The sequence below is a fragment of the Choloepus didactylus genome, chromosome 9 (genome assembly GCF_015220235.1).
Source record: "Choloepus didactylus isolate mChoDid1 chromosome 9, mChoDid1.pri, whole genome shotgun sequence".
Taxonomy (NCBI): Eukaryota; Metazoa; Chordata; class Mammalia; order Pilosa; family Megalonychidae; genus Choloepus; species Choloepus didactylus.
In genome coordinates this window covers 5199073-5271161 of record NC_051315.1, presented here as the reverse complement: position 1 = coordinate 5271161, position 72089 = coordinate 5199073, and positions in this window count along the sequence as shown.

Below are 72089 nucleotides of genomic sequence, written 5' to 3'. Positions count from 1 at the left end.
TCCTTCTCCCTCCTTCCTTTCTTCTGTCTTCCTTTCTCTGTCCCTCTCTCTCTCCCTTTCTTTCTCTCTCCCCCATTCCCTCTCTCTCTCCCTCCTTTCTCCTTTGTGCTCCCTCTCTCCTTCTCCCTCCCACCATTCCTCCTTCTTCCACTCTCTCTCCCTCTCTCTTTCTCTCCCCCATTTCCTTCCTCACTTCTGCAGGCACCTGCAGGCATTGTGCAGGCGCAGGGCACGGAGGGGCAGGCTGGGTGTCTTCCCACCCCCAGGACCCCTAGGCTAGGCTGGAAGACTGGAGTAAACCACAGGTGACTTCCAGGACCCAGGGAAACATGGGGTCTGTGGGGACACGGGAGAGGGCCCCAGCCCAGGCTTGTATGTTTCCAGGAGAAGCTTTGCTGGAGTCGAGTTTTGAGGGATGAACAGGGCTTAGCCAGGGGTGAGTGCAGGCAGAGGGATGCAAAGGACAAGGATCAGAGGCTCAGGGCACGTGACAGCTGAGAGCATGGCCAGCAGCTTGTGGGCAGCACCAGGAAGGGGCAGCAGGGCCAGCAGGCCAGAAGGGCTCGGACCCAGGCACTGGTGTCTGCCTGTGGCCAGTCAACAGGGTGACCCCAGAGTGCCTGGCTCAGTGCTGGTGCCCTCCATCCCTGCACAGGGGACACAGCCCACCCTTCCAGAGCAACGGCAGGGCCAGCTCCCTTCCTTAGGGACTGACTTTGCCTTGCCATCAGGTTCTACCTCCTGCTCTGCTCCACGGCTACATGGTCTCTAACTCGTGTCAGTTGCATTCCATCATGGAGAGTCCCGTGTAGTGGAGATGGATGGACAGCGGGCACTATCATGAGGACCTGGTGCCTGGTCCTTCATTTGGAGGCTTATCAGTCAAAGGGTCATCAACAGTTCCATGCACCATGTCTTCCCAGAACCCAGGAAGGTGCAGAAATGGAACACCCTGAGATATCTGGAAGAATTACAGTGATCAGCGTCAGCTAGAGGGCTTTGCAGCTCAGAGCAGTATCCAGAACTGCTGCAGGTGCACCCTGGCCCCAAGGATGAGATAAAGGACAGCCCACGCCCCACTGGGCTTGGGTGGGAGAAGGCTGAGCAGGCCTTTCTGTCTCCTGACCCACTGATGGTGTCAGAAGGCATATCGGAGATGAGCTGTATGTATAGTATTTTATTTAGGACACCAAGCTTCCTGAGGCAGTGAGCAAACTCTTCACCTGCAAAAAGTAAAGGCAGTGTTGACGCCGCAGACTTTGTGGACAGTTTTATCAACAGAAAGGAGGACGGTGGCCAGGTTCTGTTGACTGGAGCAGGTCGCTATTAGTCTTACAGGGATGGGTTAAACGTAAGTGGGGCTGTATTTTTAATTGGGCTAGGCGTGCTTAACTAGTGGCTTAATCACCTTTTTGGGGTCAAATGCCCTGGCAGCGAATTTCCAAAGAGGCTGTTTGTCACATAATTCTAAGCCGGTTCAGGGAATTTAACTTTTGTGTTAGTTCTGAGAAAACTCAGGAGTTTTTTTTTTTATTATATTTATCAATGGGAAGGTCGAGGATAATGCCTGTGTCAAAAGGCTGGCCTTACCTGGAAACCCCAGGGGAGCACACGGACACAGAAGGTGCTCAGCAAATGCTGGGAGGCTTCCGGGGGTTTTTCACCCACACCCATGGAAACCTCTGCCTGGTTGTTTACAGGGTCTGCAGAGCTGCTTTAGATCACAGAAACCCCTCTCTCCAGGCGCCCCTCTGAGCTCAGAGCCTGTGATTCCAGGGGAAGTGGATGGCTGCCCTTAGCATAAATGTGTGTGGAATTAAGTTGGCAATTTGGGAGCCTGTGGTTATGGTAAACCGCGGGAATTTATGGAACGTGGTTTCAGGTTTAATTAGTGGCCTATTTGTGTTTCCACGTGTCGCATCGAATCCTTGGTAGCCACGGAAACGGGGCAGAGACCTCGCTGTTTCTTCTCACGATTCCGTCTGGAAGGTGGACGTGGCGGAAGGCGAGCTGTCTTCCTTCAGCTCGGGCACACCCTCCACAGGGGCCGCCTGGAGAATAAAAAGAACCAGGACCCACAGTCTAGCTTTTCCTAGCCCAGTGAACACTCAGCTAGAAAGATACTCACTTCTCCGCTCTCCGGCTCCTTTAAACGCCGGCTGGATGGTTTTCTCCGGCTTCTGGTGGAAGGCGCAGGGCAAACACGCATCTGCATGGTGCGGGAGGCCGGGATCCCGAGAACTCGAGAGCGCGCCCTTGGGTGGGCTGCTCCGAGGCCCAGCCGCCTGCGCCCCTTGGGGCTGCCTCTCCCCAGCCCGTCCCCTGCCCCCTGCCCCTTGCCTCTCCGAACAGGAGGGATCAGCCGCCCACCCAGCCTCCTGGCTTCACGCTGGCCCAGCTCTGAAGCTCCCTCCCCGCACTGTGGCCGCGCCCGGCTCTCCACGGTCTTCCTACGCGGGCACAGGGCCCTGGGCAGAGCACACGGCCTCCTTTCTTAGGGATGTGCTTGCCCCCTTCCTCTGCCTGGAAGATCTTACTAACTCTGCTTCATGGACCTCACAGGCGCCTCCTCCAGGAAGCCCTCCCGGCTCCACCACCTTCCCCCAAACACGACCAATGACCAACTTTCCCAGCTCTTTGTCAGGGACTTCGCTAGGGGCTCTGTGCCGAGATGTCTGCTCCCGTCTGCCGTGGCAGCGCCCAGTGCCGTGTCTGCAGGGCGGGCTAGCTCCCGACAAAGGCTCCCTGGACAGAGCGGCTTCTCCTTCACAGTGGTCCAGGAGAAAGATGCCCAGGAAAAAGCAACGCCAGGCCAGGGCCTTCGCAATTGCAGCACTGGGGTGAGGGGGGTCCACTCCCATCTGCTCCCCGCCCCGGAGCTGTGAGGGAGCCTCAAGACTCCACCCCCCCTCCAAGGGTTTCCTTGGCTCCTGCCGACCCCAGACCCTGAAGGCACGGAGATGTCCGTGTGGTGGTCCTGCCCGGGGGCGGGGGCCCCTATCCTGGGACTCAGGGAAGGAACCTGAGCTGAGGAAATATCTCTGGGGTGGGGGGAATGTTCCAGAAGCCGCATGAGCAGAGCCCAGAGCCCTGGCCACAGGGCAGAATGGGGAGAATGAGGTAGTTCTGCATGAAGAGGCCAAAAGGAGCTGAACTCTATGCCCTGACATGGAAGGATGGACCGCAAAGTGACATTTCAGGAAACAGGGGAATGGATGGGTGACATCCCCACACAGGTGCACACAGGGCAGCCTGCACACCACAGACCTGCACACTGCATGCCCACACACCCACAAACACACACAAGCACACACACCCGCACACCCACATGTCCCCCCACACACAAACCCACACATAGGCACATGCACTCCCTGCACACCCATACCCCCAACACTTGCACATCCACACACCCACAGACACACACCCTGCATACCACCAACCCACACACAGGCACACCCCCCACACCCATGCATACCCACACACCCACACACTGCAGTACCTACACAGACACCCCCCCGCATACTGCACACCACACACACACACACTTCACCCCCGCACACCCCTATACTCCCACACATGCACACCACACACCCACACACAGGTGCACCCCCCTCCCTGCACACCCATACCCCCAACACTTGCACAGACACACACCCTGCATACCACCAACCCACACACAGGCACACCCCCCACACCCATGCACACCCACACACCCACACACTGCAGTACCTACACAGACACCCCCCCACATACTGCACACCACACACACACACTTCACCCCCGCACACCCCTATACTCCCACACATGCACACCACACACCCACACACAGGTGCACACCCCTCCACACAGGCACACACCTCCATACCCCCACACCCCGCCACAGGCACTCCCCCAGCACACCCACACACTTGCACACCCATACCCCTGCACCCCCACTGCACTACCCCCACACCTGCAAGACACACCCACACTTTGCACACCCACACACCCACATACTGCACATTGCACACCCATACCCTAAACACTCACACCCCTGCACACCCACACACTTGCACACCCACATACCCACACCCCAGCACACTCATGTGCCCACACACTGCACACACACCCACACTTGCAGACACACTGCATACCCACTGACACATGCATCTGTGTAAACAATGCTTGTGTGTTCACAGAATGGTCTGGAGTTGATGCAGCCAGCTGGGATGTAGGGGGAGGGGAGAGGAGACATGTCCTTTTTTCTATAAAGATTTCTGAATTGCTTGCATTTTTTAATAAGCAGAGATTACAATTATAATTTCTAAAAATATAAAGGCCAAGTATGAGATTTTAAATAGCCTGGATGGAAGCACCAGCATGAGGCTGACGGCCCTGCAGGTGTGTGTAGTGTTTCGACTCAGCACTGTTCCAGGTTTCCACAGTTCCCACTTTGGAGAGCTGTCCCCCTCCTTGTGGGACTCAGGAGAGGGTGCCCTCTCTCCTTCCTGGGGGATCTGGTGGGAGGAATAGGACTGGCCGTGGGAGGGCCAGATGGCCACCAGCTGCCCCACTAAAAGGCCTTTCCAGTAGAGAGTGTGGGACTCATCCTCAGGACCCACTGACTCACCCCAGTGGGGATATTTCCCACCCTCAATAGGGGTAGGAGAGGAAGGGGGAGGGGTGTCCCAGCTCACACAATCAGCATCTTCCTGCCCAGCCTGGTAGATGGGATGAACCTGATTCAGCCACTCCTTCTGGTCAACCCCCTTGTGGCTGGGAGGGCCTGGGGTCGGCAGGTGTGCTAGTTCAGTGTATTATGTTCCCCCAAAATGCCACTATCTTTGATGCAATCTTGTGTGGGCAGACATATTAGCGTTGATTAGATTTTGGAATTCTTTGGGCGTTTCCATGGAGATGTGATTCAATCAACTGTGGACAAGACCTTTGGTTGGATAATTTCCATGGAGGTGTTGCCCCACCCATTCAGGGTGGTTCTGAATCAAATTTACTGGAGCATTATATAAGCTCAGACAGAGGAGCAAGCTTGCTAAAGCCAAGAGGACACTTTGAAGAATGCACAGGAGCTGAGAGAGGAGCTGCAGATGACAGACAGTTTGAAGACGGCCATTGAAAGCAGCCTCTTGCTCTGGAGAAGCTAAGAGAGGACAAACACCCCAAGAGCAACTAAGAGTGTCATTTTTAAGGAACTGCAGCCTAGAGAGGAATGTCCTGGGAGAAAGCCATTTTGAAACCAGAACTCTGGAGCAGATGCCAGCCATGTGCCTTCCCAGCTAACAAGAGATTTTCTGGACACCACTGGCCATCCTCCAGTGAAGGTACCCAATTGCTGATGTGTTACCTGGACACTTTATGGCCTTAAGACTGTAACTGTGTAGCCAAATAAACCCCCTTTATAAAAGCCAATCCATCTCTGGTGTTTTGCATTCTGGCAGCATTAGCAAACTAGAACAGCAGGAAAGAGCATGCACTGGGAACCACAGATCTGACCTCGAATCCTGGATTGGCCACTTAGTGGCTGTGTGTCCTTGAGAGAATGACACCCCTTCTCAGATCCTTACTTTCACCTAATTGTGTTGCTAAAAATGCATTCTTCACAAGGCCACTGACAGAACGAAACTAGATGATACATGCAACTTGCACAGATTGGGGCCAGGCCTATTAGTTTGGCTGCAAATAGTTGTCACTTTTCCTAGAAGCCCCCATCCCACCCCAACGTGCATTTGGGATATGAGTAGAACACAAAAATCTGCTAAAATAGAATGTAATTTTTTTCTCCCAGCTCCTTGTGACAAATCATATGAGATCTTGCACTGTAGCCAGCCCAGGGCAAAGGGGGAGTGGCATCCAACCTCTCAGTTCCTGTTACTGAACTTCCCTCCATCTGGTCTTGCCTTGCAGTTGAGGGATGGACTCGCCTCTCCTCATGTCTGGTCCAAGCCTGGCTGACAGCCTGCATTCTGTGTCTCCCTCCCCTTCCCTTAAAGGACCTCGGCGCTTCTCCTGGAGCCAGGCTGAACACCACAGCCGCAGCACCTGGGACCCACTGGTTCCGGAATGCTGCCTCTATTTCCACCCTATGCATAACACGTACAATGCAGCCACATCCACCCTGGGTGTAAGCACATCCCCGGGGACAGGTGGGGTCCCAGCCCAGGGAACCTCTTACCTGCTGCATTGTCCTATAAGCAGAGATGCTGGCCTAACTGGTGTCACCTGTGAGGCCTGTGAGTGAAAAAGAAAAAGCACATCCAGAAACAGAGGGCTTCCTTAGAGTCCACTGGCCTTCTCTTGCCAGCTGCAGCTCATCTGGAAACAGGCAACTGCAGAAGCTTCTGGGGTCACTGCTCCAGCAAGGGCAGAGCCCCTGTTGGCCTTCTCTCTAATCACCCAGCATCTTAGCATATATCAGGGCTCACATGTTGTCCACGTTTGTCAACGAAGCACACAGATTTATTTCAATGCAATTCATAGGGATGCAACATGTATTAGTCAACTGCTCATTTATTCCACAAATCTTTAATGCAAACACATGCTATTCCAGGCACTACATCAGGAGATATTGGGGACACAGTGGGGAACAGAGCTGCTGCAGATGCTGAGCTCAGAGACCTTGGGGGGTGGGTGAGACAAGCGTTGGTTAAGTGATCTAGTGAGTGGAAGCTCCATTGCAAGCAGTGATCAACCCTGGGAGGACAAACCTCAGAGTTTATTATAGCAGAAAATGATGCTTGAGCTGAGGGCTGAAGATCCGAAGTGTTGACTAAGTGCATGCGAGGGATAACAGCAGAGCTTACTCCTGGCACTGCACTGACCATGGAGAGGGCCCATCCTCCACGACTGATGGCATTAGCTTGTCCCAGCCTCATGGAGGCCCCAGGTGCTTGCAGGGGAGGAAGCTAAGGCCTGGAGCAGCCCCCCACTTTGTAAGTAGCAGGGTATGACTTGGGGGAGTTTGTGTCTAGAGCCCGGGAGCCTGACCACTGCGCTGTACTGACCCTCTGAGTGAGGGGGGTGGAGGAGGAGGCAGGCGGAGGGTGGGAGCACATCCTCCCGGGACAGGTGGGGTCCCAGCCCAGGAAACCTCTTACCTGCTTCACTGTCCTATAAGGAGGAGGAAACCCATCCACAAAGCAAGCCCTGAGCTCACAGGAGCCCAGTCCTGCCTCCCTGTGCACTCACTGCCCCTGCCCCTGGGACTGACAACACGCGCCCTCAGGTGAGCACACGGCACAGGTCAAGAGGCTGCTACCCAGCCGAGGTGGGCAAGGAGGGAGGTGGTGCTGGCTGCTGGTTGCTGCCACTGCCCACCCTCATGCCTCACACCGTGATCATTCCTCTGCCCCTTGGGTGAGGTGGGTGGGGCTGAGGAGCTGGGATGTTGGCAGACAGGGTGAGTTCTCACTGTGTCACCCAAATGGGACAGATGTGATGCACCAATGGACAAACCTGTGTCATGACCAAGGCTCAGCCTCTTGCAATGCAACAAATGTCGGGAGTCATAAAGTCTTTTGTAGATGGAGAGTGAGCATCAAAGATGGTACAGACAGGAACAGGGACACGAGAGGGCTCAGTGCACCAGTTCAAATGATAAAGAGGCCTTTGGCCGGTTCTACACTACACCATAATCCATAGACTCTAAGATGCACATTTCTTTCACATTTTAGCATCACTGAGCTCTCACAATGGATGGAGTCTTACGCAGTGGTGTCTGGCAGGGGATAGTTGTTACTTGCACACAACACAAACTCAGTCACAGCTGGGGTTACCCCATGCCCTCTCTTGCCAGAAACAGTACTTGTAAGTTGTTTATCAGTTGCTCTGTATTAATTATTAGTAGCTTCCCCTTTTCCTAAAAGTAATACAATTGGTGAGATAAGCGTCAGTGGCAGAGAGATTCCAAAAGGATCCGAGAGGTCACTCTGGTGGGCACTCTTACGCACAATATAGACAACCTTTTTAGGTTCTGATGAATTGGAGTAGCTAGCAGTAAATGCCTGAACTATCAAACTACAACCCAGAACCCATGAATCTTGAAGACGATTGTATAAAAATATAGCTTATGAGGGGTGACAATGTGATTAGGAAAGACATATGGACCACACTCCCCTTTGTCCAGTGTGTGGATGGATGAGTAGAAAAATGGGGACAAAAAAAAAAAAGGCACCCAGTGTTCTTTTTTACTTTAGTTGTTCTTTTTCACTTTAATTTTTATTCTTGTTATTTTTGTGTGTGTAGTAATGAAAATGTTTGAAAATTAATTTTGGTGATGAACGCAGAGCTGTATAATGATACTGTGAACAACTGAATGTATGCTTTGCATGACTACATGGTATGTGAATATATCTCAATAAAATTGAATTAAAAAAAAGTAATGCAATTGGGACAATAAATTGTGTGGTCTCCTTATCCTATAGCAAGCGTCACTTCAGTTGTATTATGTGCATCCTCAGCACAGTACTATATATGTTGAGTTTATTTATATATTGATTGTCATTAAAGTGTCTTCACAAAGATACTATTATGATATGCAATAAAATAAACATTTTTCTATGTGCCTAGAAATCAGTGGTATAACTTCAACGTTGGTGATGCAAAGGTTTGTCATTGAAGGAATGACCACGGTTCCATATTTCCTTGCGAGACCGCTAAGTAGTTTATGGGTTCCAAGAAAGGAAAACCCCACAGGAAATGTAAGCTGGATGGTTTTGACTGAGACTAGGTGAAAGGACACAGCGAGCAATGCAGTTTAAGGCAGAAGATGCTTTTGGTGGATGAATTCAATGCTGATGCGCTATTTTACATCTAGAGATACCGTATGAAGGAGACCAAATGCCAGTGTTTGCTGCTGAGTGCCTTCAGACTCTGTGGCAAACCAATGTGGAAAACCAGACAACAATAATGACAATGGGGAGAGCTCATTATGTAATCTCTTGACTATGTATAACATAACTGGTGATGCAATCAGTGTGATGGATCACGTAGTAGGTGAGGGGCTTCTCATCTTCATGCAGTTGGGGGCCGTTGGGGTGAGAACCCAGGATCTCCCTGTGTCCTCCCTCCAGGCTTTGCATCGTCTGGTGAGGAGGGCAGCCTCTGGAGGAGATGCCCAGCTCTGTCAAGGCTCCGTTTATGAGCCTTGTGTCTGGCCTGTGGCATCTTGTTCTGAGAAATGGGGGGTGAGAATGGTACCTGCCGGATAGAGTTTTATGAGGAATAAATAAGATACTGCTGTGGATAGATCCTGGCACGTGAAAAACACAAGTGTTAGCTTGTGTCATTACTGGGGCTGTTAACCAGTGCTGCCTCGTGATCCTTGCCTCCAACGGGCTGCCAGGATCTGGAGGTAGATAGATTCCTCGTGGGTGCCCTGGTCTCTCATGTATTTGCATCCCCATGGCACATAGTGGATCTGATGAAGGAAGGAAGGAACAAACAGCAGGTGGGGCAGTACCTGCCTTCTCAGAGCTGTATTTACTTCCACATACCAAGCATTGATTAAGCACCTATTGATAAAAAGACTATGGGGGTATATGCACTTGGATGCTTGGTTGCTGCGATGGGAATAGCTCATGAGGAAGGTGATGAGGATGCCAGTGGGATTAGAGGTGCTGGGCCTGCCCACACCTGTACACCTCCAAGTGGTCATCGGGGACGAGGGGTGGCTTCTGGTAGTGCAGAGTGAGGGTCTGATGCCTACGGAGCAGGAGGTCTGGGGAGAAACAGAGGACCCTCACTCACTCGGCAGGACAGCCAGCCTGTCCGCCCAAAGCAGTGATGCACGGACCCTCCAAACATCACCCCCTGCTCCAGACAAGCCCATTTGTCCTAATCCTTTCTTAGCTGTTAGCAAGCAGAAGCACCTCTGGTTACTGGGCACAATCCCTCTGCCCAGCTTGTGGTTCCACACTGGGCCCTGAGACCCTTCGTCCAGCACCCTACTGTTGGTCACATCAAGCTCAACTATCTTTGCTTGGCCAAGACCTTTTTTGCTGGCTTCAGTATTTCTCCTCAGCCTTTTTTGTACCTGAGAACCAGGTGACCCGGGATCTTGTCTGACTGCAAGTGACCTTGTGAACTTTGACAAACCACCAAACCCTTCTGAACCTCAGCTCACCTTTTTTAAAGTCAAGTCACTCTCCCTAATGTCTTCAAGGCATCTGCCCCTCAATGGGGAAACAGGTTTCTCGAGACCTTACAGAAAATCAGCACACAGACGGGAATTCAGGAATTCCAGCTCATTAGTTCTCCTCACTTTGTTTCCCCACCCAAGTACATGGAGCCACCAATCAGTGGTGTCTTTCTGGTTGTAATACCATGTAAGAAACATTCAGAGTGGAGGGTCCAAAGAGCCAAAGGAGGGTGTGCGGGACACTGATTACGTGCTTCGACTTGGCGGGCCTGGGCTGGGGGACCTGATCAGCCCCTGGGGAGGGTGGTGGGCACGGGCGACAGCACCCTCCGCAGCCCCCCGGGCCTGGGAAAGTGAGGCCGGAGGCAGGCCCCATTTCCTCACCCAAAATACCACTGTTAGGGGAGGCTTGCCGGAGGGAACCGCCTTTTCCCCACCCCCTTATCTTGCCCGGACACTCCCCGTTGCCAGTGCAACTCCCATCACCACCAGTGCGCATACATTGTTGCCAGACACCGTTACCGAAGCAACTCTCGCCCCTTTTCAATCAACCTCCGCGCCCTCTCAGAACCAATCCAAGCCTTTAACCTCTACAGCTACCCCGCCCTCTAAACGCCCGATATAAGCTTGTACTCTCCCCTAATAAAGCTCTCTCTCTCTTGGCTTCTTCACCCTAAAAAGAACCGTGTCCCGCCTGTTCCTTTCTCGCCGCCCTCCATACTTTGCACGCCACCCCGCCGGGGACCTGGCCAAGTCCCCCGCCTCGCCCTCGCCTCCGGGAAAGAGCCCCCGCCGCCGGTACCCTCTGAGCAATCCTGGGAGCCTAGAACCTGTGTAATTAGTGTATTGAAGAAAGTTAGACAGGACACTGGGTGTAGTGAAAAGATCTAGCTGGGAGTCAGGGAGTTTGGGCTCTGTTTTGGCTGGACTGATAATGCCCTGTGTCACTTTATCACCCTCTCTGGGTTTGTCTGTTAGGTGAGGCTTGGGCTCTGTGATCTCAGGTCCCCTGGGACCTACCATTATGTGGCTCCATGTGGCATCACATGCATGTTTCATGAAAAAGGCTGTCTTAGTCAAGGCCAGCAGTAAAACAGAAACCAAGCCTAAAAGGAATTTCAAACAGAGGGATTTAACAAAGGGATGTGATTGCAAAGTCATCAGAAGGTTGAAAGAGAAATGAGTAAGTGCAGGATGCAACTTCCACTTCTTGGGGCTGGGGGAGAAAAAGGGAAGGGGTTCAGAGGAGGGACAGCTCTGGGCCTGGAAATGGGGCTCCCAGAGGGCCACGCTCATGCCCTGGGTGTTTAGACAGCAGAGGAGGTGATGCAGCTCGTGTTGGCCTTCTGAGGGAAGCACCACACAATGTGGCCTTTCCGGATATTCCAGATGACGAGGCCTTCTGGAGAAGCACCATGTGATGTGGCTCTCTCAGGGAGGCTCCACATGATGTGGCCGCTGAGGGGAGCTCCACATGACATGGCCTTTCTGGAATGCTCCAAATGACGTGGCCCTCTGAGGAAGCTCCACATGATATAACCTTCTGAAGGAAGCGCCACATGATGTGGCCTATGAAGAAAGCTCCACATGGACCACTGAGGAAGCGCCACACAACCTGGTCCTCTAAGGGGGCCCCTTCTGAGGGAAGCTCCACATAATGTGGCCCTCTGAAGAAGCTCTACACGATGGGGCTTTCTGAAGGAAGCTTGGACTCCTTTGGGATTGAGCAGGGAGGTGTGGTGTCACATGGCTGGTGCATAAAGTGCTAAACATGTGTTGGAATGTGGCTGCCCCTGTTGACTCAGAGATGCTAATAGGAGCCAGAGCAGAAAGAGGATCTCTGCCCCCTCCTCTAATATTCTGGTTTCCTGCTGGTGCCTCCCTGTGGCAGGACCTGAGAGGAAGTCAGCTGGGGAGGGACTCTGAGAAATGGGGCTTGCAGAGCAGGGTCTAGGAGGGTGGGCTCGGGGCTGACAGTCCCAGCTCTGGCTTTCTTATTGTCTTGCTCCTCCAGCAACACCCCCGTCCACCCTCCCTGTTTCTGTGCTGTTGTGTCCTAATTGCTCTCCAGAGGTCATTTCAGAAGGTAAGTCCAGAGTGTCCTGATTTCTATTCCCGGGAACCCAGAAAACCTCCTGACCACCTTTGGGCTCAGAATAAACTGTGTGTGTGACACCGGGGCAGGATGCAGTGGAGCCGGCCTTGAGACGGGGCTGGCTGCGGATTCCAAGGTCAAGGTCACTGCAGTAAGCCACAACTGCACAAGACACATACCTTTTCAGCAAGGGCTTCTAAGGTCTATATTTGGATTTCTGTTCTTAGATCAGGAAGACTCTGAAGGGCTGGAACAAGGACACAGAACTGGGGGTGAGAAGCCCCCTTTAGTCTGGCCCCATCTCTGTCTGCCAGGTCCCTATCAGTCCTGCAGATTCTTGGAAAACAAATGGTCCAATGGGTTATGGTTGTATAGGGAATCCTGGTCATTGGTGCAAGGGTGGTCAGGAGGTTGAAATGGGGATGTTATTTTCCTTCTTCCTGTCCTTCCAACACCCAAGTTCTGTTCTGCACAGGATTCATGAGAAGAATTAGGACTTGGAGGTGTAAGGAGGCCTTCCAAGGGCCCTTTCCCTTCAGGACCTCACTCTGCTCCATGCCTTCTGGGCAGACCCTGATGGTTTCTGTCCAACAGCCATTTCCCCTTCTGGCTCGACAGCAGACCCTGACTCTGTACAGGGGGCAGAGTTCTGGTTAAGGTGAAGTCTTCCTTCCAGACTATTCTGAACCTCTGCCCATAGAGCCCGTTAAACTGATGACTGCATGAGTGGGCAGACCTGGTGAGGCCGGTGGCCAGGATGCAGGGGTACAGGGATTCTTACGCTAAATACTGAGTCTGCATGAATGTCTGCAAAAAATTTAACAACCTTTAGAAAGAAACACATTTTACACCAGGACCCCATTTCGACCCAGTGCCTGAAGACGTGCGTGTGATATGGATGTGCATAGGGAAAACCTGCAGAGTCTCAGTCCAAGTTCTGTGGGATGCACAGCTTTGGTACACTGGTGCTTTGTCACAGCTGGTGGGGCATGAGGCAGGGAAAGAAAGCAGATATATGCCGGTGTGTTCCCAAATTGGCTGGGGCTTCACACAGACACAGTGGACTATCAGGTGTGGGGGGTGTCACTGCAGAGGTCTTGTGGAGCTGCTGCCTCTCAGGAAAGTCTGCTGCAGGGTTGGAGGGGAGGACTGTATCTGCTGACTCCTTCTCATCTCTTGTATGTCAGCCATGTAAGTTTACCCCTCAAGCTCCTCAATGCCTACCTCCTCAGGCAGAGCATCTGTGGCCTGGTTGGCTTGGACCAGGGAGCTGCAACTGCTGTGTCCAAGCCTGGCCTTCACTCTCATGGGAGTTGAAGAATGCTGGTGGCATGGGAAAAGGAGGCAATAGCAGAAGCAGCCTCAGCTCTTAGACAGCAAGAAGCCAAGACTGGAAGTTCAGGTGGGACTGAATAGTGTTGTGTGTGTGCATGTGAATATGTACATATATGACATATGTGTATATATGTATCTACAAGTATGTGTATATAGAAAATACACATATGTGTATATATATGTGCATGTTGTACATGTGTTTCAGTTTTCCAGGGCCCTCATATGTTTTTAATATCACAGAGTAGTTGGCTTAAACAACAGGAATTTATTGTCTCATAGTTTTGGAGGCTGGAAGTCCAAATTCAAAGCATCAGCAGGATCCCGTCTACTCTGAAGTCTGCAGGATTCTGGTGGTGTCTGGCCAGCAGCCTGTAACGTTATCTCTGTCTCCATCACATGGCTGTTTTTCTCCTGCTGTTTCCTTCTTCGGTGTCTAAGTTTCCCCTCCTTGTAATGACTCCAGTCTTATTGGATGAAGCCCACACTGATTCAGTTTGGCCTCACCTTACTTAATAACATCTTCAAAGATCCTATTTACAAGTGGGCTCGTGCCTATAGGACCAGGCGTTAGGACTTGAACATGTTTTCGATGGGCCATGATTCAATCCATAACCATTTGTGTATATAAACTGACTTAGTATGCAATCTTTACACACTCATACAAACATGCACACATGCAATGTATGCAAACAGTTCACAAAACAAGCTTCAACCTCAGTGTGTGGAATACATTCTAATTTCTCTTCCAGTTTCTTCAAAAACATCCTGGTCACAATCCACTAAGCCACAAAAGGGGGTGTGACCTGCACCCCTTAGACAAGATATAGACTTGATTTTTGGTTCATGTAAATGGTAGAAAAATGATCAGGAGCAACTGGCATGGGACTCTGCCCTGTTTACTTTGTTTTGTTTCTTAATTGAAATTTTGAGATACGTGTAGACTTACATACAGTTGTAAGAAATAATGCAGAGATTCTGTGTACACCTTGCCCAGTGGGCACATTTTGCAAAGCTACAGTCCAATGCCACCACTAGGATATTGACAAACTTAAAATCTGCCAATCTTATCTGGCTTTCCCTGGTATTACTTCTATTCATTTGTGTGTACATAAGAATATTAAGCTCCACACAACTTTATCACCAGTGTAGGTTCGTGTACCCACCTCCAAGTCAAGATACAGAACAGTTTCATCACCACGAGGGTCCCTTTTCTACCTTTGATGGCCACACACACACCCTCACCCCCACCCCCTCCCTAAACCCTGGTAACTACTTATCTGTCCTCCATTTCTAACATTTTCATCATTTCAAAAATTCCATGTAAATACAGTCATACAGTGTGCATTCTTTGGGGATTGGTTTTTTCCTCAGCATAATTCCCTTGAGATTCATCCAAGTTGCTGCTTGTGTTGATAGTATTAGTTTTTTTTCCTTTTTATTGCTGAGCAATATTCCATGTTATGTCTATACCATAGATTATTCAACCATTCCGCTGTTGAGGGATATCTAGGCTGATTCCAGTGTTCGACTATCACAAATAAAACCCCTATGAACATTTGTGTCAGGTATTTGCATGAACCTAAGTTTTCATTTCTCTGGGATAAATGACAAGTAAGTGCGATTGCTGGGTCATAGGGAGGTTGAGGGTTAATATTTTGACACTGCCAGGCTGTTTTCCAGACATTCCCAACAGCAATGACTGAGTGTTTCTGCCTCTCTGCATCCTCCCTAGCATTTAGTGTTGTTGCTATTTTTTTATTTAAGCCATTCTGACAGGTATGTAGAGATAGCTCATTGTGGCTTTAATTTTCATCTCTCTGATGGCTGATGACATTGAACATCTTTTCATGAGCTTATCATGTTCATGTTCTACTCGGATTGTTTTTATAGTTGAGTTTTGAGAATTCATTATATATTCTTGATACCAGTTCTTTGTCAAACATTTGATTTGCAAATATTTTCTTCCATTGTGTAGATTGTCTTTTCATCCTCTTAAAAGAGTCTTTGCAGAATAAAACATTTTAATTTTCATGGAGTTCAAGTTATCAATTTTTAAAATGATTGTGGGTTTGATGTCATCTAGAACTATTTGCCAAACCTTAGATCCCAAAGATTATCTTCAAGTTTTTTTCTAAAATTTTATAGTTTTGCAATTTACATTCAAGTACACTATCCTTTTTGGGTTACTTTCTGGTGTAATGAGTGAAGTTCAGGTCAAAAGTCTTTTTTTTTTTTCTTTTTGGTTTAAAGATGTCCAATGGCTTCATTGCCATTTCTTGAAAAGGCTGTCCTTCCTCCATTGAATTCCGTTTGCACCTTTGTCAAAAATCAGTTGGGCATATTTTTCTGGACCTATATCTGTGTTCTCTAATCTTTTCCATTTACATATGTGTCTATTCCTCTGTCAATCCCACACTTTCTTGATTTCTGTAGCTATATATTAAGACTTAATATTGGGTAGAGTTATTTCTCACACTTTGTTCTTCTTTTTCAAGATGGTTTTAGCTATTCTGGGACCTGTGCCTTTCCACATATATTTTAGAATAAGCTTGTCTAGGTATACAACATATCCTTGCTGGGATTTTGATAGGAATTGTGTTAAACCTGTAAATTAATTGGAAAAAAACTGACACCTTTACTTATGTTGTCCCAAAACATGAATAGAGTATGTCTCTTCATTTATTTAGGTATTGTTTGATTTCATTCATCAGCATTTTGTAATTTTCATGGTAAAGACCCTGAACTTATTTTAAGTGTATACCAAAGTATTTAATTTTCTTGAGAGTGACTGTAGAAGGTATTATTGTGCTTTTAATTTCAGTTTCTGCTTTTTGTTGTTAGTGTATAGGCATATGATTGATTTTTGTGTGTTGATCTTGTATTCTGTGACCTTCCTTTACTCACTTACTAGTTTATGCAATTTTTTGAGAGATTCACTGGGATTTTCTGCATGGACAATCATTTGCATGCAAATAGAGGTAGCTTTTTCTCTTCCTGTCCAAACTGTATGCCTGTTTTTCTTGCCTCATTGTAGTGGCAAGAGATTCCAGTACTTTGTTGAATAAGAATGGTGACATCCTTGCCTTGCAACTGCACTTAGTGAAAAAGCACTCAGTCTTTCACCATTAACTATGATGCTAATTGTAGAATTTTTTTATTCTTTATCAAGTAGAGATAATTTCCTTTCATTCCCAACAGGCTACATCCTTACCCAACACCAAATGTACAGTGGTGGAGAAGAAACAGTTATGGCAATTGAAACTCCCCATTGAGAAAGGAGAGAACAAGACATGTAGATGGCCACTGATACACAGCATGTATCACAGCTTGTGCTGGGTTAGTAAAGACTTCCTGTCTTAGTGGTTGAGTACCTCCCTTGGCCAGATGGCTTCAGGGCCCAGTTCTGCTCCCTGGGAGAACCTGCCTTGTCCATGTTTCTCCATGGCTGTGTTCAGTGGACACTGGGAAGTGTGACTTTCCTGGGGAAGGATTTAGACACCCACTTCTCTTGATTCTAGCTACCAGGGCAGAATCACATGTGGGGAGGGGGTAGAGGTGTGAGTTTTCAGGAGACACCATGATCTTAAAAACAGGAGATACTATTCAAGATGGTATAGACCCATTTTTACCTGTTCTTCCCCACGAAGTACAGCCACAAAACCTGGTAAAGTCACAAAAAAACAGCAAAAGGACCATTCTGAGAGTGGGAAGAGGTAGGTGAGTTGGCTCAGGAATCCAGGAAGGAAGGAACAGCACCACGGCAGGGCATCTTATTACCCCCAACTCAACAGAAGGGGGCCTGGTCCCAGTGTTTTATGACTCCCAACCTAACAACAGAAAGCACACAGGTAGGCTCACTCCTCTTCTAGATTGAACAGGGGTCCCCCCAAGAGCATAAGGTGAGCTCAGCATCATCAGGAGACCTGTCAGGAAATTGGTGGTGTGGGAGGCAATCTTCTTGCCTGCTTGGCCTGACACTCCCCTTTACTGCTGAGAAATACTAAAGGAGGTTGTTGGAGTCAGCAGCAGAGACTGAGCTTTAGCAGACAGCCTGGTCTGGGGAATCTCATTGTTCCTGTGGGCCCAAGAGTCTCACCCTACCCCACCCCAGAGACACAGAGCATCAGCAGGGACTTCTAGGGGAACCCCCACCACACCTACAGCCCACAAAGAGGCATATAACCTGTGGAACCCACATCTGCATTCTGAAGTAGTACTGGTAAGCAACAGTAGGAGCTCCAGAGGCACCAGACAAATCAATCAGATCAATACAATGCTGCAAAATCTCAGAAAAATTAAACTCACTTAAACCACAGCCCACAAAACTAGGCAAAGACCTACATGCTAAATATAAGCAGTTATTTTTGGCTAAAATAAAGGACCTAAACAATACCCAGGTCTTCTAACATAAAAGAAAAAGTATCTAGAAAACAATAAAAAAAAATTACCTGTCATATCAACCAACCAAACAACCAAAGAAACAAAAAAAAAAACAAAGATGATCACAACTTGAATTAGAAAAGACAATCAATGTATATCAACTGACTGTGAGATGAATCAAACTTTGGATTTTAAAGGAATCATTACAAAAATGCTTTAACATTGATTTTCAAGTTCTCTTGAAACACATGAAAAAATAGGAAAGAAATAGAAGTTATAAAAAGGAACCAGAGGGAAATCATGGAATTTAAAAATTAATTCAATTAAAGAAAAGAATAAACTCAAAAAATGAATGGAGATAACAGAGGTATGAATTAATGAATATGAGGAAAGATTAATAGAGTTCACCCAATCTGAAAAATAGAGAAAAATTAAACAGAAATAAAAAAATAAACAGGGCCTCAGGGACCTGAAGGAAAATACCATGACCCAATATTTGTATTTTCAGAGCCCCTGACAAATGAAGAAGGAAGAGCTAGAAAATTATTTAAAGAAATAATGGCTGAAAACATGCTAAATTTGGCAAAAGATGTAGGCTTGAAACACCAATAAACTGAGGGAAACTCAAACATGACATAAACAAATAAATTAATGCCAAGATGCAGCATAATTAAACTTTTGAAAACTAAAGACAAAGAGAAGATCTAGAAGGCAGCCAGAGGGCAATGGTGCACTGCCTATGGGAGAAAACCAATTCGAATGACAGCAGATTTCTCATCTGGAACTATGAAGGAGAGGAGGAAGTGGTACAATAATTTTCAAAAGCTGAAAGAAAAGAACTGTCAGCTCTGAATTCTATAACTGGTAAAACTATCTATCAGAAATGAAGGGGAAATAAAGCATTCTCATATTAAAGAAAACTAAAAGAATTTGCCACTAACAGACTTACTTTTGAAGAATGACTGAAGGAAGTTCTTCAAATGAAAAGAAAAATAATAAAAGAAGGAATTTTGGAACCTCAAAAAGGAAAAGGGAACAAAGGAAGAGTGGAAATATGGGTGTAAATCGTATACTATCTGTTGATGAGTGAATCGTGCCCCTCAAAAGACATATTCAAGTCTTCATCTACTTCCTATGGGTGTGGACCCACTGCTAAATAGGACCTTGGAAGATGTGATTATAAGTTATTACTCATAAGTGAGTAGCATCTTCTAAGCCCTTATTTAGATGAGACCAAATTGAATTAGTCTTGGCCTTAAGTCATATTGCTGAAGTTCTTATAAGTGGAGTATTTTAGTTTGCTAGGCTGCACAAAGCAGATACCTTGAAATAGGTTGTCTTAACAATGGGAATTTATTAATTTACTGGTTTAAGGTTGAGAAAAATGTCCAAATCAAGGCATCATTAAGGCAATGCTTTCTTCCCAAAGATTGGCTGCCAGTGTTCCTTGACTCCTCTGCCCCATGACTCTAGCTGCTCTCTCCCTCCTCTTCCTGCTTTGATTGCTTTCAGCTTCTTGCTTCCATGGCTTCTCCCTATTTCTGTATTCATCCCATTTTAAAGGACTCCAGTAAAGGGATTAAGCCCCATCCTGAATGAGGTGGATCATGGCTTAACTGAACAGCCTCATGAAAAGTTCCTACTTGCAATGGGTCCACACCCACATAAGTGGTTTAATTTTAAGAACACGCACACATGGTTTAATTTTAAGAACTGGGGTGCATACAGTTTCAAACCATCACATTCTATACTCTCAACCCCAAAAAGACACAATATTTCCATATGCAAAATACATTCATTCCATCACAACATCCCCAAAGCCTTAAGTCATTTCAGTAACAACACTAAGTACAAAGTCTCATCAAATCAGTTATAGGTGTGGTCTGTCTTGGGGTAAAATTCCCCTCTGCCTGTGGACCTGTGAAACTTAGAGAACAAGTTATCTGCTTCTACTATACAGAGGAGGAACAGACATAAAATAAACATTTCTGATCCAGAAGGAAGAAATTGAAAAGTAAACAGGGATCAAAGGGCCCAGACAATGCCAAAATCCTGCAGGGCATACTCCGTTAGATTAAAGTTTTGAGAGTCATCTATGGAACAATATTTTGTCCTCTGGGCCTGATAGAGTGGCAGCCACAGCCTTTCCAAGTGCCTGCACAGCAGCCGTGCTCTCTTTGAAAACGGGGGTGAAGTTTCCACCTTTATTAAGCATTGAGATGGCAGCCAGACTTTCTGCAATCCCCCAGGCATCTGAGAAACTGGGGTGTCAGCACTCTTCCTGAACATCAGGCAGAAGGCCTGCCCTCTCCAAGATTCAGTGCATATTCACCCTTGTCACACACATGGGTGGGCTCGCTCTCTTGGCCTGAGAAGATGTTTTCTCAGACTCTTTGTCCAGACATTAGCTTCCACGGTTCTGCCTTTGGAATGACTTTTCCTTTAATCTGTTCCTTCTCTGCCTTTTAGTCCAGGCCAGCAGTGATTCCATTCATACGGATCTCGCAATAAACTGGTTGGTTTTGCCTGCAGCACACAGGGGTCCCAACCATCAGACAATAGGACTTCCCACAAATCCTTTCTGGGTAACTGCATTTCCAGTCCTGACTTGCACTGAAATGGCTGACTGGACCCTGTTTTGTGTCTGCTTCCTGGAGGACCCAAACTGACACGCTGGCTTCCAGTTTCCTTCAGCATCTGCTCGTGAGCCATCCACAAGAAATCGAGTGGGCCATAGGCCTGTCCTCTACCTTCTCCAGATTCTGAGAGCTCCTTCTTCTTCTTTTTCTATCACCTTTCTTTCTCTACCGCTATGAACTTTTTCTTGGTCCCTTGAATTTAAGTTCTTTCTACTATGGATCCTTGCACTTACCATTTCCTTCTGGAAAGTTCTGTTTATTGCCCAAGTAACTCCTATTGCCCTTCAGATATTAGCTCAGACAAAGCTCCTCAGAAAGCTTTCTCCTGATCCCTCTGACCAGATCAGGTTCTCTTTGCAGATGCACTGCTCTTCCCTGTTCGCGTAATTATCTGATTAATGTCTGACCCTCCCATTGCACCATAAGCCAAGACATTAGTTGCTTTGATGTTGATTCCTAGCATCCCTCCTAGTGTCTGGAACATGGTTGGGACTTGGTAAATATTTGTCAGATGGATAGAAAAATTGATTATTTAGAAGAGGACAGCGCTTTTTCCTCACCTGTATTTTCTTAATTTCACAAAATTTTGTGCAAAGTATTTTGTTTGGGGAATCGGGGAACATGTGTGCACCAACAGCTATGTGTTTCATGGACCAATACCTTTCTAAGCCTGTCTGTGCTTAAACTGCAGCCCACCCCCACCAACATTCGAGACTTCTGTGTCCTCTGGGGACCCCCAACTGCAGTATCTTAAGTCTGATGGTGATTTGCTAATCAAGGGTTTTACTTCTTTCTCTAATTCCCTCATGAAATCAAAAGGGAAAGGCCATTCCAGCAAGGTGGGTTCTCATCCTTAACAAACAATCTCATAAAATGCCAATTAAGCAATAAATCCAATGGACAAACTGTGAGCGGCTGACTTGCATTTTTAAGCTAATGAGCATTTGTAGTTATATGATGGCTGGTGAGGTCATTATGGATTTTCTGGAGTTAATGTTTGACTCCATAAACCTTCCATCTCCTGGAGAGGGGCCACTGCTCAAGTTCCAAGAAAATAAACCTTGGGGTGGATCTATATGAAACACTTTCTTTTTTGAGATTCCTAGGAACTAAAGTGTGCAGAAGCTAATCTAAAACAAACCAATAAAAATCACACATATGTATAAATGGAAGCAAATCATGATGATAAACTGTTAGTGTTTATGCAAAATAAAGTCTAACGCATCCCAATAAGTTCCAATCAACAGCTCATAAAGAGTAGTTTATGTTTTAGACCCTCATTGTCATACCTGGGCAGTAGGATGCCAGCCCCCAAGATGCCCCTAGCCTTTCCTGTGTGCCCAGTGCTGTGGTGGGACTGTATCTCAGCTACTTCTCTGAGATGCTCCAGGTGATAGGAGCTTCATTAGATAGACAATGAGACAGGGGAGCGGAAATGCTCTGTAATTTGCCCATCATCACATGTGTTCAATATCAGAGACAGAAGTCATGCTCTGGGCTCTGGCACCACAGTCTAAACCTTTCCAAGAGACAGATCCAGTCCACTTACCTTTCTTTCCATGCTGTGCTGCCCAAGTCTTGAGTCTTGCTGACCCCTCTCCCTGAAGCACATTTCTTCCATCTGGTCTACCCCAGGAGCTTCTACCTGTAGTACCCTCAGGAGCTCAGTCAAAAACCATCTCTGCTTGGAAGCATTTCCTCCATCTCCAAGCTGCCACAGGTGTCCCTGACTCTGCACTTGTAACGGGGTCTGCCCTCCTCTGTGCACTAACTTGTCGGACCCTCAACTATGAACTCTCCAGGCGTGGAGGAGATGCTCGGGGAAGTTCTATGAAGTCCCCAATCCTCAGAGCCTGGTCCCTTTCCTCCCTCCCATACTTTCCACATCACCTTGAGGCCTTGGCAACTTGAATGTATCATCATTGTTGGAAATAATAGTAGCCTCTAAGTTGGCCTATATTATTTGTTTTGGTGGATTTTGTGATTATTTTCCCACAGGATCTGGTCTTCAAATACAATATTACAGAGAACCCCAGTAGGTAAGACAGGTGGAGGTGGCATTGCAATGCTGGGGGCGTGGGTCCCTGAAGGCTTGGTTTCTCTCTGAGCCTGCAGGGCCCCTGAAACAGCATCACGGAATCCCTGAGGCTCCCTCAGAGCAGAGAGCACACCTCTCAGGGCCAGGGATACCTCCGGCTCCCTGAATCCCACCATTCTATGCATCCAAGGCTGTGGCTGTTCCAGGACTGAAAGAGTTCTGAGATTTAGAGGGATTCCTTTCATCCTTTCAAAGAAATCCCAGAAAGGGCCTCCCACTAGGGGCCTAGAGACCCCCAGAAAGTGGAAACTCAGACATTCAGGGGTCAGTGCCCAAGTAGAATTGGGGTTCACTAAGCTGAAGAACTTCCTCTGGGGTTCATTTGTATCTCAGATTCATATTTGGGAGTTGATGTTGATAGAGATTTAAAAAAAAAAAAGGTAAACTCAGGAGAAGAGTGGGAAATGAAGAGGGCTAAGGGTGTGAAAAGAATGGGGTCAGAGTGCCCCTCCTGACAACCTTCACAAGGTCCAGTACCTCTAGCCCTTCCTGCTTGGAAGTGGAGGTGCAGCAACCCACTTGCATGACATTATGAAGCCAATATCTTTCCCCCACATTCTAAGGCTTCCAGAGCTTCCAAAGCATCCTGACAAGCATTAGGCATCTGCACAAAACTGACCAGGAGGGAAGTGGGTAACTGGGAGGGTTTCATCAGGCTCTTAAATGTACTCTCTTAAGGAAATAAATACTTCAGTGTCTCTTTATCACAATGATCCTGTGATAAGGTCAATTCTGAGAGTCTTCTAAGCATCATTTGGACTAGGGAGACAAAGACAACTATTGCCTAAAACAGACAAAGTTCATCTCAGTTTTTCTTTATTGGCTTGCTCTGGGATCTCAGGGATGTGTCTGTTGGAATGATGCATTTATTCTTTCTCTTAACCTGATTAGTGCAGCACTCAGGCCTGGTCGGAGCTGACTTCTGAGGATGGTCAGGGCCTCGCAGAGGCCCAGACATGGCAACCAGTGGGTTGCTTCTGGCATCTTCAAAACATCTCTCCTCTCTGCCCTCATTTCCATGAGGGTAAACTGAAGTCATTTCATCTTAAATGTCCTTGTTCTAAATCAGAAAATTGGTTTATGATCCTCAAAAGAGTGGCGAGATGCTGTGGGCCGCCTGCACTCTCTGGCCTGTCTCCCAGGCCTGCCCCGGAGTGGTTGCCCGGACATAGATAAGTCACTGGCCTCCATGAAGGTCAAATCCTTGTGGAAGATCACAGACGGCTGCACATTCTTTGCTGTTCCTCCCGGGGAGAGGTGGGCCTTTCCCTTGAATCCGAGCTGATCTGAGATGACAATGAATTTCAGTAGAAGACAGGCTCTGTGACTGCCAAGCAAGGTCACTAGTAGCTTTGCAGCTTCTGCTCAGCTCCTCGAACTCTTTTGGGAGCCCCAAGTCACTCGGATGAGCTGGCTGGTCATGCAGGAGGAGAAGATGCGAGGAGAAGCATCTCACACTAATTTTATAGCTGAGGGAAGGGCCATGAGGAAAAGGCAGGCATTAGGAGAGTGTGTCCTAGTGACTGGATTTAGCACAATGACCCGGAGAAGTTTCCCTGAGAAAGCAGGAGACAGAGGTCAAAGCTGATATCATGGGTCATGGAAGGAAAGGTGAAGATGTTGGGTCTTTATCCAAGAGCAGCAGAAAGCCACAAAGAGGTCTTAGCATAAGATGGGATGACATGGTCAGATGTCAGTCTAGGAAGAGCATTAGAGGAGACGTGTGGAGTGGGCAGCCAAGAGACTGGTGCAGCCTCCTGCCTGCCACACCTGGGATACTCTTCCTTCATTTCATAAGGCATCTTGACAAATTGTAGAAAATAACTCTCCCCCTGCCCCCAACACACAAAGTAGCTCCTTATAAAGATATCTGGGTTCTCTCCCATCATGGGGTAGGGGAGAGCTGCTTGGGTGGTTGAGGCAGGTCTGATGACAATATGAGCACCACATCTTCCACTATGTTCAAATTTGTTCATTGTTTCCCCCTTGGATGCCCCCTTCCATTGGGGTGAATCCCAGTGTGTCATGCTTCTAGATCTCTCATGCAAATAGATGTCCAACTAAGCCATCCCCATGGGACTCTGAATCTACCTTCAAGTGGATATTCACTCAAGACAGCCACATTCCACCAGTGGGCAGAGCTTTAAGCTAAAAAATCTGTGCTTCAAGCACAGCATATTCTGAGTTACTCTCTCATGGTAATGCATGCATGAATTCCAATAAACAACATTTTAAATACTTTATGGAGCTTCCAAAAATTCAAGGGAAAGGCTAGGGTTGTCCTGAGGGCAGATCATTGTGCAAACCTAAGCTCTGAGGAATAACTGCCTGGCCAGAGGAATTAAAAATGATAGTCATTGGGGAACTGAAGTCAAGACATTTGCTCATTTGCTTGCTCGCTTGTATGAAGCTGGGATATCTAAATGGCTAAACCCTATGAGAAAGAGGGAAAATTCTGTCTGCCGTCAAAGAGAGCCATGAGGAGACCAATAGTTCTTGATGAAAAAATAACAAAATATCATCATCAGCAGCATCATCACCTCTCTGAGAATATGCACCCGAAGCTCTTCAAATTTAGTGTTTCAGAGTCACAATATCCTTGCAATGCCACCCACAAAGGTGAGAAATTTACCTGGTCCCAGGCCACTTACCTCCTGGTCTCTTGCAGAACAAACACAAATCCTCCCAGCCTCAGTGCAGGGCCTTCTGGTTTCTCAAATATAAAGTTCAATTAAATATAAACTCTCAAAAAGTTACCAAAAAATTAAAAAAATTACAAATCATACTGTGTATGAAAGTCAGCATAAAAAAAGCATCAGCAATAACAAAACGAATTTTGACTAAAAAGAACTTCAGATGCAGTTAAGGAATAGGAAAACTACCAGGCAGATTTTAAAAAGAATAAAATTGCTCCTAGAAACAAAATAATAACATCATTAAAAGACCCAGTGTCTGCACTAAATAGCAGATTTTCATAGCTTGTGAAAGAATTAGTGAACTGGAGAAAGTAAAAGAAATTACCTGTAATTTCATGGAGAGATAAGGAGATGGATAATATAAATAGTAATTAAGTAAGAAAGAATGAAGAAGTCAAATTGGAATTCTAGGAGACAATAGAGAAACAGAAAAATGCAATAGATAATGGCTAAATATTTTCCAGAAATAAAGAAATGGATCCACAGATACAATAAACCCAACAAAGATGAAAAAAGATAAATGCATTTTTAAAAATCCACAATTAGACATGCTGTGAAACTGCCAAACAGCAAAGATAAAAGAAAATCTTACAAATAATCAGAGAGCAAAGATATTCAACATAAAAAACAAAACAGAAAAACCCAAAAAAACAAAAAAACTACTTACAGGATATTTCTCAATGGCAATGTTGGACACCAAATATGTCAAAGTACTGAAAAAAAGTGACTGTCAACCTAAAATTTTGTAACCAGCAAAACTAATTTTAAAGAATGAGACAAAATAAAAAAAATTGATATAAACAAAAATGTAAAGAGTCACACACCAATATATATCCATTAACAATTTCTAAAGTAAGAATTTCAGGGAGAAAAAAAGTATAGAAAGAATGAGGGCTTGAAATGTCTTAAGGAAAGTGAGAAAAGATATTTTGAAGAAAAGGAGAATAAATTTAAACCATCATTGTATAAAATGACATCCACAACCAATAACATCTAACTTGTGTGGTTAAAAAAGTAGGCTACAACTAAATAACAGCCCCAAACAGCATTAATATAGGTCATTTCACAGCATTATTAGGTCTTTGTGTTGTTAAGAATGAAGATTGAGATACTTTGTAAATTTATATCTTAAGTGTATATATTCATTTTCTATTGCTGTTGTAACAAATTATCACAATGTAGCAGCTCAAAATAACACAAATTTATTATCTTAGAGTTCTGCCTGTGAGAAGTCTAGCCCAGCTACAGTCATGGTGTTGGCAGGGCTACTCCGCCTGGGAGCTCTATGGGGGAGTCCATTTTCTCGCCCTTTCCCACTTTTAGGGATCGCCACATAGATTTCTTGGCTCCTCTGTCCTCAAGGCCAACGAAGCTGCACCCTTGCATCCCTCTAATCATTCTTCTGTGGTCTCATTTCCCTCTGACTGCAGCCTCTGATCTCAGCCTGGAAATGTCATTTGCTTTTAAGGAATGATGTGATTAGGTGGGGCCCAGCTGGACGACACAGAATAATGCCCCCATCACATCTGCAAATTTCCTTTTGCTGCATTAGGTAACTTATTTACAGGTTTCAGAGATGAGGTTATGGACATCTTTGGGAAGGGGGTACTATTGTGTCTACTCCAACGTGCATGCTAAAAATTCTTGCATAATGCCAAAAGGATAGAAATAGAGTTCTTAGCATCCAAAGCATAATAGACTAACTTCCAGAACAGTTGAGGGTTAAAAATGCAGTAAAAACACACACTTAAGCAAATGTGTTCACATGCACACACCTCAATCAATACAGATAAGGAAAGAAAGCAAACCAAAAATAGCAAAGAAAAAGGAAAAACAGAAAATTCAAAATAAGTTATAGAAATAAACACAAATACAGTAACAAAAATGCATAGGTACTAAAATCTCAATTGAAATGGAATTGCCACATTGAAAACTGAAAGAAAATCCAGGTATCTATGGCTTGTAAGAACCATACCTAAAAGCTAAATAACTTTATTAGGAATAAAATGTGCTCTCTTTATAATGATAAGAAATTCAATTAGCTGGGAGATTAATCAATTCTAAATTTATACACACCTATATAAGCCAAAGCTTAACAGAACTATATGGAAGCATGAACTAATCCACGAAATAGCGGGGGATTTTAATGCTTTCTTAATAATTGATAGGTAAAGCATAAACCACTTCGTAGGAATTTAAGAGAGCTAAACAACACTATCAGCAAGCTTGATATAACATACAGAGTGCCCTATACTGAAAATTGTAGATTACACATTATTCTTTCACACAGAGAAAATTATACAAAAGTTCAAACACTAAATCATAAAACAAGCCACAATGAATTTCAAGAAGTTGACATCATACAAGCAATATTTTTGATTGTTAGAAATTAATAATAATAATAAAAAACCATCACTTGCATGTATTTGGAACTCAAAACACACATATCTAAATAATGTAAAATTCAAAGAAGGAAGCATAACTAGAATTAATATACCTTTACTTGTATGATATTGAAAATGCTATTATAAAAACTCATGGGATATGGCTATAGCATGTGTGCTGGTTTGGATATATTATGTCCCCCAAAAGCCATGTTCTTTGGTGCAACCTTGTGAGGGCAGACATTGATCTTTTGATTGAGTGTTTCCATGGAGATGTGACTCAACCAACTGGGGCGAGACCTTTAATTAAATTATTTCCATGGAGTTGTGGCTCAGCCCATTCAGGGTGGGTCTTGATTAGTTTACTGGAGTCCTTTAAAAAGAGCTGACACAGGCCCAGAAACGCTTGCTGACGCTTTGAGATGCTAGCCCAGAGTTTGCTCTGGAGAAGCTAAGAGAGGACAAAATGCCCCAGGAGCAGCTGAGAGAGACTTTTGGAGAAAGACATTTTGAAACACAACCCAGGAGCAATGGACCAGCAGATGCCAGCCATGTGCCTTCACAGCTGACAGAGGTTTTCTGGATGCCATTGGCCATTCTTGATGCCTTAGTTTCAACACTTTTATGGCCTTAGAACTGTAAATTTGTAACATAATAAATCCCCTTTATAAAAGCCAATCCATTTCTGGTATTTTGCATAATGGCAGCATTAGCAAACTGGAACAGCATGACTGAAAGGAAATATATAGCATAAAATGTATTTATTAGAAATAACAAAATTCTGAAAAGCAATGACATATTTAGTTGGGAATCCAACTTACTAAGGTAGTAAAAAATAAAATGATGGTGATAAGATCAAATATCTGTTAAATATAAAAAAATGAAATAAAGAGAATTAATGATGTTAAAAGAAGGTCTTTTAAAAGACTAGTTAAATTTTAAAAAAATCTAGCCAGAGTAATCAACATAAAAGGCGGGCAGGAATGGAAATACAGCAGAATTTTTAAAAAATATTTTTAAGTATAAACTATTTATAAATAAATTTGAGAAAATTGAAAACATAAGATTTAAAAAATATATTTAACTATGAACTATGTATCAATAAATTTGAGAAACTTGACAAAAATCTTAGAAAAATTTAATTTGGCAAGACTTGGTACAGAATAAATGGAAAACCTATTTAGTTGTATAACCATCAGGGTTTCTTACCATGAAGAAAAGAGAAGGCCTTAGTATTTCTAAAAGTAAGTTTTCCAAAACTTTCAAAGAACAGACAAGTCCAGTTAAAAACTCTTCTATATGTTACGTAAAGAGAAAAAACATTTCCAAGTCTTTGTGAGGCTAAAATTCTTTAATACCAAAATATGATAAGGACAGGATGAAAAGTGGAAATTACAAGTCAAATTACTCACAAACATAACTGAAAAAATCCTAATTAAAATATTGCAAAATAAATCCAGAGTTTATTTACAAAGATAACACTTCATGACCAAGTCCATTTAACATTCGAAAACCTATCACCATAATCGACGACATTAATAGTATGAAGGAGAAAATCTAGATGATCATCTCAGTAGTTGTGAAAGAAGAATTTAGTATCTTTAACTTTCAGTTGTATTCATGATTAAAGAACCTACCAAACTGAGAAAATAAAGGATATTTACTTGATAAAGATTCTATATCAAAACCTACTATAAATAACATATTTAATGGTCTAACTGTAGAAGCATTTCCTTTAAAACCAGAAACAAGACATGAAGGATCACTTTCAGCATTTCTTTATAATACTGTATTGGATTCTTAGGAAGTTCAGTAAAAGAAGAAGAAATAAAAATGTAAGTATGGGAACAGAAGAAATCAGATTGCCATCATTTCCAGATAATAGGACTGTTTGCATAGAGAATGCAAAGTATCTATACACACAAGTTAGAACCAACAAAGGAGTTTCCAGAGTGACTAAGATAAAGTTAATATTCAAACACAGAGAGAGTACACTATCAGTCAAGGTGGAACAAAAGAGACTGGATCCACCCACCTACCTGAAACAACTAAGGAAACTACACAAAATATATGAAAGAACATTTTCATACATTGTGCAACAGTAGTACAAGGCAGTAATTCCTGAGAGAGAAGACAGTGAGGTAAGGAGGTGAGTCCTAATTTGCCCCACCTTACACCCTGGAGAGAGAATCCAGACTGCAGCTCAGGGAGGAAAAACCCAGGTGGACCCTGATTGTCATCCGGGAGTTGAGGAGTTAGAACTGGGGGCCAACGTAAGCCGAGGAGGCTGGAGTTTTCTGGGAAAAGTAGCAGAGAGGAGAAAGCTACGCCCCAAGAAGGAGCCTGGTAACCTGCAGGGTTCCTCAAGGACTCTTGGGATGAATACTGATTGACACATGCACGTGGGAAAACTGCCCAATATGGGGAAAGTTCGGCTTAACACTCAGCGATTGATGAATGTAATTCACCATATTAGCCAAATAAATAAATAAATAAAAATAAAAAGCATAGTAATTTCAAAGGATTTAGAAAACACAACTGACAAAATCCAACATGGCTTCCTGATAAATAAACCTTGAGTGCAGAGGGAACTTCTTCAATGTGATAAAGGGTAGCAACAAAAAACCTACAGCAAACATCATAGCTAATGGTGAAAGACTGAATATTTCCCTTTAAGATCAGTAATAAGGCAAGGATGTTCACTCTCACCACTTCTATTCAGCATGGCATTGGAGGTTCTAGCCAGTACAATAAGCAAGAAAAAGAAATAAGATGCAAGCAAAGTGGAAAGGCAGAAGTAAAACTGTCTTTATTTGCAGATATGGTTGTGTATGTAGAAAAGCTGATGGAAGTTAATAGAATAAGTGAGTTTAACAAGTTTCCCTCAGTAAACAAAATTAATTGTACTTCTTTATTCCGGCAATGAAAAATTGGAAATTGGAAAACAACTCTACTTTTAATAGCAACATAAAATATGAAATGCTTAGAGGTTAATTTTGACACAAACATATGTAAGCTCTATAGAGTGAAGCTACAAAACATTGCCAATAGAAATTTTTAAAAGGCCTAAATAAATGGATAGATACACCATCTTATTAGGTCAGAAGATTCAATATTTTTAAAATTGAATCTTTTATTTTTAAATTGAATCTTTATTTTTAACATGTCAATTCTCCCCACTTTGTTCTATAGATTCAACATGATCCTGATCAAAATCCTAGCATTCTTTTTCATAGGAATGGCTAATTGGTTATAATGTTCGTTTGAAAATGCAAAGAGCCTAGAATAATAAAAAACAACTTTGAAAAAGAAGAACCAATTTGGAGGGCTAACACTACTAGATTTAAGACTTATTAAATAAACAAATTAAGCCATAGTAGTCAAGACAGTGTGGTTTTGGCATAAGATAGATCAATGAAACAGAATGGGGAGTACAGAAATAGTACAGAAATGGGTATACATATGTAGACAATGGATTTTCAACAAAGTGCAAAGATAATTCAGTGGAGAAAGGATAATCTTTTCAATAGACAGTGCTGGAACAATTGGATATCCATATGCATATAACAAATAACTTTGATGCATACCATGTACCATGCACAAAGATTAACTCAAAATGGAACACAGACCTCAATGTGAAACATAAACTACAACATTTCTAGGAGAAAGTATAGGGGAATAAAACCTTTGTAACCTCGAATTACAAACAAAGGTTATGCAATAGTTTCTTAAATATGACACCCAAATCACTGTTCATAAAAGAACAAACTGATAAATCAAGCTTCATCAAAATAAAAAACACCTGTTCTTCAAAAGATATGATAAGGGAATGAAAAGTGAAAACCTAGACTGAGAGAAAATATTTGCAAAGCTTATACATGATAAGGGATTTGTGTCCAGATTATATATAGAAAATTCAAAACCCAGTAATAATAAACCACTGAATTTGAAACATGGGTAAAATATTCAAGGAGATATTTCACCAAAGAAAACATATGGATTGTAAATAGTCATATAAAACATCATTAGCCATTAGGAATATGCAAAGCAATAATAAAAAGTTATCACTGAGCACCCTATTATACTAGTTAAAATGGAAAAGACCAACTCTGGCAAGTACTGGCAAAGATAGAGATGTGCTAGAACTCTCATATGCTGATGGTGGGAACGCAAAATTAAACAGTAGCTTTGATGAGAGTTTGGCAGTTTGATAAAAGTCAAGCATATATCTACCATATGGTCCAGTCATTCCACTGCTAAGTATTACTTCTCCCAATGGACTAAAGCATATGCCAGTAGAAAGACTTGTGCATGGATGTTTATGGCAGCTTTCTTTGAATTGCCAAAAGTTTGAAACAACTCAAATGTCCGTAAAGAGGTGAATGGTTAAAGAAATATATAATGGAGTACTACTCAGCAGTGAAAAGGAATGAACTTCTGATACATGCTATAGTGTGGATACACCTCAAAAACTGTATGCTGAGTTAAAAAAATGAGACTCCCCAAAATACATAGTGCACAATTCTGTTCATATAAAATTCTTGAACATGCAAATTAGTGACAGAAAGTAAATCAGTGGTTCCCTGGGGTAGGAAGGGGGCTGGGAGGACTAGAAAGGTTGAACTTCAAAGGGGCACATGAGAATTTTGAGGATGATGAACATATTCATTATATAATTGGGGGGTGCTTTCATGGGTATATACATATGGTGAAACTTACCAAGACTGTACACTTTATGTGCAGTTAATAGACTGCATATAATATTGATTATACCTCAATAAAATAGTTTACAAAACCCACAATAAGATGCCACCACACACCTATTAGAAGAACTAAAATTTAAACAATTGAGCATTGGCAAGAATGTTAAGGAATTGTAATTTTCTTACACTGTTGGTGGCATGTAAGATGATTCAACTATTTTGGAAAACAGTTTTGAAATTTCTTAAAAATTTAAATGCACACTTACTGTGATGTTTTGTATATATTATGTCCTCCAGAAAAAGCCATATTCTTTGATGCAGTCTTGTGGGGGCAGATGTATTAGTGTTGATTAAGTTGGAATCGTTGGATTAGGTTGTTTCCATGGATATGTGACTCAACCAACTGTAGGTGATAACTCTGGTTGGATAATTTCCATGGAGGCATGGCCCTGCCCCTTCAGCTTGGGCCTTGATTGGTTCACTGGAGTCCTATAAAAGCTCAGACAGAAGGAGCTCATAGTCAGCTGTAGCTGGGACAGACATTTCGAAGATGGCCGTTTTAAGCTGATGCAGACATTTTGGAGCACGCCATTTTGAAATGCAACCTGGGAGCAAGCAGATGCCAGCCACGTGCCTTCCCAGCAAACAGAGGTTTTCCAGATGCCATTGGCCTTTCTCCAGTGAAGGTACCTGATTGTCGATGTGTTACCTTGGACAATTTATAGCCTTAAGACTGTAACCGTGTAACCAAATAAACCCCTTTTATAAAAGCCAGTCCATTTCTGGTGTTTTGCATTCTGGCAGCATTAGCAAACTGGAACACTTACTATAAGATCAAACTATTTGGCTTCTAGGTATTTTCTCAAGAGAAATGAAGGCATATGTTCCTACAATTATTTGTAGACAAATGCTCATAGCAGATGTCCATCAATAGATGAATATACCGCAGACTGTGGAATGTTCTTACATGGATTACTACTCAGCAATAAAAAGGAATGAACCATTGACACATGCCATACTATGGACGGAGACTAAATCTAACTATAGGTGTACAATATATTAATAGAGAAAATTGTAAGGCTCTTCAGACATCAAATTAGCCTAATGTAAAAGGGTAGATGTAACATGTTATGAATGGGCATTCTTAAGGCAAAAGTACTACTTCTTTCCAATTTGAGCTGTGAATCTATGAAAGACTGAATCCAAAATGTATCAGGAAGAACAGCAGGCATGTAATATCCAAGATACTCCCCCAAAAGAAGAAGGTAAGAAAACGTTCCCTATCAATATCATGACTTTCTATGAAGCTATAGACAGAACAGCACTGGCTCAGGAACATGTAGTATTTTATAAATAGGAACAGACTCACACATTCTGCAAATCTGACATGGCATAGGTGACCTTCAGGATCACAGAGGGAAGAAAGGACTATTTATGTGATGGCTATCCTTACGGGAAAATTTAAATTGCCTATCTACCTTACATCACAACATAAAATTTAATCCCATTTTTAAAAATGCAATTTTATTGAGATATATACACATACCATAAAATCATCCAAAGTATACAATCAGTTGTTCACAGTAGCATCATATAGTTGTGCATTCATCACCACAATCAATTTTTTGAACATTTTCATTACTCCAAGAGATAAAAATAAAAATAAAAAAAAGTAAAAAAGACACCCAAAACATCTCATGCCACCCCCCCAATTATTCATTTACTTTTTGTCCCCTTTTTTCTACTCATCTGTCCATACACTGGATAAAGGGCATGTGAGCCACAAGGTTTTCACATTCACGCAGTCATCCTGTATAAGCTATAAAGTTATACAATCGTTTTCAAGAATCAAGGATACTGGATTGCAGTTCAACAGTTTCAAGTATTTCCTTTTAGCTATTCCAATACACTAAAAACTAAAAAGGGATATCTATATAATGCATAAGAATAACCTTCAGAATATCCTCTAAACTCCATTTGAAATCTCTCAGCCACTGAAACTTTATTTTGTTTCATTTCTCTTCTCCCTTTTTGTCAAGAAGATGTTCTCAATCCCATGATGCCAAGTCCAGGCTCATCCCCAGGAGTCATGTCCCAAGTAGGGGGGAGGGCAGTGAGTTTACCTGCAGTGTTGGCTTAGAGAGAGAGGCCACATCTGAGCAATGAAAGAGGTTCTCTGGGGATGACTCGGGCACAATTATAAGTAGGCTTAGCCTCTCCTTTGCAGTAACAAGCTTAATAAAGGCAAGCCCCAAGATCGAGAGCTTGCCTTTCTAAATTGGTAGTCCCCAATGCTTGTGAGAATATCAGGAATTCCCCAGGTGGGGAAGTTTAATATTTTGAATTCTTCCCAAGTCCCTCAAGGGGGCTTTGCAAATACTTTATTTTCTCTGCTCAAATTAAGAGCAGAGTTTTTGAAGGCAAAAAGTTTGAATTTGTTGTTGTGGTTTTTTTTTTAATTTTATTGAGATTGTTCACATACCAGACAATTATCCAAAGATCCAAACTGCTCAAACAATTGCCCACAGAACCATCATACAGCTGTGCATCCATCAACACAATTAATCTTTTTTCCAATTTTTAGAATATTTTCATTATTCCAGAAATGAAATAGACAAAAAAGAAAACTCACTTCTTCCCTTACCCCCATTATTCATTTACTTTTTGTCCCTTTTTCTACTCATCTGTCCATACACTGGATAAAGGGCATGTGAGCCACAAGGTTTTCACATTCACGCAGTCATCCTGTATAAGCTATAAAGTTATACAATCGTATTGTCATAGTATTGGTATAGTACATTTGTTACTATTGATGAAAGATGTTAAAATACTGATAACTGTAGTATATAGTTTGCAGTAGCCATATTTTTTTCCCTATATACCCCTCTATCATTAGCTTCTAGTTATAGTGTCATACATTTGATTTGTTCTAGTTCACGAAAGAGATTTCTAATAGTTTTACAGTTAGTCATGGACATTGTCCACCACAACATTCACTGTTTTATACATTCCCATCTTTTAACCTCCAACTTTCCTTCTGGTGACATACGTGACTCTAACCTTCCCCTTTCCACCACATTCACACACCATTCAGCACTGTTAGTTATTCTCACAATGATGTGCTACCATCACCTCTGTCCACTACAAACACTTAGGTTCAACCTAGCTGAACATTCTGCTCATAATAAGCAACTGCTGCTCCCCATTCTTTAGCCCTGTTCTATATCCTGTTAACTTATATTTCATGTCTATGTGTTTACACATTATAATTAGTTCATATCAGTGAGACCAAGCAATATTTGCCCTTATGTGTCTGACTTATTTCATTCAATGTAGTGCCCTCAAGGTTTCTTCATCAACCTGTTTTCTTTTAAGATGGTTTTGTTCACCCACCATGCTTTCCATCCTAAGTAAACAATCGATGGTTCCCTGTATAGTTACATATTAATGTATTCACCATCATCACCACTATCTGTATAAGGACATCTCCATTTCTTCCCCAAAGGAGGAATAGTCAAAAAAGGTAAGGGGACAAAAAAAAAAAAAAAAAAAAAAAAGAAAAGAAAAATCAAGAAAAAAAAATGACACCTAAAAAGCAACAAAAGGAAAGATAGAATTAAACTAAAGTAGAATACAAGAGTCAGACAACATCACCAATGCCAAGAGTCCCATACCCCTTCCTTATGGCCCCCTCTCATAGACATTTAGCTTTGGTATATTGCCATTGTTACATTAAAGGAAGCATAATACAAAGTTCCTGTTAATTTTAGTCTCTAGTTTGCACTGATTGTATTTTTTCCCCAATACCACTCTATTTTTAACACCTTGCAAGGTTGACATTCATTTGTTCTCCCTCATGAAAAAACATATTTGTATATTTTATCACAACAGTTGAGCACTCTAGGTTTCACTGAGTTATACGGTCCCAGTCTCTATCTTTTCTCTTTTCTTCTGGTGTCCCACATGCTCCTAACCTTCCTCTTTCAACCATACTTACAGTCATCTTTGTTCAGTGTATTTACATTGCTGTGCTACCATCACCCCAAATTGTGTTCCAAACCTCTCAGTCTTTTCCTATCTGTCCGTAGTGCTCCCTTTAGCATTTCCTGTAGTGCAGGTATCTTGTTCACAAATTCTCTCATTGTCTGTTTGTCAGAGAATATTTTAAACTCTCCCTCATATTTGAAGGATATAGGATTCTTGGTTGGCAGTTTTTCTCTTTCACTATCTTAAATATATCACCCCACTTCCTTCTTGCCTCCATGGTTTCTGCTGAGAGATCCACACATAGTCTTATTAAGCTTCCTTTGTACGTGATGGATTGCTTTTCTCTTGCTGCTTTCAGGATTCTCTCTTTGTCTTTGACATTTGATAATCTGATTATTAAGTGTCTTGGTGTAGGCCTATTCAGATCTGTTCTGTTTGGGGTATGCTATGCTTCTTGGATCTGTAATTTTATGTCTTTCATAAGAGATGGGAAATTTCCATTGATTATTTCCTCTATTATTGCTTCTGCTCCTTTTCCCTTCTCTTCTCCTTCTGGGACACCAATGACATGTATATCCAAGAGCCATGTGTTTCATGTTGTCATTCAATTCCCTGAGATGTTGCTCATATTTTTCCATTCTGTCCCTTATCTGTTCTTTTGTGGGTAGGATTTCAGGTGCCTTGTTCTCCAGTTACTGAGTGTTTTCTTCTGTCTCTTGAGATCTGCTGTTGTATGTCTCCATTGTGCTTTTCTTCTCTTGTGTTGTGCCTTTCATTCCCACAGATTCTGCCAGTTGTTTTTTCAAACTGATGATCTCTACCTTATGTTCCCCCAGTGTTTTCTTTATAGCCTTCATCTCTATTGTTATATCTTCCATGAACTCATTGATTTGGTTTCTTATTTGACTCAGCATATCTCTTTGAAAACCTTTAATAAATTGTTTCATTAAAGTGAAACAATATCTCAACTGTATTTTGATTGAGGTGTAAGTTTGTTCCTTTGACTGGGTCATATCTTCATTTTTTCTAGCATAGATTGTACTTTTCTGTTGTCTAAGCATCTGGTTTCCTTGCTTACCCCAGTCAGATTTTCCCAGATCAGAATGTGTTCTCATATCTTCATTTTTTCTAGCATAGATTGTACTTTTCTGTTGTCTAAGCATCTGGTTTCCTTGCTTACCCCAGTCAGATTTTCCCAGATCAGAATGTGTTCAGGTCTCAGAATGGGTTTATATTCGGGGTGTATCTTAGAGGACTGACAGACTTTCCTGTGAGGTTTCCAGTCATTGTGCTTTTCCTAACTTGCCCAGCAGGTGGGCCCTGTCAGCCTGTAGCTCCTGATTGGCGTAAGGAGGTGTGGCCCCTTAGTTTCTGGTTTGGCTGTTTTCCCCCAGGCTCTGTGGTCTGATTCTGAAGGGAAAGCTGGGCCCCACCTCCTTATTCTTAGGGAAGATTCACCCCCTAGGGAGTTATCATCTATATTTGAATAGTCTCTCTGACTCTGTTATCTCCATTCCTATCTGGGTCAGAGCACTGGGGACTGAAAATGGCTGCAACTCTCTCTCTTCTGAGCCCCTCAGGTTGAGAGAGAGAAAAAGGGACAGAAAGCTCCTCTTTGGAGGCAGTACATGGCCCCCCAGATCTACTCATCAGCTGGAGGCAACACTTGGTCCTCTGGGCTCCCCCTCCCAGGTCAGATGAGTCTTCCAGTTTTCTAAGGTGAGTCATCACTAAAAGTCTCTGTCTGCTTGTTGGGGGTTTGTAGTTTGTATTTAGCAGTCCACATTTGTTAATTAAAGCCCAAGTTGGAGCTCAGCTGAGCTATATTCGCTTCTTGGGAGAGTGCCGCCCTCTACAACAGCGAGGTTTTGCAGCAAAGCCTGCCATGGGGGGAGGGGGCTCCCAGCACAGTTCCGCAGCTTTTACTTACAGATTTTATGCTGTGATCTCAGGCATTCCTCCCAATCCAGGTCCATGTACAATGTATGGACAGTCATACTTGTTCTCCCACAGTTATTATTTCAGATTATTTATTAGTTGTTCCTTGTTGTTTATTAGTTGTTCCGGGGGACTAACTAAATTCCACTCCTCTCTATGCCATCATCTTGCCCCTCCTTCTCAATCCCATTTGTTTTAAATACTTAATTGAAAACAGAACTTTTAAAAATTATTATTAAAAAATCTAAGAAAATGTTATGACTTAATTTCTCCACAAGACATGTAAAGCACCCATAAAAAAAAGACTGATATATTTAAACTCATTAAAGGTAAGACAAACAACAAGCAAAACCCCACCAAACTTCTGTTCATTAAAAGGCACCATTAAAAAGGTGAAAATGCAGCCACCAGCTAAGAGACAATATTTGTATACATAAAACAGAGAGAAAAAGAAAATCCAGATACTTAAAGGACTAAAAATTACTAAGAAAAGCAGTAACAATCCAATAGATAAATGAGCAAAAAGACATGAAAAGGAATTCCATAGAGGAAACAAAAACGACCAGTACATATGTAAAAAAAAAATGCTTGAGTTAATTCTAACCAAGAAAATATAAAAGAAAAGACGGTAATATTTAGCGCCCACTGGTTTGAAAAATTAAAAAAAATAGGGCAATACCAAATTGTGGTGAGGATATGCAGAAAATCACTTTTATCTACTGCTGGTGGAAGTCAACACAACATCTTTGGGGAAAAAATTGGCATTATCTTGGAAAGTTGAAGGTACAAATGCCTTATCATCAAGCAATTCTACTCCGAGAAAGCTTTTTCTGCTAGAGAAAATCTTTGAACATATGCACCAGGAGACAGGCACAAAAAGGTTTATAGCAGAAGGGTTTGTGATAGTAAAAACCTGGAAATGAAAGCTAATGTCCATCCATGGCCAGTGTACTCAGACAGTTAAATACTACGTGGAAGAGAAAACGAAGGAACTTCAGCCACGTGCTTCAGCATAGATGAATCTCAAACACAAATGGTGCAGGAAAAAGGCAAGTCATTGCAGAATACATGTGTCATGTCATTTATACAAAATTTTAAGTATTAAATATTTAAAACATATTGGACAGCATATGCTACCCAGCTTTAATGAAAATAAAGGGAATGATAAACATGAACATTAGGAAATGGGTAGGGATTTATTGGGACAGTTGGAAGGCACCAGAGGAACTGGTCTATTAAATTGGGTGACAAGTACATGGGTGCTAATTTTATTTTTCAAAACTTTAAGATGTTACATTCTTTTATATGTAGGAAATATAAGAAATAGTTAATTATGATGATAATTATTAATATCATAAAAGCCTTTAGCTCAAGGTGCAAGCTTCTGGCATTAGTCCTTGAATAATTACTCCAACCCAGACGTGTGAAATACGTTGCATTTCAGGGGTGGAAGGTGGCTTTTTTTTTTTTAACATTTTATTGCAGCAACTAATGTAAAGCACAAAATTTCCCCTTTTAACCACATTCAACTGTATAATTCAGTAGTATTAATTACATCACAATATTGTGTGACCATCGCTGACATCCATTGTCGCCCCCCTCCCCCATTTTTCATCCCCTCATATGCAAATACTTACTCTTAAACTATAACTCCGTCTTCCTGTTCTGTAAACCACCATCTGTCTCCATGAAGTTTGGTTCTTCTAGGTATTTAACATGAGTGGTAGCATACAATATTTGTCTTTTTTGTCTGGCTTATTACACTCAACATGATGTTGCAGCATGCATCAGAACTTCGTTCCTTTTTATGCCTGAATAATATTCTGTAATATGTACATGCCACATTTTGTTTATCCATTCATCTGTTGATGGACGTTTAGGCTACTTCCATCTTTTGGCAATTGTGAATAATGCTTCTATATTCATTGGTGTACAAATACCTGTTTGAGTCTCTGCTTTCAATTCTTTTGGGCATAAAGCAAGAAGTAGGATTGTCAGATCATATGGTAATTTCATTTAAAAATTTCAGAGGAACGGCCTAACTGATTTCCAGAGGCTGCACCATCCCTCAGTGCCACCAACAATGTATGGGGACTCCCAATTTTCTGTATCTGTGAACATATTTATTTTCTATTTAAAAAACAATTTATGACCCTAGTATCTTCTTTTACAAGTGAGAATCTACTAATTCCAGCCAATAGCAGTCTCCTCCAAAGCCAGGGCCATTGCAGTGTCCAGCTCTTCTGGAGGGGCCCCGGATGAGGGATTGCCACCCCCCCCAAACACGTGGTTGTGTGTTAGCATCTCAAATCATCCTTACAAATTGTCTCTTTTTGTTGTGGATCAGCTGATAATGAAGACACAGGAATTGGGGGGCAGGGCCAGGAGGGGGCCATCTTCAGGCTCTGCCCTGGTACTGCTGGAATGATCACTTTGCAATTGAGTATTTGATAGCCGGTGACCACCTTATCTCTGTATAAATAAGAGAGAAAACATTTGCAAGACTGTGGCTACTAAAAGACCAGGCTATGTATTTACAATACTATTAAAGCCCTCATTAATTAGTTTTCCACAACAGCTGGAATGTTTGCAGTTGGAGTTTTATCAGTGTTGCTCCTGCTTAAACTGGGGGTTGAGCAAGCTGAAACAAGGGGCCCTCCAACCAAACACTCTCCCTTTCCAGAAAAAGCATGTAGAAGCAATTTCCTCAACTGGAGGTTATTTTCCAAAATATTTTCCTTAAGATTTTGGCTTACATGCTTACCTAAGGCTTTCTGACACTAGTATTTGGGGTAAGGTGATATCTGCTTCAGTTGCGGTTATGCATTTGGTTGGAGTTTATAGATTTCCTGAAATGGAGGGAAATACACAGGGATTCAGCTGAGTCCAGAGCCCATCCTTAGAGGCTCACATGCAGCCAAATGCAAAAAGTGAGCTTCAGCTCCATCAGCGCAGAGCTCCGAAGACAGGACAACTGGTCAAGGTCACTGACAAACCTTGAGTTTACCTTGCCTTGGGTGGCTGGAAACCAGATCCATGCCCTTGATGTTCCAGCTAATGGGAAGGGCCTGAAGATAGGTGGGTGCTCAGCAAAGGTCAGAGAGCATGGCCTCAGGAAGGATGGCTGAGCCCTGCCAAACTGGACAGGGCACTCAGCCACTGTGGACACTGCCACCATGTGAACATGGGCACTGCAGCTCTGATGGGGAGTGCTGAATCTGGTGTAGACACTGCTGCTCTAACTGTGAGTGCTGAACCCAGTGTAGACATCACAGCTCTGACGGTGAGTGCTCAACCCAGTGTAGACATTACAGCTCTGACAGTGAGTGCTCAACCCAGTGTAGACACTACAGCTCTGATGTTGAGTGCTGAACCCAGTGTAGACACTGCTGCTCTGACGATGAGTCCTGAACCCAGTGTGGACACCACAGCTCTGATGGTGAGTGCTGATCCCAATGTGGGCTCCACAGCTCTGACAGTGAGTGGTGAACCCAGTGTAGACATCACAGCTGTGATGGTGAGTGCTGAACCCAATGTAGACACCACAGCTCTGATGGTGAGTGCTGAACCCAGTGTAGACACTGCTGCTCTGACAGTGAGTGCTGAATCCAATGTAGACACTGCTGCTCTGACAGTGAGTGCTGAATCCAGTGTAGATACCGTAGCTCTGAGGGTGAGTGCTGAACCCAGTGTAGACACTGCATCTCTGACAGTGAATGCTGAACCCAGTGTAGACACCACAGCTCTAACTGTGAGTGCTGAACCCAGTGTGGACACCACAGCTCTAAGTGTGAGTGCTGAACCCAGTGTAGACAGCACAGCTCTGAGGGTGAGTGCTGAATCCAGTGTGGACACTGCAGCTCTGAGAGTGAATGCTGAACCGAGTGTAGACACCACAGCTTTAACTGTGAGTGCTGAACCCAGTGTAGACACCACAGCTCTAACGGTGGGTGCTGACCCCAGTGCAGGCACCTCAGTGCTGGCAGTGAATGCTGACCCCAGTGTGGACACTCTGGTCCAATGGCGAGTACAGCGGAAGCGTGACTGGGCTTTGCAGGTCAATCTGGCTCTGAGTGTTCCACGAGCAGGCAGTCTCTGTATTTAAGTGGGGGCATTTACGGAACACCTACAAGCCAGCTACTGTGCTAAGTACTTTTCATGCCTCCTCTCATTTAGTGCACTCATTCTTGCATTGTTATTTTCAATTTATAGATGAGAAAATAGCGGCTTAGAGAAATTCAGGCAATTTCCTGAGCTCACACAGCCAGTTAATGGTGATGCTGGGAGTTTGGCCAGGTCCATCCAATTCTGAAAGTCTGTAATTTTTTCCATTACACCCGCAGCATCCTTTAAAGGTGTTCCATGTGTCTGCTGAATTCAATCCACAGGGACCATATGGGAAATTCTGGCTCTAAACACTTCTTTGCCAGCAATAGCAGTTTGCTTATTATTTTTCCACTGCACATCAGTTGCTTAATGACCTTACCTTTCCACTCTTATTTTGCTCTAAATATAACTACTAGTAGATAAGTTATTATGAGAGATAAAGGGGGAAAAAAAAAGAAAAGCAAAATGACACTTTTTTTTCTGGCTTTGGTTCTCACATTACAAATCCTGTAAATTGGACTTTCTCTGTCAATTGGACATTCTCTAGCATCACTCCCCCACCCACAGTCTACATTTCCAGGGCTCGGTCCTTACAGGCTAAGAGGGCCGAAGGTTTGATGAGGCTGAAAAGCCACCCCTTTTGTGAGGGGCTTTGCAAAAGCAGCTTCACCGGCAGTGCCTCCCCAGGAACCTCACAGACCTGGCCACAGTAGAAATTAAGGGTGAATCACTCCAGCTGGGGAGAAATAGAAAGAAACCAAACTAGGGGGTCGATAATGGAGAAAGGGGCAGAGCAGGGGCTGTGCAGGGTGGGAGGTGAGCCCAGAAGTTTCTGGAAGTGCCCAGGAGGCTGTGGGAGGGAGCACTGCACTGTGGGTGGGGTGGCAGGGACAGCACTAAGATGCAGGGAATGTGGCCCCAATCTTGGGCCAGGGAATCAGAAAGGCAATGGGCTTCATTTTAACATCATACGTGTGATCAGGTTAAATTCATGTGTTGACTTGGCCAGGTGATGGTGCCCAGGTGTCTGGTCAAGCAAGCACCGGCCTGATTGTTACTGTGAGGTTATTTAGCGGATCTAAATCATTAGTCAGTTGATTGCATCTATGGCTTATTTTTTTTTTTTCATTTTTATTGAGATTGTTCAGATACCATACAATTATCCAAAGATCCAAAGTGTACAATCACTTGCCCCTGGGTACCCTCATACAGCTGTGCATCCATCACACTTAATTTTTGTTCAATTTTTAGAAACTTTTCATTACTCCAGACAAGAAATAAAGTGAAAGATGAAAAAAGAAAAAAAGAAAAGGAAACTCTAAACCTCCCCTATCCCTAACCAACCCCCCTCAATTGTTGACTCTTAGTATTGATATAGTACGTTTGTTACTGTTTATGAAAAAATGTTGAAATACTACTAACTGTAGTATATAGTTTGTAATAGGTATATAGTTCTTCCCTATATGCCCCTCTATTATTAACTTCTAATTGTATTGTCATACATTTGTTCTGGTTCATGAAGTGATTTCTAGTATTTGTACAGTTGATCATGGACATTGCCCACCATAGGATTCAGTTTTATACATTTCCATCTTTTGACCTCCAACTTTCCTTCTGGTGACATATATGACTCTGAGCTTCCCCTTTCCACCTCATTCACACACCACTCGGCGCTGTTAGTTATTCTCACATCTTGCTACCAACACCCCTGTTCATTTCCAAACATTTAAGTTCATCCTAATTGAACATTCTGCTCATACTAAGCAAGAGCATCTACATTTCTTCCACAAGGCAGGAGGGAGAGTCAAAGAAAGTAGAGAGGCAAAAGAAAGAGGAAACAAAAAAATGACAGCTAGGAAGCAGCAAAAGGAAAACTAACCTTAAATCAAAGTAGAATAAAGAATCAGACAATACCACCAATGTCAAGTGTCTAACATGCCTCCCCTATCCCCCCCTCTTATCTGCATTCACCTTGGTATATCACCTTTGTTACATTAAAGGAAGCATAATACAATGATTCTATTAGTTACAGTCTCTAGTTTATGCTGATTGCATCCCTCCCCCAATGCCTCCCCATTTTTAACACCTTGCAAGGTTGACATTTGCTTGTTCTCCCTTGTAAAAGAACATATTTATACATTTTATCACAATTGTTGAATACTCTAGATTTCACCAAGTTACACAGTCCCAGTCGTTATCTTTCCTCCTTTCTTGTGGTGTCTCACATGCTCCCTATCTTCCTCTCTCAACTGTATTCATAGTTACCTTTGTTCAGTGTACTTACATTGTTGTACTACCATCTCCCAAAATTGTGTTCCAAACCACGCACTCCTGTCTTCTATCACCCTGTAGTGCTCCCTTTAGTATTTCCTGTAGGGCAGGTGTCTTGTTCACAAAGTCTCTCATTGTCTGTTTGTCAGAAAATATTTTGAGCTCTCCCTCATATTTGAAGGACAGCTTTGCTGGATACAGGATTCTTGGTTGGTGGTTCTTCTCTTTCAGTATCTTAAATATATCACACCACTTCCTTCTTGCCTCCATGGTTTCTGCTGAGAGATCTGCACATAGTCTTATTAAGCTTCCTTTGTATGTAATGGATTGCTTTTCTCTTGCTGCTTTCAGGATTCTCTCTTTGTCTTTGACATTTGATAATCTGATTATTAAGTGTCTTGTTGTAGGCCTATTCATATCTCTTCTGTTTGGAGTACGCTGCACTTCTTGGATCTGTAATTTTATGTCTTTCATAAGAGATGGGAAATTTTCATTAATTATTTCCTCTATTATTGCTTCTGCCCCCTTTCCCTTCTCTTCTCCTTCTGGGACACCAATGATACGTACATTATTGTACTTTGTTTCATCCTTGAGTTCCCAGAGACGTTGCTCATATTTTTTCATTCTTTTCTCCATCTGCTCCTTTGCGTGTAGGCTTTCAGGTGTTTTGTTCTCCAGTTCCTGAGTGTTTTCTTCTGCCTCTTGAGATCTGCTGCTGTATGTTTCCATTGTGTCTTTCATCTCTTGTGTTGTGCCTTTCATTTCCATAGATTCTACTAGTAGGTTTTTTGAACTTTTGATTTCTGCCGTATACATGTCCAGTGCTTCCTTTACAGCCTCTATCTCTTTTGCAATATCTTCTCTAAACTTTTTGAATAGATTTAGCATTAGTTGTTTAAATTCCTGTATCTCAGTTGAAGTGTACGTTTGTTCCTTTGACTGGGCCATAACTTTGTTTTTCTTAGTGTAGGTTGTAATTTTCTGTTGTCTAGGCATGGTTTCCTTGGTTATCCAAATCAGGTTTTCCCAGAACAGAACAGGCTCAGGTCCCAGAGGGAAGAAATATTCAGTATCTGGTTTCCCTGCGGGTGTGTCTTAGAAAATTGCTCCACCCTTTGATGCCTCGGGTCACTGTGCTTTTCTGCCCAGCAGGTGACGCCTGTTAGCCTATAATTCTTGACTGGTGTGAGGAGGTATGGCCATGTTCCCCCAGGCTCTGGGGTCTGGTTCTGAATGGAAAGGGCCCCACCCCTTTCCTCCTAGAGAAGACAGAGCCCCCAGGTGGAGGTCATTAGCATTTCAATGGTCTCGCTCTCTGCTTGTGGTGTCTCCACCCTTCCCGGAGTCACAGCCCTGGAAACTGAAAATGACTGGGGCTTTCTCCACTGAGCCGAAAAAGAAACAGATAGTCCCCTTCAGACCCAGTCCAAGGCAACCCTCCGGCTCTCCCAGGTCAGTCGTCACCCAAAGCCTCTGTCTGTTTTTTTGGGGCTGCGTACCTGTAGTGAGCAGTTCACACTCGCTACTTAAAACCCCAGTTGGAGCTCAGCTGAGCTGTATTCGCTTGCTGGGAGAGAGCTTCTCTGTGGCACCACGTGGCTCTGCAGCTCGGGCTATGGAGGAGGGGGTCTCCCGACTTGGTTCCTCAGGTTTTACTTACAGATTTTATGCTGTGTTCTCGGGCATTCCTCCCAATTCAGGTTGGTGTATGATGAATGGATGGTCTCGTTTGTCCCCCCGCAGTTATTCTGGATTATTTACTAGTTGTTTCTGGTTTTTTGTAGTCATTCCAGGGGGACTACTTAGCTTCCACTCCTCTCTATGCCGCCATCTTGCCCGACTCTCCATCTATGGCTTATTGCATCTACAATCAACTAAGGAGTTTGCCTTAGCAGTGAGGGAAGGCTCATCCAATCGGGTGAAAGGTTTTAAAGGGAAAAGTGATGATCTCACATCAGATAAAAGAGTTTGTCTCTCTACTTCAACCAGCCAGCTTCTCCTGGGGAATTCATGAAAACCTTCATCAGATTTCCCAGCTTGCAGCCTGCCCTTTCAGTTTTAGTTCCCCAGCTGCTAAAATAAATACCACAAAATGGGTTTGTCTAGACAATGGGAATTTTTTGGCTCATGGTTTTGAAGCTGGAGGCATCAGCAAGGTAGTGCTTTCTTCCCAAAGACTGTGGCGTTCTGGGGCTGGCTGCCAGCAAACCTGGGTCCTTGGCTTTTCTGTCCCATGGCAATGCACATGGCGGCCTCTCCTGGTTTCTCTCCCCATCTGGCTTTCACTCTCCTATAGAGGACTCTGGTAACCCTGATTAAAGCCTGACCTGATTCAGTGGGGCCGCACCTTAGCTGAACTCACATTTTGAAGAGATCTTATTTACGATGGGTCCACACCTACCAGAAGGCAGACCAAAAACCATGAACATGTCCAAACTGGGGTACACAATTCAATCACCACAATGTGTATCTATAAGTTTACTTTAAAAAAAAAAAAAAACTTTTCTGTGTTTTCCAAAGGAAAAGTAATGAATATTCATTAGTTTTATAATAAGAACTTAAAGAAAAGCATATTTGTTGCATTGGGGATGAGATAAAATCTCTTGTGCAAATTCTTTGTAACAAAGCAAGGAGAGTTGCAAGCAGAGCATGACTGTGTGTGTGTGTGTGTGTGTGTGTGTGTGTGTGTGTGTGTGTGGTGAACGCTGTAGTGGGCTTGGGATATGTGTGAACCAAATGCAGACTCTGGTGTTTAAAATGAAAATATTAAGTGTGTGAGGTGCTGGCGATGGGCTACTATCCTAGGAAATTTTAGGAGCCAGACCCCCCAGAGTGGAAGCTGGAAACTCCTATCAGGTCAGGGGACTCCATGGAGAAGGGATGGAGGGTGCTCCCGAGACTCCAGGTGACTCTCAGCCCTGGAAACTGGTGACTTACCTTGATGCACCTGTGCTGGAAGGAGCTTCCACCCGGACATCTGAATGGGAAAATGGAAGAGATCCAGGATGTGAGTTAGAGCAGAAGACTAGGAGGCAGAGGGAAAACAATTGTCTAGATTCACTGCTTTTAGTGTCACTGAAATAGACGAGAATCATTTTTTTTTTCTTTTATGTATTTTAAGCTTAAATGTTCTTAAGAATCCCCACCTGCCTTTGTAGTTGACCAAAGAAAAGTCACTCATCTGTGCTTACTTGACAGTGAATTCATTTCCCTCCCCCTCTCCACATTCAAATCTGTTTTCAGAAATGGCTTTCCTCTAAGGTACAGCATTAGCGTCTCAAGTCTGTGCAGCCAGAGCACAAATACCTACCAGATACTTGGGACTTCCCGGGGTCCCAGCACCTGTTGGTACCGAGGGCTTTGGGACAACAGCATGCTGCTACTCCCTGGCCCCTGATGCTTGGTTGGAGCACGGAGCCCCTTGTCTGGGGAGACACTGCTGCTCAGAGTGTATCTCCTGCACATTTGGACCGCCCGGCCCCTCCCCCATCTGTCCCGAGGCTGTGGGTCCAAGAGGCCACCCCAGTTCCTGGAATACCCTCTCCCCAACTTGCCCCCTTTTTTGAGATATATGTTATTTCTCCTTCATATCTCAGCTCGCGGGTGCTGCCTCTAGCTGGAAGCCGTCCCTGATTGCCCTCGCTGCTCCAGTGTCCTCCTGGGCTTCCCTCTTGTCCTCACATAACTATGTTAACTGTTGGACGCTGTTCACCTAAACCACACCTCTCCGGATGCTTTTAGGTCGCCTCCTTCAGGCCCTTGTGGGTGTAGAAGTGTCTGGTAGAAGGCTGATGCCAGCCCAGCGTACTGCATCCTGGCTGACGGTGCAGGCCCGGGTGGTGGAGGTGGTGGGAAGGGCATATCTAGGGTGTCCAGCCGTGCTGACCCTCAGAGCTGGTGATGGGGCCCTGAGCACGGGCAGGGCTGCATTAACCAGCCTGGCGCGTTGTCAAGGGCAACGCGAGAAGCGCGGGCAGGAGCAGCAGTTTCTGAGGCTGGGGAATGAGGCCCTGAGAATCCGTCGGTCCATGACATTCAGTCACTTCGCAGCAGGAGTGCAAAGCGTTACCTGAGGATACAGTGGGCGAGTTGGAATCACCTGGGCACATTTATAAAACGCTGAGGCCGATGCTCCATGCCCAGACTCTCTGATTTAACTGGTGTGGGGTTTGGTCCGCGCTCAGGGCGCTTAGAAGCCCCCTGGAGGTTTCACGTGGCTGCCAGGAACGAGGTTCGTTCCCTCCCAAGGGGCACAGAACGCCTGCAAGCACATCCAGCGCCTTTCTCTTCCACCACTGCGGTGAAGTCGGACTCATCTGCTACGACCTGCTCTGTCCCACTTTCTCCAAGACACCTTGTCATACAATCCAGTCTGCTCTGTTTGATTTTAGGTGGGTGTTTTCTGCAAAGAGACCCACTGAGTCTGACAGAGGGGCAGACACAAATACTCGGGATTTAATGAACTGGCTGCAACTGTACTGGAGCTTAAGCTGGACTGTACTAAAACTTCACCAGAATTTCTAGAATATTAACACTCTTGTGCTGAATTTTCTCTGCGGTTTTCTCTGTAAACATTTATATAAATGTTTCCTCTGACCAAGGGGCATAATTTTCTAACATGCTTGTCCTCATGAATTGAAAGCCAGCAGATGTTTTATGGCAGTAATTAAAATACACATTTTTGTAAGAGATATTTTTGCTTGTGTACATGTTTGATTAAATTCTACAGTGGAGTTGTCGGAATGTCAGAAGTTTCCCTTTTAAAGGATTTTTCTGTTTTTATTATCCAGTTCCTATAGCATTCACTTTCTCAGTCTTTCAACAAATACTAACTTTATTCTTAATAATTATATTACTAATGTAACAATGTATTCATCACTTACAGGGAAAGCAAGCAGTGTATATTTATTTTCCTTTCACATGTCACAACAAACATTAGGAAGAAATTATTACTTCTATTTTACCAATGAGGAAACTTGGGCTCAGAAAAGTTAAACAAATATTACCCAAAGCCAGAGAGTCAGACCTTTAGTTTGAACCTTAATGTAGCTGATTCCAAAGACTTTCCTCTTTCAATCATACTGTTTTGCCTCTGAATTTTTATTAACATCGATAATAGCTAACATTTATTGATGGGTATGTAGATTAGGTTATAAAGACCATATGAGGAAGAAACAAAATTCTTTAAAGCTTCTTTGGAGAATTGGTTGGAACACCACATTTCCAACACACAGAAAATAAACCAGAAAAAAATACAGCTTAGTGTCAATATTAGTTATTTCTGAGTGACAGGATTAGACTGACTTTCTTCTTTGCCCATATCTCTACTTTCTGAAGTTAACAGTATGGATGTGTATTGTTTTTGACTCAGAAGCCAGCAATATAATTTGTTACAAGAATCTAATTAGAGAGGAAAATGGATATGAAATGGTTGAACAGTTCTGCATGGCTGTGTATAGCTGTCACTACATGTGTCGTGTGCCGTAAGAGCTATCAGAAATCAAAGGTGAGATTGTGCAGCTGGAAAGCCAGGTAAACCCATAGAGGAGGCTGAACTGGATTCTGAAGAACTGATGGGCTTTTGGAAGGCAAAGGGGCAGGTGAGGAGAGCCACTTGGTCCAGGCCTGTGGAAGGGGGTGGACAGGCTGCTCCCGGGACAGTGGGGACACTGGTTAGGAGGGGGTCCCTCCGTCTCGTGCAAGCAGCACCCTGTGTGTGTTCCTGCTGGACCTGGGGCCCCAGGTTATCAGGGACAGAACTGTGCCCAGGTTTTGTCAAATGGTGGAGGAAGGAATGGGGCTCAGACATGAAAAAGCCCAGCAAGGCAAGGCTTCAAATAACAGGTTATTTGAAGCACTGGATTTCAACTGCTATTTCTGGCATCATTATCTGCCTGGTTTACCTCATATTTCTGTCAACATTAAGATAGTCTTCATTTGTGTTATGATAAGGTCTTGGTTCCCAATGTTCTCTGGAATAAGGAGTTCTCCATGTACTTAGATATTTTCTTGATTTGCTTGAAAGTGAATAACTGAATGAGCCTCCTTTAATGAATGAGGAAAGTGAACTGAGCTGTGGAAAAGTATCTGCAAAATAGCCAACACTTGACTTAAGGTCTGGATGCTTCCAGAGACCTTTTGCTCTTTTCGTTACATCACTCAGTCTGTAGCAGATCGAGAGAGAGCCTTGAAGCAAAAATCCTTATGTACCCAGACTCCTGAGACAGAGAATTCTTTGTGTCACCTTCACCAGGTACTGGGGTCACCTTTGGCCCCAACCTCGGCAGCTGCTGCTGGGGCTTGGGTGAAGCTCTCCATCTTTCATCAGGTAGCTAGAAAGTGAAGAGGGCAGAATACATCCCTATGATAGAGACCCTAAGACTTCTTGTTTGTCTTCTCATGGGCTCTTTGGCTGCCAGGCTCTAACTCCTGCTTACCTACTTGTTCTTTGGTTTTTCTTCAACCTGAATGATCTCCTTGGAATGGATAATTTTCTGGTTTGACATCCTGAGCCTCCTCATTCCTTCTTGCTTATTCAGAGTCCTGTTCCTGGTGCTTTAGGCCAATGCTGATTAACTACTGCTCATGCCTCTGGATATCCCTGAAAGGAGCACATACTCTGAGGAGTGGGCTGGCAGTGCAGGAGGGACCCCTTTTGAGCTGGAGCTCCATGCTCCTGCTGAGATGGCCACGGGGACATGGTCAGTAGGGAAGGGAAGGATCAGAGCTGCAGCTGGAGGCAGGTGGTTGACGTGGCCTGCTCCCCAGCTGCCCCAGAGCCTCTGGCTTTTCTATTAATCTTCCACTGAGCTTAATATTTCCCAATATTGGTGTATTTGTTTCCTAGGGCTGCTGTAACAAGATTACCACAAACTTGGTGGCTTAAAACAGAAATTTATTCTCCCACAGTTCTGGAGGCTGGAAGTCCAAAGTCAAGGTGTTGGCAAGGATGCACTTCCTCCGAAGGCTCTGGGAGAGAATCCTTCCTGGCCTCCTCCAGCTTCTGGTGGCTCCTGGTGCTCCTTGGCTTGTGGCCGCATCTATCCAGTCCCTGCTCCATCTTCATTGCCCCTCTCCTCCTTGGTCTCCTCTAAGGACACTGGTCATTGGCTTAAGGGCCACCTGGATGATCTCCCTCCAAGATCCTTAACATAATGACAGATGCAAAGACTGTTTTTCCAAATGAAGTCACAGACACAGGGTCAGGTATTATGGTGTGGATATATCTTTTCCTGGGGCCACCGTTCAATCCACTGTAACAGGTCATTGTATTCTGAAGAGGCAAGAAAGGATGGGGTCAGCCTTTCTGCTCATGAATGATTTATACACCCCCTCCACTTTCATACCACTTCTAGAGTTCCATCAAGAAGCAAAATCTGTAGTGCATGGAACAAATTATATAGATAATAGATAACAAGCAATGGGAGGACTCAACAGAGATATTGGGTCTAAGTTCTTACTTTTGAAGATAATTACTTGGGGAATAGGTTTTTTTTTTTTTTTTTTTTTGAGGGCCTGGGGAATGACACCTAAAATTCACATCATGCATCATCAAAGTTACTCTGTTTTCTGAAAAATGAATGAATGAATGAATGAATGAAGAAGGGGGAAATTTTGAGAGGAAATTGTCTCAGTGGTATGACTGTAGTGGAAGTGGGAAGGCAGGTGTGTGGGGACTGTTGTCACAGTTATCATCATCTGCATTATCACTGACATCTCAACTTCATAGTCCTTTCCTGTTTCCCAAGGGCTTTCTCATAACTTTGGTGTCATTATGGGATAATGGAAATAGGATGGATTAGGATTCACCTCTCTGGGCCTCAGTGCTTTTAATGGTAAATGAGATAATGTGTGCAGAGTAATTTTCACAAGGCTTGAAACATGTAAGTCCTCAATAAGTAAATGCTAAATTTCAGGCCACCATTTGGTTATCCTGATAATGTACTTCTGCCTGCCTTTTCAGGATCCTTCTCCAGTAAGCCTTCTTTTGAGTTAAACTCTTACATTGAGGAAGCAGAAAAATATCTGCTTTGAAACTCTTGGTCAAAGCTAGAAACTGGGTGGAAAAAGTATCTTCTATCTTAATAATCTTGCTCAATGTGTTAGGGTCAAAAAACAAAAACATCATTTGAAACAGAGAATGTCTTTTTCTTGCAAAGCTCCAGAATCCCAATGAAGTCTTAAATACATTTAAAAATATGACATTAAAAATGTAAAACAAAATCCATCCTATTGTAATGAATAATGAGCAAGGTGATTCTGTCAACTCATTTTGATTAAATTTATTGAGTGTTCATTGAACTCTTATGGGGAGGAGGGAGGTTCAAGCAAAGTAAAGACAAAGTCCCTTTCTCTGCCAGCTTCTGAACAAGTAGGGACATGAGGGGACATTTCAGGTGAGACTTGGACTCGCAGCTATTGAGATGGGTGGCACTGTTACTTAACGGGATCCACATTTGTTAAGATATCACAGGACTGTCTTTATGATGCTGCCACATTAGGATCATGATTTGGGGTACAGCTCTATAACCCCATTCCCTAAACCTGCAGAAGTCTCTGGTTCAACTAATAGGTCCACCATACAGACTTCAAGCAGGAAGAATACCCATTCCCTGAAATTCCAAGTGGAGAGAAGAAATATGGGAAGCAAAGCATATGTGAGGCTCACTGAGACAGAATCCATTCTCTTATTCAACAAACAATTATTGGACACTTACTATGTTCCAGGCACTTGTCTAGTGCTGATTCTAGCAAATGCAGCAGTGAACAAAACAAATCACTGCCCCCATGGAGCTTACAGTTTTCTGAGAAGACACAGAATAAATAAGTAAAATGTGTAATATTTTAGATATTGAAAAATGGCTAAGGAGGTTTGGGGACTTGGGAAGTGTTGTGTGTGTTTTGCAATTTTAGGTGGGGTGAACAGGGTGGAATGGAAGGCTGAATAGGACCCCCCAAGATGCCCACATCTTAATCCCCAGGTTCTGTGAAATCGTTAGCTTATATGGCAATAGGAACCCTGCAGCTATGGTTAAGTTAAAGCTCTCTTCATATAGGGAGATTACTCTGGATTATCTGGGAGGGTCCTTAGAAGAAAGAGATGAGAGGGCGAGCAGGGGAGAAGGCTGTGATGTGATGATGGAAGCAGGTAGGAGAGAAGTGGCCAGAACGGAGCAATGCTGGCAGCAGCCAGAAGCTGGAAGAGGCCCGGAACCGATTCTTTTCTGGAGCCTCCAGAAGGAACCTGCAAACACCTAGGGTTTAGTCCCTTGAGGTTCAGTTTGGATTCCTCCAGAATTATAAGAAAAAATGTGTGTTGATTAAGGAACTAAGGTAGCACTAGTTTCTTACAGAAGCAACAGGAAATGAATGCAGATTTTGGTACTTGGAATGAGGTGGTGCTTTAACAAATACCTAAAAATGGGCAAGTTGCTTCAGCATTGGGTAATGGGTACCACCTGGAAGAATTCTGAGGAGCATTATAGGAAAGAAACTAGATTGTCTTGAACAGGCTGTCAATAGAAATAAGGGTGCTAAAGGCGCTGCTGGTGAGGGCTCAGAGGAAATGAAGAACATGTTATTGAAAAGTGGAGGAAAGGAGGTTCTTGTTAAACAGTGAGAAAATACTTAGCTGAATTGAGTGCTGCAGTTATGTGGAAAGCAGAGCTCAGAAACAAGAAACTTGGATGTTTAGATGAGGAGATTTCCAAGAAAAGTGTTGAAGGTGCATCTGGATTTCTTCTTACTGCTTAGAGTAAAATGTGAGAGGAAAGAGGTAAATTGAGGAGGACTTTTAAGTAAAACGGAACCAGAATTTAACGATCTGGGAAATTCTTAGCCCATCCAGATTGAAAGTGGTGCTAAAATTAGGATTTTTACTGTTAGGAAAATGTGCTCTGGAGAGAAAGTCAAGGGTGTGACTGGACAACCTTTTGCTAGTGCCTAGGAAAAAAGGAAAAGTTACAGTAGTCAGTCACACTGTTTGATTACTGGAGCTTTATAAGTATTTTATACACTTGTTCTACAATGTTGTTATTTTTCTTCAAATTCTTTTAACTATTCTAGATGTGTTGCCTTTCCAAATGAATTTTAGGATCAGTCGGTCCATTTCTATAAAAAAGTCTGCTGGGCTTTTGATATGGATTACGCTGAATTTTACAGAATAATTTGGAAAGAATTGATTTCTTAACAATGTTGAGTCTTCCAACCCATGAGTACGGTGTATCTCCTCATTCTGTAGCTCTTCTTTAATTTCTAACCACAGTATATATATTTTTAGAATAAAGTTGTAAGGCCTTTTAAATCATCTGTGAAATTTATCCCTAAATGTATCATATTTTTGATGCTATTGTAAATGATATTGTTTCTTCAATTTCAGTTTCCAATGGCTCATAAACATGTGTTGTTTTTTTTTTGTTTTGTTTTTGTTTTGTAAATTGTTCTTGTATCTCGCAACTTTGCTAAACTCATTTTTTTGTTCTAGTAACATAAATAATATCTGGTACCCTAACTAATTCTAATTTCTTTGCTAAAAAATTCTGCATGAATTTAGCACAAGGTACAAATAGTGTTAGGCAAAGGGTGGAAAGGAGTAGTCAAGATAGTACAAAAATATGAAAATACGTGCAATGGTTTTATAGGATGCATTAGTTGTCTCTTTAGGCATACTCATATTGATATGCTATAACAAATGTAGACATTCAGACAAATATGATCATTTTGCTTTGAGGGCCTTGGCTCAAAGCCAGGAGGTGGCCTGTGTAGGAAAGAATTTGGCCTTGCTTAGGACAGGCCTGTCCTTTGTCCCAGCTCCTGGAAGGTAACCTAACCCCTTGGAATGTCCCAAGTGACAGGAGCCTCTTTGTTATTCGTGTCATTCACAGCAGATCTCTCAGACCTCACCTGACAGTTCATGCTAATGAGGGGACACAGGGTGTCAGCCCTGCCCCCACACTGGAAACCTGGTTCAACCAGGTAGGTGGTCAGTCCTTCCCCCTTCAATGAAATGAAGCCCCAGTAAAACCTCAGAGCCCCAGGGCTCAGGTGAGCTTCATGGGTTGGCGGTACTCTATGCAGACTGTCACACAAGGGCACTGGCAGGCATTCCAAGGACAAAAGCAGTGCTGACTCTTGGAACCCTCCCAGACTCTGTCCTACAGGCGTCTTCCCTTAGCTGGTTTTAATCTGTGTCCTTTCCCGTAATAAACCCTTGTTGTGAGTTTAACAGCTTTTAGTGAATCCTGTGAGTCTTTCCACTGAATTATCCAACCTGAGGGTGGTTGTGGGAAACCCCAAACTTGCAGCTGGTGGCAGAAGTGAGGTTTTTCTTTGGTGGCGGCTCCCTCTAACTTTGTATAAGACCCTAACTCATTGCAGTTGGTGTTGGAAATCTCTGGCTACTTGGCATTCTGGAGGACGGTGTCCTTAATCTCACAGATTGGCTAGCTCTGGGTACATGTATATTAGGTTGCTTGAAATTGTATCACATTCCACTGATGTTCTTTTCAGTGCTTTTGTTTTTCTCTGTGTGTTTCATTTTGGATTGCTTTTATTGTGAGGTCTTCAAGTGCAGTATTTTTTTCTCCTTGCTAAATCTAATCTTCCACTAATCCCATCCATTGCAATTTTCATCTCGGACATTAGTTTTCATCTTTAGAAGTTTGAATTAGGTCTTCTTTGTATCTTCTGTATCACTATTTACCATTTTAAATGTATAAAACAGAGTAATATAATTGTTTAAATGTTCTTGCCTGCTAATTCTAATGGTCAGTTTGTTAGGTTTTTCAATCAAGAACAGAAGAGACAAAAATTTGATCCAAAGGAGTTTTATTGTCTGGCTGTGTGCAGGAGGGCTGAAACCTAAGAAAATGGTGACAGCCCTGAGTCAAGGGAACAGTAGGGCTTCTAAAGGATGGTTGGCGGGAAGTTCTTTGTTCAGGGATGGGGAGGCTGGCAGGTTTAGGTTTGCAGTCTTTCAGTGGCTACTTTTGGGAAAGGGGGTAGCTGGCAGATTTCCACTGGCTGGTTTGAGAGTGGGGGCTTGGGAGAGGGAAAATTTAAAATTTTAAACATTCAGGATTCCTAAGGGTGGGGGCGGTGGCTTATTGCAGACCTGCAGAGTTCCTAGGGTGGGGTGGGGGATGGGGGTGGGAGTGGGGGAGCAGTGGCTCTATCCCAAAATTCCTAAGGGCAGGGGTGGGTTGAGGGCCCAGGAACTAAACCTAACACAGTTCTGCATCAGTTTTGCTTGATAGATTATTTTCCTCATTATAGGTCATGTTTTCCTCCTTCTTTGAATGCCTGGTAATCTTTGTTGGAATAACAGACATTGTGATTTTACCACATTGGGTACTGGGTATTGATATCACTATAAATACTCTTGACTTTTATTCTGGGATACAGTTAAGTTACTTGCAAGCAATTTGTTTATTTCCAACACTAATTCTATGATTTGCTAGGCAGTCAGGAAAAGTTCTTCATCTATTGCCTCTTAGTCCTCACTACTGAGGCAAGACCTTCCGAGTTAGCAAGCACTATTGCTGGCCCTGGGTGCATGCCAGGATTCTTCTAGAACTCTTCCAGATGCTTTTCCCACCCTCAGACAGTCCCCTCACAGGCAAGCACTGGTCAGTGATCTGCTGAACTCTTGAAGGGACCCTCTGCGGATGGCTGGCCTCTCTCTGTGAGCTCCACAGTTTGCTGCCATGTGGACTCCAGCTGTCTTGGTCTTCCAAGACTCTCAGCTCCAACCTGCCAACTCAGGGAGTCTGTCAGGGTCCACCTGGGCTCCCCCTCTCTGCATCTCAGCCTGGAAATTCTCTTGAAGCAGTAAGCTAGGGAATTTGTTGAGCTCAGCTTGTTTGTTTCCGTATTTCAGGGATTGATACTGTGCATCGTCTAATGTCTCGGGTTTGGATAACCATTTTAAGTATTTTGTCTATTGTTGTTGTTAATTTGGGTGGGAAAGTGTGGAGGTTAGAAGCTGTATGTACCCCAGAAAAACATGCTCTTAAAGCATGCTCATTCTTGTGGGTGTGAACCCATTGTAAGTAGGACCTTTGAATGATGCTGCTTCAGTTAAGGAGCATCCCACCTCAATAAGGATGGGTCTTAATCCTTTTACTGGAGTCCTTTATAAGAGAAAATAAATTCAGACAACAAAAAAGCTATGGAAGCAAGAAGCTGAAAACAACACCACTGTGTGCCTTGCCATGTGGCAGAGAAGCTAAGGCTTGCCAGTTGCCAGTCTTTGGGAAGAAAGCATCACCTTGATGATGCCTTGATCTGAACATTTTCTTGGTATCAAAATTGTAAGCTAATAAATTCCCATAGTTTGAGCATACCCATTTCATTGTATCTGCTTTGAGCAGCCTAGGGAACTAAAACAGAAAATAACTCTGATCCCTATTACTCAGTTGCGGGCAGAATTTGGTATCTTTGATAACATGTTTAGTTTACAAGAATGGTGTTCTTATTATATGTTTCCTGTGTGCCAAGAACTTAGCAAAGCAATTCACACTAGCAAGTCATTTGATCCTCGCAGTATCAGGGTAAGGCAGGCACTAGATCAGTCCCAACACAATTACCTGTTTGTTGTTGGGCAAATGATTTCACCTAGATGACTTCTGTTTTTAAACCTACAAAATGGTGACAATAATAATAATACTTTCCATGAAGTTGTGAGAGAAATAAATGAGATAATAGATGTACAGCACTTAGCTCATCACTTGGTGTATAGAAATCCCTCAAGATGAGGTAACGGAGGCACTTTGAGATTTACTAACTAACCCATGGTCATAGTTGCTAAATACAAGAGCTTGGTGGGAACCTAGGAATGCTGTGGTGTCTTTCCAGGCAATAAAGGGGTGGGAAGCCTTCTCTAGAAGAAGGGAGGTCACTTAACTGGCTATGGTTGCAACCCAGGAAAATGAAGATGTGGTTGTAGCTACAGTAGTGACGGTGGAGGGAGCAGAGGGCCCGAGCTCCAGAACGCCCCTCAGCATGTGTGTTCTCCATGGAGGAAGGACTCAACCCACCATGGTTGGCTTGATGATGGAGGAAGTGGCAATGAACCAACGAATGTAGGTGGCCTCTAGAAGCTGGAAAAGACAAAAGCAAAACAAACAGACAAAAGGATTCTTCCCCAGGGCTTCCAGAAAGGAACATAGTTCTACTGACACTTTGATTTAACCCAGTGAGAACCAGGCCAGACTTCCAACCTCCAGAACCGTAAGAGAGTATATTTGAGTCGTTTTAAGCAACTAAGTTTGTGGTAAGGTTTTTTCGTCACAACAGAAATAGAAAGTAATACACAGGTGATGTCCAGTAAGAAAAGACAGAAAAAATACCACTTGTTTTTTAGCATTAAGAATTAATTGTTGACTTTCATGAGAGGAGTGTCACTAGAGTCTTGTGGTTGAAGCAAGATATTGGCAACTGTAAAACGATTAGAAAGTGTAGAAATATGGGAGGGAAATATTTGCATGCAAAAAGGGAGGAAACGGATTGAGGACTGGGTCAAAGATGGGAGACATTTTAAGATGGGAGAGACTTTAGCAATAGAAAAAACATCAAAACATGGTCTCATTTTTACCTAACTTGTCAATTTACTGTGCAATTTTGGAGTAAAAAAAACATGTGGTATATTATCAGGTATTGAGAACAGCAATAGCTCCATTAAAATAGTGCAGTAAGCATGAGAAAAATTGAGTAATGAAAATTGCAGCATGAGACCAGCAGCCAAGCGTGAATTCTTTTGGGGGTATCTTTCCTTACTCTACAACCTACACTCAGGATCCCCCCCAAGGGTTCTGGATTCACCCTCCTCGGTGTACTTGCTTCCCAATCTTAGACTTGATGACCTTTTCATGTTTCTGGCTTCTCCACTGGCCTGGCACCTTCTTGAAGGGTTGCACCAGGCAGAGCTCAGTGTTGTGTTCTCCCGGCTAACACAATGCCCTGACACATTGCGCAGTCTCTCTACATAGTTGTTAAAGTAATGACTGAAGTTACCAGTGCCCATCATTTCTTCCTCTGGCATCTTCCTGCTCTTCTCTGCAGTCCTAACCCTGCTGTCCTCCCAGGCATACTGGTTGGCTCTTGACCAAATTCCTGTGTTGAGCCCACGGTAATTCCAGATAAGCAAAGACTTGGGTGTTGATGGTGCAGAATCACAGAGATTCTGTCCTCTGCAGCCAGAGGGTTGGGGGAGATGGAAGGAGGACAGGCTCTGAGGTCAGCTGGACCATCTCAGAAATCACAGCTCTGCCTCTGATCAGCTGGCTGGAATGGACAGATTTCTTACCTAAAAGAAGATCTTCATCCCTAGCAGATAGGATGCATTGATCCAGGTCTGAGGACTGGTAAAGATAAGAAATAATGTATGTTCTAGAAGAGCTAATGGACAGGCAAGAACTGTCTGAAACACTTGTTCTGGGACTCTGGATGCCAGGGAAGCACTGTACAGGATCCAGGGAAGAGCAGGAGGAAGAGGCTGAGAAACTGCAGTTAAGAACTGTGAGTAGCTTGCTCTGCAGCAGCTGCCAGTGCCTATTCCCCACTCTCAAGGTGGCTGCTTTTGGGGTCAGTCCCTGGTAGACAGAGAGGGATGTGGAAGTCCTCTTCCCCAAGAAGAGGGGTGGGGGTGGGTAGGAGGGGGTGCACAGTCAAGCACTGATCATGGCTTTTAATCCGTGAATTTGGATCACTGGGTCTTACCCCTGAGCTGCTGTTTTAGCCTGCCATGAAAATGACAGAAGCAGCCACTGTTTCTCCCCAACCTCCAGCAGGGGCAGAGGCAGTGGAGGTTTATAGACACAGTACCTCCTTACCCCTGTGGGGAACAGTTTGCTGAAGAGCATCATCTACTGGGGAGCCGGGAAAGCACAGCTTCAGGGAGCCATCAAAATGGTTCCTGTTGTTTTTCCTGACCCTTTCTCCATGGTACTTTGGAGCTGACCTGCTTCCTCTTTGTGGGTCCGTGGATCTGTTTTGGCTGGGAAATACTGACTCAGGAAAATCCTCTCAGGGTGGCCTTCCTCCCAGAATTTGACCACTAGGCAAAAACAGCTAGAGGCAATGCAAGGAGAGTAAAAAAATTATAGAGGCAAAACAAAAGCAAACAGAACAGATCAAGATTCCTGGAGAAGGAGCAGAGGAAATGAATCTTTCCCCTGGAGATGAAACAATTGCACAAATAGTGTAATCCTAAAAAGTGTACCACATATACAAGGCAAGACTCAGATGAAGAACAGCTGAGAAAATCTGAAAAGTTAGACATGGGCTCTTCTAAAGGTCTAGAATAAGTTGAACCAAGTGTCCAAAAAAGGCCTTAGCACAAAGCCAGTCTACAACAAATCCCTATGCAAGAGAGAGAAACTGAACTTCAGGGCAAATTCATCAAGATAATCAGATGCCAAGACATCAGCAAAAATTTACAAGGCATACTAAGAAACAAGAAGATTTGGCCCAGTGAAATGACAAATTAAAACTTTGGATGAACACAAGATTTGAAAAAACTAATCAATGATGCTGAAAAAAATCTCCTGAATCAATTCAAGGAGATGAAGGAAGATACCGTAAAGGAGATAAAGGGTATTAAGAAGACACTGGGTGAGCATAAATAAGAATTTCAAAGAAAAAAAGAAAAACAGAACGTATGGGAATGAAAGGCACAATAGAAGAGATTAAAAGTACATCAGAGGCATACAACAGCAGCTTTGAACAGGCAGAAGAAAGACTCAGAGAACTAGAAAACAGGACAATCAAAATTGTATAGACAGAAGAACAGATAGAGAAAAGAATGGAAAAAATTAAGCAAGGTCTCAGGGATTTGAATGACAACACAAAGTGCACAAACATATGCACCATGGGTGTCCCAGTAAGAGAAGAGAAGGGAAAAGGGGCAGAAAGAATTTTCAAGGAAATAATGGCCAAAAATTTCCCAACTTTTACAAAATACATAAAAGTACATGCCCAAGAAGTGCAACAAACTCCAAACAAAATAAATCCTAATAGACCTACCCTGAGACACATACTAATCAGAATTTCAAATGCCAGATATAAAAAGAGAATCCTGAAAGCAGCAGAGAAAAGTGATTCATCAAATACAAGGGGAACACAATAAGAGTGTGTTGATTTCTCATCAGAAACCATGGAGGCAAGAAGGCAATGGTATGCTATAGTTAAGGTACTGAAAGAGAAAAACAGCCACAAATTCTTTATCCAGCAAAATTCTCCTTCAACAATGAGGGAGAGTTTAAAATATTCACAGGTAAACAGAAACTGAGAGAGTTCTTCAACAAGGTATCTGCCCTATAAGAAATACTAAAGGGAGTCCTGCAGGCTGAGAGGAAAAGACTGGAAACAGAAGGTTGGAGGAGAGTGTAGGAATGAAGATTAATAAGGGTAACTAAAAGGGTTAAAAGAGATACAAATATTTGATGTATAAAAACCAAGGGAAGAATGGCTGAACTAAGTACTAACTTTACAGTAAAAATATTGGATGTTAATGGATTAAACTACTCAATCAAAAGACCTAGATTGACAGAATGGATAAAAAAGTGTGATCCAACTATATGTTGTCTACAATAGACTCACCTTAGACTCAAAGACACAAATATGGTGAAAGTGAAAGTTTGGAAAAAGATATTCCACGCAAACAGTAACCAAAAACAAGAGCCAATATTGGACAAAATAGACTTTAAGTGCAAAACTGTTGTAAGTGACAAGATGGACACTATATGTTAATAAAAGTGCAATCCACCAAGAAGAAATAATAATCATAAATATTCATGCATTTAACCATGGTGCTCCAAAATACATGAGGCAAACCCTGACAAAACTGAAGGGAGAAATACATGTCCCTACAATACTTTTTGAAGACTTCAACACACCACTCTCATCAATAGATAGAACATATAGACAGAGGATCAATAAGGAAAAAGAGAACTTGAATAATATGATAAATAAACCAGGCCTAACAGACATAGAGAATCTTGAACCCTCAAACAGCAGTATATATGTTCTTCTCAAGTGTGCGCAGATCATTCTCCATGATAGACAACACCGCATTAACAAATTGAAGGGGAAGAACCACACAATCATCTCAACTGATGCAGGGAAGGCATTTGACAAAATCCAGCATCTTTTCTTTATAAAAAACACTTAGAAAGATAGGAATAGAAGGAAACTTCCTCATCATGATAAAGGGCATATATGAAAAATCTACAGCTAATACTGTACTCAATGGCAAAAGACTTAAAGTTTTCCCTCTAAGATCTGAAACAAGACAAGGATGTCCACTGTCACAACTGTTATTCATGACTGTGCTAGAAGTTGAATAAATAAATAAAAGGCATCCAAATTGGAAAGGAAGAAGTAAAACTTCCACTATTTGTAGATGACATGATCCTATATATATAGAAAGTCCAAAAAAACTATAACAAAGATACTAGAGCTAATAAATGAGTTCATCAAAATGGCAAGATATAAGATCAACATGCAAAAATCAATAGTGCTTCTATACACCAGTAATGAGCAATCTCAGGAGAAAATCAAGAAAAAAAATTCCATGAACAATGGAAACTAAAAGAATCAAATGTCTAGGGGTCAATTTATCCAAGGATGTAAAGGACTTTGCAGAAATCTACAAAACCTTGCTAAAACAAAGCAAAGAAGATAATATGGGAGGACATTCCATGTTCATGGATTGGAAGACTAAATACCATTAAGATTATCCATTCTACCCAGATTGATTTTCAGATTCAATGCAATCCCAATCAAAATCCCAATAGCCTACTTTGCAGAAATGGGAAAGCCAAGTTTTAAATTTATTTGGAAAGGTAAGGGGCCATGAATAGCCAAAAACATCTTGAAAAAGAAGAATGAAGTTGGAGGACTCATACTTCCTGACTTTGAAGTATATTACAAAGCCACATTTGTCAAAACAGTATGGTACTTGCACATAGACAGACATATAGACCAATGGAATCAGACCGAGAGTTCAGAAATAGACTCTCACATCTATAGTCAACTGATACTTGACAAGGCTGCCATGTCCACTCAATTGGGAAAGAATAATTTCTTCAACAAATGGTGCAGGGAAAACTGCATATCATATGTGAAAGAATGAAAGGGGGCCCCTGTCTCATACTTTATTAAAGAAATTAATTCAAAATGAATCAAAGACTTAAATATAAGAACCAGGATCATAAAATGCTTATGAGAAAATGTAGGGAAGCATCTATTTTCAAGATCTTATGGTAAACAATAGTTTCTTAGATTTTACAACTGAAGCACAAGCAACAAAAGAAATAATAGATAAATGGGACCTTCTCAAAATTAAAAGCTTCTGTGCTTCAAAGGACTTTGCCAAGAAGTTGAAAAGACAACCTATAACTCAACAATAAAAAGAAAGACAACCTAATTAAAAAATGGGCAAAAGACTTGATTAAGACAGTTTTTCCAAAGAGGAAATACAAATGGCTAAAAAGAACATGAAAAAAATGCTCAACATCACTAGCTATCAGGGAAATGTAAATCAAAACCAAAATGAGATATCATGTCACACATTGTAGAATGGCCACTATTAAAAAAAAAAACAGCAAACTACAAGTGTTGGAGAGGATGTGGAGAAATAGGAACACTCATTCATTGCCGGTGGGAATGTAAAATGGTGGAGCTGCTGTGGATGATAGTTTGGCAGTTCTTTGGGAAGCTAAGTATAGAATGTCTTAGGATCCAGGAATAACTGCTACTGAGTATACAGCGAGAAGAACTGAAAGCAGGGATTTGAACAGATATTTTCCCACTGATTTTCATAGCAGCGTTATTCACAATTGCCAAAAGATGGAAGCAACCCAAGCGTCCATCAACTGATGAAAGGATAAACAAAATGTGGTATATTCATATGATAGAATATTATTCAGCTGTAAGAAGGAATGAAGTCCTGATGCATGTAACACCATGGATGAACTGTGAGGACATTAAGTGGAGTGAAATAAGCTAGACAGAAGGACCAATATTGCATGATTTCACTGATATGAACTAATTATAATAAGCAAACTTACAGTATTAGAATCTAGATACAGGTTACCAGAGGATACAATGGGGGTAAAGAATGGGGAACTGATGCTTAATTTGTGCAGAATTTCTGTTTAGGTTGATTGTAAATGTTTGGAAATGGATATGTGGTGATGGCAGCACATTATTTTAAGTGTAATTAACAGCCCTGAATTACTTTTGTGAATGAGGTTGAAAGGGGAATGTATGTTACTAGAAAGAAAGTTAGAAGATAAAGCATGGGACCATACAACACAGTGAACCCTGCTGTGGACGATGGACTTTAGTTAATAGTAGAAGTATATGAATGCTCTTTCACAAATTATAAAAAATATACCATGCTAGCACAAGATATTAATACTAGAGTGGTATATGGGGAAAATTATAAAAAATATACCATACTAGCACAAGATATTAATACTAGAGTGGTATATGGGGAAACACCTAATGTAAACTACATAATTTAGTTAACAGTAATATTTTAATATTCTTTCATCAATTGTAACAAAGGTACTAAAATAATGCAAAGTGTCAACTGTAGGGGGTAGATGAGAACACTGGATTTTTTACATGACTTTTCTGAAAACCAACAACTTCTCTAATTTAAAAAAATCAATAATTTAAAAAATATGCTAAGTGAAAGAAACCAAATGCAATGTAGTACATATGGTATGATTCATTTATGTAAAATACAAATATAAATAAATCTATAGAGACAGAATTAGATTAGCAGTTATGCAGGGATGGGGAAGGATAGAGGTATTGAGAGGTGACTGCTGAGGGGTACGAGGCTTTTCTTTTCGGAGCAATGACAATTTTCTAAAATTGATTGTGGTGATGAATGCACAACTCTGTGATTACACTAAAAGCCTTTGATTGCACACTTTGGATGGATTGTATGGATTGTGAATATATTTCAATAAAACTTTTTTTTTAAAAAAAAAAGAAATAATATTTGCAGTTCCCCCAGGATTGTACCCTGCACACAGCAGGGACTTATGTTATGCAAAGGTGGGGCGTCCAGTAGTGTAAAATCATTGAAAGCTTAATTCAAATTCTGCCACTTACTCTCTATTTGACTTTGGGGCTTCGCTTGATCTCGCTGTGCCTCGATTTCCTCAAATGCAAAATTCCTCAAGTTGCAAAATGCAAAATGCCAATACAAAATCTCCCTCAGGGAACATGTGATTTGTGAATTTACTATTCAATTCTGGAATAAAAATAGCTCTACAGTCTAACATTTTGCACAGACCTGGCTCCTGATGGTTCTTTTCCCCGTCCCCTTCCTGCATCCTGGGGCGCGGGCTTGACAGACACCTCTGCCCTTTGGAAGAGCTGGTCAAATGGTAGACGTGCACTTGGACTTTTTTTGACACTGTGGATCTGAAAGCCTCCACCTGGTTCATCTGGACACGTTCACCTGCGTCTTGGGAGGCTGGGACATATATGCCTTTAGCAAGTTTAATTGTTCATTAAGAGGAAGGGACATTTGGTAAAATAGCAAACGACTTTCAGCGTTTGATTTATGGACTCAGCCTCGGCTCCTCGCCGGCTGGCGTCAGAACGGGCTGGAGCAATACACGCACGTTTATCTCCGCGCCCTGGTGAAAGACAGAGAGACAGACAGCCCCTGCGAAGAGGACTCTCCATGTGCGTTAGGAAAGCCCCATCAGCCTCCCAGTGGGAGGACAATGAACGCAATTAAAATTAGAACGCAATTAGAATTTTAATTATCATACAAATTAGAAGGAACTTAATCAGCTCATATTTTACAACCTGACATGGTGTGCAGCTCGGCGATTAAGTTTTACGCACATCTTTGATTAATGGAGTCACTGCAGGAAGGTGTGGAATCCAGACGCCGGGCGGCAGATAAGCTCTAGATTGTCCACGGTCAGCAGCTGGCACTGACCAAATGTGAGGTCACCACCTGACGCCCCACAAGGCGTCTGTTTGCCGCCTCACATTTTCTCCATGTGGATGAGCATCTTCTGCCTCCACTTCCCTTATCCGTTTAGAATCCTGTGACTTCTGTTTTCTTCCTGCTGTCCTTTAGGTCAGAGACCCTGCAGCGTCTTACCTCCAGACCCTGGGAATTCCTCCAGAGCTCCAAGGGTCCCGGGGCCCTGGACTGAATTAAAACTTGGCAGCTCAAGGGTGGTTTTCTCAAGGTCAACCCGGTTAAATCTACGGCTCTAGCCAGAAGGGCTGTCACTGGCCGCAGAAGCGAAGAGCCTCGGAGGCAGAAACCCAAAGCAGATCTGAGCCTCCCTGGGCACAGTAACAAAATGAAACCTGTTACTTTGTGGTTCCAAACACTTGGGCAACTTCTTAATTTCCAGGACAACTATGCCAGGTAGTGAGCTGGTGGAGAACCTGGAGGGCAGTCTGCACAGAGCCAAGAGTGGCCTCACGTTGAAGGCATCCACTAGCACTTGCAAATACTCTCTCTCTGTCCTTTCTCTCCCCTCTCTCTTCTTTTTCTCTTCCTTTCTCTCCATGTTTTACTTCCTCTTTCCCTTCTCTCTTTCTCTTTTGTCTTTCTCTTTCCCTCCCTCCTCCTTTTCTCTCTTCCCTCTGTCTGTCTTCTCTCTCCTTCTTGCTCCATCTCTCTCCCTCTCCTCTTTTTCCCTAATAGAACTTAGACTGATTCCCCTGGAGGGCTCTAAGATGCTGGATAGCCTTTGTAGATGCAGGGTAAGGTCTCAGGATCTCCTCTCCTCCCCTCTGCTCATTTCACCCAGCCTCGGGGTGTTTGCTTATGCTATGCTTTCTGCTGGGAAATCTCTTCACTCTGGTAGCCTTTCTCAAATGCTCCTTTCTCGGTGGGGACATCTTTAGCCTCCATGTCAGGAAGTGGAGACTGCCTTCCTGCTGACTGTAGTCCACTCACTACAGTGGTGTTCTGGTAATGGTTCTAGAGCTGGCTCATGGTTGGGGGAAGTTCAACAAGAATTTGTAGTCTTTGCTGATTTCCCTGATGCACAAACTTCTACCATGGCCAATTCCATGCCACCAACATGATACCAAATGCATCACAAAATTCCTGAAAATATCATAATTTGCTCTTGTAGCCTGTATGAACTGGCTCCAGTGTACCCTGCCTGCCATCCTTTCCTATTCTGTTTCTCTCCTTGGTGTCAATCCTTGACATATTAAATATTCTATTTGTATACCTTGTATATAGCTGTCTCTCCCATTAGAATATAATTTTCATGTGGTCAGTAGTTTTTTGATGCTTTGTTAACTGCTATATCTTTAACAGTACCTATTTCATAGTAGCTGCCCAATAAAAATGTGCTAGATGAGAGTGTGAATGAAAGAATGAGTATCTCCATTTGGTAAATTTAGGGATTCAGAGAAAATGAGACAGAGTCTTTGTCCATGACTTCTCTCTAGTGGGGAAGACAAGCCTTTGAAGTAAATGAAATACGGACTAAAGTAGAGGCTGCACTTGGCAATGGAAAGAACATAGACCAATCGTCCAAATCAGGTTCAAATATCAGAGTTGATTGATACTGATGGGAATGCCAGTAAAATTCTAACTGTTAATAGTTTTTGGCCCAGGGTGCCTGGAATGCACTCTTTATAACGCCCTTCCTCTTCATGAAATTCTAAATATGTATGTAGGACACAAAGCACTTCATTAACCCATTGAGCTCCTCTAACTCCTTGTAATGGATGTAAGGTTCTTTCATTAGTTAGACTGAAGCACACAGCTTAGGGCCAAGACCCACAGTGTCAGATTTTACCACCAGCTAACCTGAAGCCAGAAATACTGAAAATGCCTTAATGCTTCAGAACTTAGTTAAGTAAGAGCAAGATATTTGCACCTACCTTGGAGCCTGTGTTGGTTTGGATGTATTATGTCCCCCAAAACACCATTATCTTTGATGTACTCTTGTGTGGGCAGGAAACGTATGGGTGTTGATTGGGTTGGAGATTTTTGATTGGATGTTTCCATGGAGATATGATCACTCAATTGAGGGCAAGATCTTTCATTGGATATTTCCATGGAGGTGTGGCCCCGCCCATTCAGTGTAAGCCTTAATTAGTTTACTGGAGCACTATATAAGCTCAGACAGAAGGATCAAACTTGCTATAGCCAAGAAGGACACTTTGAAGAATGCATGGAAGCTGAGAGAGTAGCTGCAGATGAGAGACAGTTTGAAAGATGGCCATTGAAAGCAGACTCTTGCTCCAGAGAAGCTAAGAGAGGACAGATGCCCCAAGAGCAACCAAGAGTGACATTTTGAAGAGGAGCTGAGGCCTTGAGAGGAATGTCCTGAGAGAAAGCCATTTTGAAACCAGAACTTGGAGCAGACGCCAGCCATGTGCCTTCCCAGCTAACAGAGGTTTTCCAGACACCATTGGCCATCCTCCAGTGAAGGTATCCAATTGTTGATATGTCACCTTGGACATTTTATGGCCTTAAGACTGTAACTGTGTAACCAAATAAACCCCCTTTATAAAAGCCAATCCATTTCTGGTGTTTTGCATTCCAGCAGCATTAGCAAACTAGAACAGGGCCATTCCTGGCCCTCTGCTCAGCCTGGTGTCATGGGTTGCAGAGATGTTAGACAATGTCACATCCACTTGCATGTTGTTTTGTTTTTTAAACACAGTGATCCCATTTACTAGAAAGCATGGTGCCAAAAGACATGACCCCATTACATCGGTGTGTCCTTCATTTAGGAGAAGAGTGAGGAGGGTATGGAGAGAAGGGTGGTGGCTTTACCTTCCCTCTATAGATTGTTAGTGATTTAATGTGTAATTTCTCCCAATGATATATTTTAAAGTATTATAGGATGAAGGAAATGAGCATTTACCAGCAATGCTAAGTTACTCTGCTAGATGTACTACACTGATATATAGACCAATAGTTTTGTTGTCAGAATTCCTGAAACCCTTTAATATGTGTACATAGTCTGTATGGCAAGACAGAGAACTCAGCAATTTCTTGGGTGGGAGTTTCTTGATGTTAATTTGGCATCGGGTGTAGGCTGAGCACCGTTTATTTGCCCCAGCCACATCCGCTTTCCCCTCTTTTCCACCTGCTGAATGCTCCTGAAAGCAGATCTCTGCTGACCTGAAGGGACCAAATAGACAGGCTCCCCATGCTCTGGCACCTGGTTGGGTTGGGACGATGTGAAGCCTGAGCACAGGATTGGGTGGGAGGGTGGCATAGAGCCTCAGGGCACTTATTCTTCTGCTTTCCTCTTCCAGAACCACTTTGGCCTGTTATATCCCTCTGCCACACGTGAGAGTTGCTTCAGGAGGTCCGTTCTATGACTGGGGAGAACACCTTTGACTGCTTGATGGTCTTCTGTCTTGAAAAGCTTTGTGGGAGCTGCAGAGAAAGGTGAGTATGTCCTCTATTATGAGTTGACTTGTGTCCTCCATAAAGACATGTCCAAGTCCTAACCACAAGCACCTGTGAATGTGGCCTTATTTGGAAAGAGGATCATTGCAGATGTATTCAGTTTAGGGAAGGTCATACTGAATTAGGACATGCTGATGCCCTTAGACAAAGGGGTCAGACACAGGGAGAAGACCATGTGATAGGGGCAGGGGGTGGGCCAACGCACCTGCAAGCTAAGCAAGGGACATCAAGGATTACCAAGGATTGCTGGAAAACACCAGAAGTAGGAAGAGGAAGGAAGGATTCCCCCCCCCTACATATTTCAGAAGGATCATGGCCCCATCAAAGCCTTGACTTTGGACTTCTCTCCCCCAGAACTGTGAGTCAATACATTTCTATTTTTTTAAGCCGCCAAGTCTGTGGTAATTCATTACCACTGATACTCCCCTCCTTCAGAGAAGCTAATACACCAGGTAGGAAACCAATATACCCTCCTTCCGAGAAGCATTCCATTTACTGTTTCCAAGCCTAGTGGGCACCACAGGTAGTGACCACCTTGGACCAAATGAGGCTCCTTGGCAAACTGCGGCCTTGTCTTTTGTTTCTTGAGGGGTGGGGGGCGGCCGGTTGCTGAACCCTAGGCTCTCGGGATTGCTCGGAGGGTACCGGCGGCGGGGGCTCTTTCCCGGAGGCGAGGGCGAGGCGGGGGACTGGGCCCGGTCCCCGGCGGTGGCGTGCAAGGTGTGGAGGGCGGCGAGAGGAAACAGGCGGGATGCTTTTCTTTGAAGGTGATGAAGCCAAGAGCGTTTATTAGAGGAGAGTACACGTTTATATAGGGCGGTTTAGGGGGCGGGCTAGCTGTAGGGGTTGAAGGCTTGGATTGGTTCTGAGAGGGCGCGGGGTTGTTTGAAAAGGGGCGGGAGTTGCTTCGGCAATGGGGAGGGCGGGAGTTGCTATGGTAACGAAAAGGGTGGAGGGTGCGGGTTAAGGCATGGGAGGGGGGGGGGTTTTCTCCGGCAAGCCCTCCCCAACGGTTGTACTTTGGGGTGAGGAAATGGGGCCTGCATTCGGCTCCACTTTCTCAGGCCCGGGGGGCCGTGGAGGGCGCTACCACCCGTGCCCCACTACCTTTCCTAGGGGCTGATCAGTTCCCCTGGCCCAGGCCCGCCAAGTTGGAACTCGTAAACAGTGTCCCGCAGCAAACTAGAGCCATGCTTTCCCAGGGTGAAAACATGTCAAGATAAGAATTTCTCAGCAGCCTTCCTTTTCACATTTTCTGTTATTTATTGATTTTCTGTTTGGGGGCTAGATATAGCGGGTCATGGTGGGGAAGAATTTGTTTTGCAGTACCATGAAAGTAGAGTCCATAGGCTTAAAATGTCATCTCAAAGATTTTCCAGCATGGGTGGGTCCTGGGCCGTGACCTCTGTCACTGATTCAAAGACCCTGAATCTAAGCCCAAGTGTTTTGCATTGGCAAATTCCCACAGGACTTTGGAACTCTAATATTTGGCTTACTTCATTGATTAAATTTAAAAGGAAATCTGGTAGTTTCTGCCTGTCTTCAACCATTAAATGCTTGCCATGTGATTTTTTAAAACATAGTTTACCTAGCATTTTTTTTTTTACTATAGTAAGGTTAATTCAAATGACCTAGACCCCATTACTGGAAACTGAAAGCACATGACATTATTTTTATGCAAGACTTTTTGGTTGCAAGATGTTTCATCTTCTAATTATTTCAGAAGATAATTAACAACAAATTTTGGGGTGGGAAAGGTAAGAAGGTAATGGAACTTGTTTTCTGTAAGCAGTTACTAATGGTTCGGCTTCCATCCTTTAAACATCCATCCCCTCCTTTCTCCAATAATATACTGGGTCCCCGTTTGTGGGAGTTTCAAA